Raw genomic sequence first — 71,705 nt, forward strand, 5'->3', positions numbered from 1 at the left:
ATAGTTTTGGTTGTTGGTTGGTCATTCCAGGACTCCATCCTTTCAACTTTGATCAGTTCCACAGTGAGCGATTTTCATCAGTTAAGTCTGGACAAAGGAGAGATGGACGAGCTGTTGGATAGGACAGCTGGACTCAAGCCAGACTGAGCTACCATGGGCCAGTCCCTGAGATCTCTGTGCTCTCTTGCATCCACCTGTTGCTGCTGCTTAGCAGGAGGTGTGGCTGAGAAGGAAAGCAGAAGGGAGGAGCTTAGGTCTGTTGAAAGGTGAACAGCCTCTTATAAGCCCCAAGCATTGCTGCCCACTCTTGACAATTGATCTGTGGCCCTACTGGGGAGACAGCCTAGTTCAACTCCCTAACTCCCTCTTCGTTCCTCTCCAGCCTTCTGTCTCTTCTCTGCTCCCACGACACTCAGCAGAGCCTCGCATTGTGCGGTAATTGTCTATTTACGCGGCGGCCTTCCCAGCCAGATTTAGAGCAAGGACCACGGTTATTCTTTCCCTGTGTCCCCATTGCCCAGGCCAGTGCCACACAAATAATAAACACTTGATATTGAATGGCACTCAGAGCTGCACACCCCCAGCTCTCATCCCCCATCTCCCTTCCCAGGGCTCACTTGCATTCTTCCTTCTCCTCTTACTCTGTCTTCCTCTCTTCTCCCTCTTGTCCCATCACTGTCCCTGCGGCCCCACTAATTCAACCTTTCTTGGCAGTAAGAAGGTCAGTGATACCCCACAAAGTCAATACACCCCCTGTAAGTAATCCACAGTCACCACCATTGTTTTAGGCATTTACCTCCCCTTCTTGAAGCATGTTGAGCCCTGGGGAGGGTCGTGGAGGGGACAAAGCAAGCTCCTCTAATTAGGGGGCATCCGGTCCCGAGCCGAGCGGCCAACCTCCCTTCTCCCCCACCTCCTCCCACCTCTACAGGCAGCTCTGGGCAAACAAGTCGGTCCTCATTAAAACAAGGCGCACCTGTTACCTGGGTGAACTCTGCCCTTCTCCCTGGTGGCAATTAGCATGGCTTTGGCTGATAGAAAGGCATTTGCTTCCTGGCTCTCTCCATGAGACTTTCTTAGTGGACGGGGCTATGAGAACCGCCCGCCCAGGGGTCCTGCTGTCTGGTTGGTGCTAGATCGCTGCCCCTGCCATGCCTGCCTCTAAAGCACCCCTTGGAGATGCATTTTAATATGCGCTGAAGGCAGCATCCAGAGTGGGAGGGGGCCCAGGGAGGCGATGACCTGGGTTTCTGGCCAGGGGAGACGGATCTGCATTGTGCTGTTTTAAACTTCAGAGAGACAGTTGCGAGAGCCCGGCCTTGATTTATTTCCTACCACCAGCAAATGAGAGGATGGAGGGATGCACCCAATTTGAAAGAGCCAGTCTGTGGCAGAATAGAGCTACCTATGTGGTGGGGGTGGGGCAGGCAAGGGAGAGGGGAGGTGATGTGTTTTGTGAAGTCTTTGGATCCATCCCCCTGCCTCCATTGTCTTCTGATCCCTGTAGGCCTTCCCTTTCTCTCCAGTAGGGATGGAGGCATGGCAGGACCTAACTCAGCCACTCACATGTGCCAATAGCTATGCTCAGGATCAGGAAGGTAAATTTTTTCCTCCCCTTTCCAAGCCCATGCCGGCCAGTGACTCTCGGCTTGCAGTGTTTCCCAGAAGTGGAGAAAGAAGAGCTAGAGCACGGAAATGGTCTGTCTAGGGGCACTCATGTATATTTGCACACCCACTAGGGACAACAACCCTGTGAAACTGCTGGTATTTTTCTCTAGGTCTTTCTTTTTGAAAAAAATACTATATTGACATTGTTTATTAAAAAAAAAACTCTCCTTTTTATAAGTTTATTTTATTGCAGACTTATCTGTTGCTACAGAAAACATGGAAAACTTACAAACTCATATTCCGATACACACCAACAAGCACGGTTACCAGTTTGGAGGGAAGACGTTCAGCTACGCTTGTGTGTGTATATAAACACTCATAGCCACGTGTCTAAATCCCATTTTAAAAGTAGGATGATACACTTATCTTTTAAATATTTGTGATAAATGCACATACCGTAAAATTTACCACCTTGACCGTTTCAAGTGTACAGTTAAGTATATTCCCACTGTTTTGCATACAGACCTCCAGAACATTTCATCTTGCAAATGATGAACTCTGAACCCATAAACAACCCCTATCTCCCCTTCTCCCAGCTGCCCTGATAAACTTCATTCTACTTTCTGTCTCTTTGAATTTACCTGTTCTAGGTACCTCCTACAAGCAGCATTGTACAGTATTTGTCTTTTTGTGTCTGGCTTATTTCACGTGGCATAGTGTTTTCAAGGGTCATTTAAGTAACAGCGTGTGTCCAAATTTCTTTCCTTTTTTAGGCCAAACAATATTCCACTGTATGCAACTGGGCAGAGTTTTTCAACTTCTCACCTCAGCTTGTCCATCTGCGAAATGGAGCAAATAATAGCAGCAACCTCACAGGGCTGTTGTTAGAATTCCCTTAGTTGATACATGTAAAATCATTGTATTGCTGCTGCTAAGTTGCTTCAGTCGTGTCCAACTCTGTGCGACCCCATAGAAGGCAGCCCACCAGGCTCCCCCATCCCTGGGATTCTCCAGGCAAGAACACTGGCGTGGGTTGCCATTTCCTTCTCCAAAATCACTGTAAGCCCTTCACAATTGTTACTGTTTGTCGTTACAATTCGACTTTCATCCTCTCGCTCCCAAATGACAGTATTCTGGGCTTCATAACAATGATTATTTATTGAGCACCTTGTATGTGCTGTTAGAATTGTGGGATTGTGTGTGCGCTCAGTCGTGTCCGACACTTTGTGACCCCATAGACTGTAGTCCGCCAGGCTCCTCTATCCATGGAATTTTCCAGGCAAGAATACTGGAGTGGGTTGCCATTTCCTACTCCGCAGGATCTTGCCAACACAGGGACTGAACTTGCGTCTCTCGTGTCTCCTGCATTAGCAGGCAGATTCTTGACCACTGCACCACTTGGGGAGCCTTTATGTGCTAAGCATGTGCCAAATATTTTACATCATCTTATTTAATCCTGAACAACCTTATGAGGCTGGGGGTGGTGGTGGTGTTATCTCCAGGTTTCAGAGGACTTAACTGAGGCTCAGAGAATTTAATTAGCCTCAGGTTATAGAGCTCTGTGAAAGGTAAGTCTGGCATTCAAAGCCAGGGTGCTCTGACTCCCAAACCCATTCATCACTGCCCTATACCTCCTCCCAGAGGAACTTGGTGGGCGGGATGTGTCTGCTTTCAGGCAACCCATCTTTGCTTCCTACCATGTGAAGAAGCAGCTTCTTCTTCCAGGGCAACACACTCCCCCAAGTTCCAGGCTTGAAAGACAGAGAGTGAGCAGAAAGGAACTCCTCCCTCTCCTTCATCCCCACCTCCTTTCCCCTCTCCTCTTTCTTCACCTCCAGTTCCTCCGAAGGGGCCACAAAGAGGCGATGACTGCTGCTGCTGCTAAGTCGCTTCAGTCGTGTCCGACTCTGTGCGACCCCATAGACGGCAGCCCACCAGGCTCCCCCGTCCCTGGGATTCTCCAGGCAAGAACACTGGAGTGGGTTGCCATTTCCTTCTCCAATGCATGAAAGTGAAAAGTGAAAGTGAAGTCACTCAGTCGTGTCCAACTCTTAGCCACCCATGGACTGCAGCCTACCAGGCTCCTCCATCCATGGGGTTTTCCAGGCAAGAGTACTGGAGTGGGGTTGCATTGCCTTCTCCGAGGCGATGACTAAGATGCACTAAAGGAGAGCTGGCCCTGTGGGATTTCTAGTAATCAAACTGGCTGGGAGACACCGGGGGCTGGAAGGCCTCTGGGCTCCCCTCGTACCACAGAAGGCCGAGTTGACAGTTGTCTGTCCCAAATGCCTACCCGTTGGTCAGCAGCGTTGGAGAAAATTGAAGCAAAGAGAGCCCCACTCCTGAGGGGCTTAAACAGGGGCTGGATGACCTTCATCAGGGGCCTTGTAAGAGGAGTCCCTTCTGGGTCTGTCATGGTCTATGCTGAGACTGAAAGAGTGCTGTGGTTTAAGCAGATGGGAAGGAGCCAAGGGGACATAGAGCCCCATGGATGCCTGGAAGGACTCCCGCCGGGGACACAGGGATTTGCAGCCAATCACACACCACTGACATCCAATCTCAAAGCCCATGCCTGTTTTTCCTAGGAGATCAGGCTGAATGGATTATCCTTTTCCTGGAGTTTGGAACTCTTATCCCCCCTTCTCCGGTCTTTCTCACACACACATTTTATTGACCCAAATCACCGAGAACAGAAAGAAACAGAAGAGAATCATGAGTTTTCCCACCTAACCATGGGATGTGTGTGTGTGTGTGTGTGTGTGTACAAGCCTGTGCTGGAGGGAAAGGATGACTCTTGGCTGCCTCCCCTGGTTCTTCAAGCCCCTTGCTCTGAAAGACCTGGCTTCAAGGCGGCTGGCCTTGTCCCAACTTTGGACAAAATCTAGCTTCTACAATTTTGAAAATCCAAAGAGAGGTTCACTGGCTTGTGAACCAAAGAGTGACCAGGGCAGATTGGTGGTATCCCTGACTTTGGGCTTCCTTCTCAGGCAATGCCCAGCTCAGCCACTCTCTAGTCTTAGGTGAGCAGGCCCCTTCAACTCTGTGCCCCTGCTTTTCCTGAGGCCTGGAGTAATAACAGTATAAAACAATAGTATAAAACAAAAACTATAAATAAACCACAACAATAAAGCCACAATAGGACCAATTCTGCAAAGACATGGCAGGGCAGCTGAAGGGGGGATGTGAAGCCCTTGTAGACTACATGCCTTGCTTGGGGGAGGCTTACTTTCAATAATCAGGAGCCCTCAGCCAGGAGCCCTGGAGACCAACATGGAGGAGTGGGCTCAGGAAGACCCCTGTGGGACGTCCTGCCTGGCCCCTGCAAACTATGGGCCTGACCAGTGGACTCCTCAGGGATAAGGAGAAGAGATTGGGATAGCTGTGAGAAGTTAATCCAGCGTATTCGGTGATCGGTAACCGGCCATTCTCTGCCTGTCTCACATCGGTGGGACTCACAGTGAACCACCAGTAATAACCCCACAGCGTCTCAATTTCCTTCATTGAGAAATGGGGTGGCAGTAATGCCCCATTGAGCTCAGAGGGTCAAAGTGACTTGAAGAGCCTGAAATGTTACCTGGAGATGCACTTTTAGGCTCATCCAGGTGAGATTATGCATGTTGACCACATGAGCTTCCCACCTGCCAATACCGGAGACGTAAGAGAGGTGAGTTCGATCCCTGGGTTGGGAAGATCCCCTAGAGCAGAGCATGGCAACCCACTCTAGTATTCTTGCCTGGAGAATCCCATGGAGAGAGGAGCCTGGCGGGCTACAGTCCATAGGGTTGTGAAGAGTCAGACACGGCTGAGTGACTAAGCATGCACGCACACTCATGTGCCTCGCACACTCACGTGCCTCAGTGGTCTGGCCGGCCTCAGTTCCTCTGTTCAGCCCTGCGCCCTGCACTCCCAGCCTGGGGGTCCTAAAGGAAGTGGTGTCTCACTGAGGGAGGAACGAATCCTCTCCCAGGGGAGAACCAGCGTCAGGATGCTCGGGGGCCCAACCCCTCCTGCATTCCTCCCTTCAGATGGATGGGGAGTGGGACCCACCACCTCACTCATGGGCCTATTTTTTAAACAGCTCTGCTTTGGGTTTATGGAGTTTGCTGTTTATCTTCTCAGGATTTGGGAATGGAAAGCAGGGTGCTTCTTCAGCTTGGGGGTTTGCTCATACGCTGGACCCCAGAGACCCACCTTACCTCCTTTCCTTCCTTGGCAACAGAGTCAGGGCACGGGCCTTGGGAAGGGGTCACATGCCCTTCTGGAGGCTTCCACTCCAGAATGAAAAAGAGGGGCTGAAGAAGCAGAGAAAGGAAGATGAAAGCCCAGAGATGACGAGAGATCAAGAGGGGGCCATTTAAGCATGAGGCAACTTACACAGAAGCTGGGCTTTAGCACCCATGTGGGGCTGGAGGCTTCCTGGCAGTGGATGCTGAAAAGAAGCTGCATATTCTAGAAGCCAAAGGAAGGTGTCCTTCCAGCAGGGCCCCCCAGGACCCCAGGCAATCCTCAGCTTCCAGAGGGCATGTCTGGGCCTGGTGGCAACAGATGTTTATCTGAAGCACTTCTGTTGGAGCAGGTGTCTGAGAAGCGTACTGTGTGCACGTGTGTGCACGTGTGTGCATGTGTGTGAGCACACTCATCAGTGCACAGACTGCATGTGTTCATATCTGTGTGTGTCTGAGTGTCTGTGAGTGTATTCACCTGCCCAAAAGGCATACAGGCAAGTTGAAGCCCCCACCAGCTGCCCTCCCCAGGGCACATCATCCAAAGCAATGGCCTTCCATCTCCACGTCAGGGCTGACCTGTCCACACCCCAGCTTATACAGGCTCTGAAGTGGGGCTGTACTTCAAGGCAGACCCCTCATCCTCTGCTGGGCTGAATTCATAACCGATGCGTGGCCAGGACTTGGGTGTTCACCAGGAGCTTTATCACCCTCAGGTTCTCACAATGAACGAATGGTGGACAGAGCAGTAGCCTTTAAAGAGCTGGAAACCAAGACTCAAGAGTCTCAGAAACGCCTGCCTTTTGTAATCAGATCCTGTGTTGTTTCCCCAGTCCTTGAACACCACGAGGTACTCTTTCTGCTATTTGTGGACTCTCTCCCCATATCTCTACCCTCTCAACCTGTAAGGGTCAGATGACTGCTGCTGCTGCTGCTGCTGCTAAGTCGCATCAGTCGTGTCCGACTCAGTGCAACCCCATAGACGGCAGCCCACCAGGCTCCCCCGTCCCTGGGATTCTCCAGGCACGAACACTGGAGTGGGTTGCCATTTCCTTCTCCAATGCATGAAAGTGAAAAGTGAAAGTGAAGTCGCTCAGTAGTGTCTGACTCCTAGCGACCCCATGGACTGCAGCCCACCAGGCCCCTCCGTCCATGGGATTTTCTAGGCAAGAGTACTGGAGTGGGGTGCCATTGCCTTCTCTGCAGATGTGTGCAGGGCAGGCCAAATTGGGGGCCTGGTTCCCCTCATCCATGGCCGTGCAGCTTGACTAATATGGTCAGAGTCAAGGTGGGTCACAAGTCCAGAGTAGGTCCTTCTGCAAAGGTCTGGGGGCCCAAATTCCAAATCTCCATACATAAAGGAATTTTAATGTTGGGAAAGATTCTCATGTGGTAGAAGGAAAAGGTGCTGCTATCAGGGACTCAGGGAGACTTTTTGGCTTTGGAATCTATTGGGATTGGGTTCAAATACTAGTTACATGACAGAGGCTGATAATTACCCTCTCTGCACCTCAATTTTCTCATCTATAAAATGGGAATAATAACAATAGCTGCTAATACTTGTAGAATGCCAACAATATGACAGGTTCTGTTTTAAGTTCTTGCATACGTTCTAAGTCGCTCAGTAATGTCTGACTCTTTGTGACCCTGTGGACTGTAGCCCACCAGTCTCCTCTGTCCATTGGATTCTCCAGGCAACAATGCTGGAGTGGGTTGCTATGTCCTCCTCCAGGGGATCGTCTTGACCCAGGGATCAAAACTGCATCTCTTAGATCTCACGTTGGCAGCAGGGTTTACCCCTAGCGCCACCTGGGAAGCCCTAAATTCTTAGTATATGTTAAGTTAATCCTTACAACAATCTTGTGAGTGAAGAATTATTTAACCTCATTTAACAGATGAGGAAACCGAGACTCAGAATAGTAAGTAACTTGCCCAACCTCACATGGCTAATTCACAAAGCGCATGTGACTTGAGCCCAGGCAGTTCAGTTGCAGGACCTGCACTGAAATACTGCAGTACTTCTGGACAGGGCTGGATAACCCTCTGAACCTAAGAAACTGTTTAACAATAGCCGACAGTCTCAAAGCATGGCCGCCAACTCCTTGACGCTCTTCCATCAAAACGTAGAGTCTGGGTCTCCTCCCCTTGAAAGTCCTGAGAGGACTCTGTACCTGCCTTAGAGAGTCAGGGTGCAGCTAGAATGCTATTATGTGATGTGCAAGGCTGTATTGGAAAGCCTTTCAGATTCTGCTGGTCTCTCTGGAGATACTCACTCTGGGAGTCTTCAGCAGCCCTATAAGAACCCTGGCCTCCTGGAAGCTGTGTGTGGAGGACCACAGAGGAGGGACAAGATCCCTGAGAGCTCCAGTGGTTTGTGTCTCTCCCAGCCCAGGCTCCACACACATGGAATGAAGAGCCTGCAGGACGCCCCCAGTCCTAGCTACCTCCTGATTGTAACGGTGAGAGCTCCCCTCACCCAGGATGAATAGGGGTACATAAACTTTGAAATCAGGCTGCCCTGGGTCTAAATCCTGGAGTTCCCACTTTCTTGCTCTGTGATCCAGGGCAGATTTCCTAACCTCTCTGAGCTTCAGGTTCCCTGTCTATGATGTGGGTACAGTAACCTCCACCTCCCTGCGTGATTAGGAGAATTAAGGGAAGATTAGAACAAGCGGCAGTCGGCTCATGTCGACTCCATGGACATGAGTTTGAGCCAACTCCAGGATATAGAGGAGGACAGGGAAGCCTCAAAGCACGGGGTACAGTGGGCTACAGTCCATGAGATTGCAAAGAGTCAGACACGACTGAGCGACTGAACAACAGCCGAGGACAAGCAGCAGTAAGAACTGTTTCCCTGAGCCCAGGCAACTCCCAGATCTGTGAACAAAAGGAATAATCATTGTTCTCTTAAGCTCCTGCTTGGGGTGGCCAACACATAACACTTGATTCAAGGAGTTAACGTGGAGAACAATTGACAATGTATCGTCAGGTCCCTGGCAGCTAAGGCCACCTCCTTTAGCCTCATCCATCAACCCTCCTTGGGTCCCCTCTTCACTTGTCTTTAAAACAAAAGCCATTTCTATACAAGCTGAGTAGACACCTCATTAAAACTATGCAAACTAGAGCAGGGGAGTCTCAGCTTTCTCATACATAACTGTGATCTTCAGGGCCCCTTCAAAACCAGAAATGCTGCCCTTGATGCTAGGATCTGGAGGACCCTGGCCGGTATGTCATTCAAGAAATCCCTGTGGAACTTAGGCTGGGCATGCTGTGCTCCATTCCTTTCCTGGCAAATACCCATGAGGATCACACTATTAGGAGTTCTCCCTAGTCTGGAAGTTTTGTGAAGGTAGAGGCTTAGCTTTATTTCATTCTTCCATAAATTTGTGAATAAATTTGTGAATTTCCTCACTGTCTCCACAAGACAGAACAAGGCATATTAAAGTATGATGAGGATTCCAAAGACCTGTCCAGGAGAAGAGAAGCAGGAAATGATAGCAGGAAGGGGAAGGAAGAGAGGAAGGAAGGGAGCGAGAAAATAAGGAAAAAGAAAGGGAGAGAAGGGAGAAGGAAAGAGAATCAGAAACAAGGAAAAGGACAGAGAAATGGAAGAAAGGAGAGGAAGGGGCTTACGATGAAACACGACACATAACCCCAGTCTTGTTACATTCCCTCTGCTCTGACTCATGGAACGGGGAGGCTCCAGTCTCAGATTGTGCCTGCCTCGCTCTGTGCCAGCCACTGGCCTCACACACACAGCTCTTGCCTGCAGCTCAACACCCTGAGCTCCTTAAATAGCTCTGAACCTCACTGAGTGGTGGATAAACATTTGTTTCACAGCTCACAAAGCAGAGCTGCTGGCGACCGGCAGGTTTGATGTAATGAGTTCCATTCTGGACCCCAGGGAGCATTTAGAATGGGCTCTTCTTTGCCCAGGCTGCCAGTCAAGCTGGTACCAGGGAGAAGGGGAAAAAAAAAATACAAAACAGCACTGATCTCTTCCCTACTATCCCGTCCTGATCTAGAAACTATTCCTGATCTAGAAACAGAATCACACTATTCCATTTTCCTGGGATGGGATTAGGGCGAGAATGCCCAGGGCACCTTGGGTGGGGGTACCTGAAAGAGGGCTGGGTCACCTCCTTCCTCTGCCTCCTCAGGAAGTGGCCTGGGCTCATGAGCTGTCCAAAAGACAGCCCTTCTCAGAAGCAGAAAATTGCCGGTAACCTATGGTCCTTTCTCCCCTCCGATTGCCCCATAGAATCTTGTGCAGCCGAGGAGCTTCTGAATCAGCAGCCAACCTCCTTGACCACTGCTCTCCACCATCTAGAACTTGCCCAGGGCACCCTGCTTGCCTTGGTACTCTAGCCACAGGGCCTTCCCGGGACTCGCGGTGCCTACGGGCTGCCCAACATCCCCATCACAGGATGGTAGGGCAGTGGGTGGGGAAAAGCTGGCTGATTCTCTTTATTCCCCCTTTCCTCCCAGACTCCCCACTTCAGGATAGCATGACATGCTGCTAGAAGGAGCTGAGGACCAGTTGATATGCTGAATAAGTGGTAATTAGGTTGTTGGCCTTTCAGCATTTCCTCTGTGGATATTAATGGCCATCAGTGTCCCGCTGTTTTGCACTCACTGGAACCTGCCGGCCAGAGCACCTGGGTGGGTCCCTGCCCAGGCCCCCTCACTCATTGGCCCCCTCCTCTCTGCCGTTGCCTCATTTGCTTCAGAATTTCAGGAAGGAAATGAACTAGCACAGACGGTAGGTGGGAAAATTAGAAACGGAGAAAACAAATCCAAGGGGAAGTGATTTAGTCTTCCGGCCAAATGGGTTGTTGAATTGGCTTCGTGGACTCTTCTGATTGGGATCTCCTAAGGGTCATCTTGTTCCTTCTCCAGATTCCAGGCAAGAGTCCCCATGGAAGTTTACATCCTTTTCCTGAAAGTTACTGGGGCTGGAGATTGACAAATAAGTTCAGAGGCAGACCTGAATTTCCCCACTAGTGTAAGTGAGGTGGCAACAATGGGAAGAATCGGGCTGAAACGATGAAAATTTAGATGTAAGGTGCATTTCCTTGGATTCTACCCTTTCTTGTAGCAGCAGCCTGCTGCCCTGAAAGACCCTGGAGCCAGAGACTAGCCTAAACAAGCTGGCTCCATGCCCTGGACTACAGATGATGAAAAGAGTGCAACCCTTGAGTAAGAAGATTCTACTTCTTTATAGGTCTGTGACCTTGGATAGGCTACATACCTTCTCTGAGCCCCAATATCCTTATTAGAAAAAAATGTTGCTGGAACAAGATGGTAAGTGTAAATAACCCACACTAGTCACTATCTTGTGTTGAAGCCAGTTTGTACCAGCTTATGAGCCATCCGTGTACATCTCTTCCCAAACCTGTGTTCAGGAACATCGCATTGCTGGCTTGAAAGCAGGGATACTGGGAGTATTTACACTATAGAAATTGGCAAGTGCTATCAAATAGGCCTTGCATTTTTTCCTTAAGAGAGCTGACTGTCACAATTCACCAGCACATCATTGTTCCTGCCCCATTTCAGCTGTCTGGACTCATGGGGTCTTAGGGCAGATCCTCAGGCTCCTGGAAGCTGCAAGCCAGCCCTTCGGATGATCTATCTGCCTCCCATTCACCACAACAAACCGCTCACTTCTAGCAGGGATTGTCAAAATCTCCTTGAGGCCCTATTAGAAAGCTGTGGCTCCTTGATCTATTCAGTACCAAGAGGCAATTGTCGAGGAAGTTGATTGTAGTCCAAATCCAGGTATCAATTCAAAATGTTTTTGCCTCAGACAACTGCGTACGATCAATCAGTAATGTAATCCTCTGCTGGTAGAACACAAAAACAAAGCCCCACCTTGCCTCTTAAATACAGCATCATTAGTCTTAGGATAAACTATAAATTGATGCATAGAGCAAACAGCCAGAGCTGCGTCCCGGGGAATGGGAGCAGATGAAATAGCAGTACTTTATGGTGAATGACAAATCACAGCTCGTTCTGTTCCCTATCAAGTGGAACATCATCCATCACGTGGTGGACTCGTTGGGTTCCAAGACAGATAGGACACCATGAACAGATGCTATGGCTGGGACGGCTGGCCTGGGCAGAGCTGTGCTTTTTGCTTTTCCTGGGAGGGAGAGATGAGACCAATCTACTTACTGTATGGTCCTGTCCTTCATTCTGGTTTATAAGGGTGAGTGAGGCAAGGAATCCCATCAGTTATAATGTCCTTGAGGATGGGGAACTTTATCTTTTTCATGTTTCACACAGAGTCCTGTCTGAATGGTAAGAGAAGGGCCCTGCCTCTGAGCAAGAGAGAAAGAGGAGAGGACTGATCTGCTCCTGTTTTGATTTTTGATCGCTGAGTCCTATATGCCCCACACAATCACCCCTCCTCCTTGGCCCTGCCAGGGTACCCATAATCCCAACCCTCTGGCTCGTGCCTTTATTATTTTAAAAAATTATTTATTTATTGGATGTGCTGGGTATCCATTGCTGTGTGTGGGCTTTCTCTAATTGCAGTGAGTGGGGAATACTGTTTGTTGTGGTGTGTGGGCTTCTCATTGCAGCGGTTTCTCCTCTTATTGCAAAAACACAACATGGGCTTTAAGGCATGTGGGATTTAGTGGTTGTGGTGCTTGGGCTCAACAGTTGTGGTCCTGCCTTAACTGCCCTGGGGCATATGGAATCTTCCTGGACCAAGGATCGAACCCTTGTCTCCTGAATTGTTAGGCTGGTTATTAACCACTGGAAGACCCAAGGAAGTTCCTAGCTCACTCCCTTAAATGAAGATACTATGTACAAAACTCTCCTGTGATCGCAACTGTCCTAACAGGATGGGGAACCGTCTGAGCCCATTAGAGGTGCCCCACATCTATTTGTTGAATGGATAAATGCGTTGGCAGGTGCACAATAACACAGGGTAGGTAAATAAACATTATGGAAGGTGACCCTGCTTTGCGGGGAGAGGGGACTGACACAAATGATCCCAAATGAAGGACAACCTCATTGGAGGGAAAGGTAGGAGGTCCCGAAGTTAATCTCCACATCCTTTCTAGTTTATCCCTGGCCCTCACTAGTTTTTAATCAAAGTATGTGGAGAGCAATATGCATCATGATCTCTCTCTGGGCTAATGGGAACATGAGGCAAGGAGGAAAATTTAGTTGGTTGCGATTCACCGCAGCTCATGAATAATCCCATGGGCCCTATTCCTGGCCCTCTGCCATTCATGCGGCAGGAACTGAGGAGCAATGGCATCTTCCTGACTGCTGATTTAATTAAGTGTGGCTAGCCTGTGACGGAGGCTGGCTCGGCACACAGCCAAACTCACAGGTGAATTGGCCATGTCATTGATGAGCAAGTCAAGCCTCTTTTTTGACCAGAAAACCACCAATCATTTGGCATATCGGAAGACTTCTGGAGAGCAACTGACTACCATGGTGCAGAAAGACGCTGGTTATTTGGTTAAATCCCATCAGTAGGGTGACAAATACTCTGGTGCACTCAGTCCATCTGACAGCCTCGTGCAGGCACAGCATTTGTGATATCAAGTATTCCACATAATGTAGTCAAAGCAATGTCTGATGGACAGATTTTTTTTTTTTAATTTCCCCCCGTTGCTGTGGACATAATGCTGACACAGCTTAGGGGTGGTGTGGAAACAGTTGGCATGCTTCCTTTACATATTTTTCACCTTTGCCATCTGGAATTAGCAAAAGATCTTCCTTCTGCCAGCTCTCCCCTTGCCCCACATCCCGAGGTGAAATCTACACAACCTTTACCCAAACATCAGGAACAGCTGTCTCCGGCAGAAGGAGGTTGACTCCAGGTGGGCACTCAGCGGCAAGGGCAGGTGAGATAACGAGCAACAATAAAATTCTTTTCAAGGAGGTGGGAGTCTGTTGGAGAGGTGGGGGGGTTGGCATATGCCAGACCCTACTTGGCTTGTAACGTTTGCTCTTCTGTGCAGCCTGTTTCTCAGTGGGGGATCGGATTTACTTCCCTCTCTTCCCTTCTCCTGATTTCATTTGTCCCTTCATCGACTGTGCATCACACCATGCTTCATCACACCATGCTTCATGCTGTAGAAGAATCAGAGATGATGTAGTTATACCGCCCCCCGCCCCGCCACCCTGCCACCCAGGACCTGGTCACACTCACCTTGAGGAGCAAGGCATGCTCAAAATCACTGTACTGTGAAAAGATAAAAGGGAAATCAGATGTAAACTAGAAGAGACTAAGTGTTTGAGGGTGCAGGGAGAGGGGAAGTTGACTTCCCTTGTCTTCAAGGAGGATTAAGGAGCATTTGTGGGCCAGGAAGGACAGATGAGACTGGAACTGTTACAGTGTATGGGGCTGTGGGGGAATCTAGCAAATTATGGGCAGAGAGAAAGAAGAGAAGAAAGACATAGATGAAGAAACTAGGGCAGTGGGATTAAAGAAGTCAAAGAACCTCCTGGACAGAAGATACAGGAAGAAGAGTAATAAGAATGCCATTTTTGCCCTGTTGATGTAGAGTCAGAGCAAAAATGGCATTGAACTCCGAGTTTACGAGGTTGAACATATTTTGGCCATTCACTGAGGTTCAGTTCAGTCGCTCAGTCATGTCTGACTCTTTGCGACCCTATGAACCACAGCATGTCAGGCCTCCCTGTCCATCACCAACTCCCAGAGTCCACCCAAACCCATGTCCATCGAGTCAGTGATGCCATCCAACCATCTCATCCTCTGTCGTCCCCTTCTCCTCCTGCCCTCAATCCCTCCCAGCATCAGGGTCTTTTCAAATGAGTCAACTCTTCGCATCAGGTGGCCAAAGTACTGGAGTTTCAGCTTCAACATCAGTCCTTCCAGTGAACACCCAGGACGGATCTCCTTTAGGATGGACTGGTTAGATCTCCTTGCAGTCATTGAAGACTTATTAGCAGGTTACTGATGTCAAAACTAATCTTTAGGAAGAATAATCTGGCAAGAGTTGTAAGGAAGTTTGGAAAAGTGGAAGATAGGCAATGTAGATGAATGTTGATATGAGACAGTGTGAAGGATGGGACTCCTGGTGAGAAAGCAATGAGGGAACACTGTTGAGAAGCAGGTCTGATTAGAATCAAGAGGATGAGGTTCTGATGACTGCTAAGTAAAAGGGAGAGGAAGAATTGAAAGCTTCTCCACAGTTTTGTACTTGATGCTTGGCTGAGCTTACTTGGGAGAGGTCTGCCTCTGATCACAGTACATTTGGGATATGTACTATAATGGAGAGATCCACATGGCCTCAATCACCTTGCACATTGCCTGCATCTCCCCTCAAGGGCCCCCTGGTCTTCTCTCTACTTTGTGCCACACAGCCATCTCCAAACCCTAGGAGTCTCCTTGGCTTGCTCATAGGAGTAACCTGAGAATGAGGTGAAAAGGATCCCCTGGACAATTGCCAACCAGTGGGGAAGGGAATCAATGCTCCACCTTCGGTCCTTTGGGAGCACAGTGTGGAGAGCACTCTGACCACTTCTCAGGGGGTCCCAAAGGGATGGAGGCTGCATTGCTCAGAGCACTGATCCTGAGCATACTCCCTTCTCTGGATGCTCCTCCATCCCTGCCTCCCCTGACCTTGCTACCTTGCTCCAGCCTCCTGGACCACCTCCCACATAAACTCCCTGCTACCATTCCTTGTCACAAGCTTTGCTTTTGGGATGATCCAAAACAGGCATATCATGGGTAAAGTGAGTGTTGGACATTCAGGTGGACCCTTCCTAAGAAAAGTGTAAATGTGAACCAAGAACTCTAATGAGGCTGAGGTTTGAGATCTAGACTCAGGAATCATCTGCAGGGCCAAAGTGCTTGAAATTAGAAAAGTGAATGGAATCATTCAAGAAGAAAATGTGGAGGGGAAAAGAAAAAGGGAAGATACCAGTCCTTGGGGAATTCTCCATCTGGCACATGGGAGGAGGACAAGCAGCAGCCCTTGTGGATGGGGAATAGTAAGGAGAGGTCCAGGAGGTGTTTGTAGCAAGACTGAAGGGGTCACGTGTTCACCAGAGGTCTGAGTTCACACAGAGGCCCCAGGAAAAGATGGAATTTCTGAAATTCCTGAAGACCCCCAGAGAGTGGTTTTGGTGATGACGGTGAAAGTTGTTTTTGTAAGGGATAAGTATGTAAGAAAGTGGAAGCCCGGAGCTTAGATTCCAAGCTCTTACACCTGGTACCCAGAAAGACTTTAAAATACACCAGCATCTCAAAATAGACCTACTGAATTATAATCTGCATGGATGCGGGTCTTCTCTCTCAGTTAGATTGTAGGGAAAATGAGGAACTGTGATCGTTTGAAACCCCGGTGCAGCGAGGCAGGGAGAAAAAAATGTCCTTTCAAGCAGAAGAGATGTATACCAAGTAGAGGGAATTAAGCCAGTGGAAAGGAAGATATTAAAGATGCAAAAGAAAAGGAATAATATATGGAGAAGGGCTCAGAGAAGGAGAAGGGATCAAGAACTCAAGTGGGGTCAAGAGAGTTTAGTTTTTACAAAGAGGATTCATTCATTCGATCATTCAACAGGCCTGGATTAGGTTCCTTCTGTGTGCCAGGTTTTACTCCAGGGCACTAGGCATAAAGGGAAGGGCCAGGCATAGCTACTCCCTCTAGAATAGAAGAAGATGGAAAGAAATAATCCCTAGAGACTTGTTAGGTTCTGGAATAGAAACATTTACAGTGAAAAGGAAAGAAATGCTCCTTTAAGGGAAAGAAAGAATATGGTGGTTGAGTGGCTGGCATAGCAATGGGCATGTGGTAGGCCTTCTAGAAAGCTCAGTTTCCTTTCTTCTGAGACAAATGGCATTGTAGATGAAGAAAGGTTTTACCCTGCCGAGAGAACCCAGTAAAGCTTCCTAGAGAAATTATTATTCAAATGAACTTAGGGACTTGCCTGGTGGTCCAATGGTTAAGAGTTCACCATGCAATGCAGAGAATGCAGGTTTAATCCCTGGTGGGGGAATTAAGATCCCACATGCCACAGGGCAACTAGGCTCTCATGCCACAAGGAAGAAGTGAAAGCCGCTCAGTCGTGTCCTACTGTTTGCGACCCCATGGACTATACAGTCCATGGAATTCTCCAGGCCAGAATACTAGAATACTGGAGTGGGTAGTCATTCCCTTCTCCAGGGGATCTTCCCAACCCAGGGATGGAACCCAGGTCTTCTGCATTGCAGGCAAATTCTTTACCAGCTGAGCCACCAGAGAAGACCTCAGGCCACAGTGAAGAAGTTCAGCTGGAAAAAAGTATAAACAAACAAAAAACCCCTCAGATCTGAGAGAAAGAAATGGGAAGTGTGTGAAGACAGAGGAATAATCAGAGTCAAAAGCAGGGCAGTTGAGGGAAAAGTCAGAGGGTTCTGATGTTCCAATAAACAGAAAGCAAATTTGTCTCTTGAGGGTAGGTGTTGTGGGTTGAATTGCGTCTCCCCAAAATCCACAGTAGAAGTCTTAAACCCAGTATTTGTGAATGTGACTATTTGACAGCAGGCCTTTAAAGAGGTAATTAAGATAAAATGAGGGCAGGTGGGTGGGCCCTAATCTGGTGTCCTTATAAGAGGTGGAGATTAAATCACAGACTCACACTGGAAGAAGACGGCCATGTGCAAGCCAAGGAGACGCCTCTGAAGAAACACCCTGCAAACACCTTGATCTTGGACCTTTTGTGTCCATAACTGTGAAGAAATAAATTTCTGTCGTTTAAAACTCTGTTGTTGTTGTTTAGTTGCTGAGTGGTGTCCGAGTCTATGTGACCCCAGGGACTGTAGCCTGCCAGACTCCTCTGTCCATGAAATTCTCCAGGTAAGAATACTGGAGCGGCCAGGTTCGATGCATGAGACAGGGTGCTCGGGCCTGGTGCACTGGGATGACCCTGAGGGATGGGACGGGAAGGGAGGTGGGAGGGGGGTGCAGGATGGGGGACACATGTAGACCCGTGGCTGATTCATGTCAATGTATGGCAAAAACCACTACAATATTGTAATTAGAATAAAAAAAAATACTCCAATTAAAATAAAAAAAAAATACTGGACTGGGCTGCCATTTCCCTCCTGACCCAGGGATCCAACCCACGTCTCCTGCTCTGGCAGGTGGGTTCTTTACCACTGAACTACCAGAGAAGCTTAAGCCTCCTACTCAGTGAAAATGGTTACCGCAGCCCTTACACATTAAGGGTGAGGGGATAGTACAGGTTTGGGAGGATGCAAATGTTTCGGAAGAGTCACAGTGGGGAAGTCAATAAAAGCTGGATGAATGGGTTCCTGAAGAGAAGACGGTCCAGCTAACTAACGATGAATGCATGGCTGTCTTCCATGCATTTGGTAGGACAGCCTGTAACACTTGGCTGTGTTTGGGTTCTGGCACCAGGGGGCTGATGGGTTAGGAGTGTGGAGACTTCTAAAGTGGCTGTGAGCTCATAAAGTGGCTGGCCTGGGGCACAGGGTCAAGGGAAGCAAATGTGGCTAGAGTGGACAAATGGATGGAAGGCTAGGGAAGATTCTGGAATGGGAGAAAAATTGGTCAATTAAAGGGGAGAGAGTGGGAGGTAGGAAGGATAGAGCTTTCTGTTCACAGAGGGCAGTGGGCTTGGAGGTGTGCTCAGGGTTTAAAAACAGCGGACAGACTTGTTGCATCATATGAGGACTGAGTAGGCCTGAACAGTGGCCAAGCATTATATAGATGTTAGGGAAAGATGTTTTCTAATTCCCAGGGGTCCATGTTTTAACAGCAATGTTTTTCTAAAAAAATGCCAAGTCCTGGCTTGCAGATCCTCCTTGTCGACCCTAGGAACATAGCTCCTTTATAACAATGGACACGTGACACCTTGGACCCTTAATGTCTTCCTTAAATTATTATGCTCTGATGGCGCTAAAACCTATGTCTTTTAATTCCTCATTTGGGACCTTCTATAACCTGCTCACATTAGCAGGGGCATGATGGTAAGGGTACAGGCGGGACACTGTTTAAAAGTCAGTGTCCCAACATCTCTCCAGAATGAAACCTGTGGGTTAGCAAGACACCATGACCAGCTGAAAGCAGGTGAGTGCATGAACCAATGGTAGGTTTCCCTCTTAGACTCTCACATTCTCCAATCCTGGGACTAAGGTCACAAAATCATCTGCAAGTGCTTGGAATGGAATGGAAGGAAACAGGAATGAAATATCTTGGAATGTCTTTATCCCTGCCTGCTTTCTGCCCATCTCTGCTTAGATTACTTTTTAAACTATTCTTAAATCCAGACTTTCAGTTGAGGCAGGTGAAAAATTTGGGAGATGGATCATGGTGAGAGTTGCACAACAATGTGAATGTACTTAGTGCCTCTGAACTGTACTCTTAGATATGGTTAAAAATGTTTATATTATGTGACTTATACCACAGTTAAAAAAAAGATACTGGAAAACTTCATTACCCTTGCAAAATAAGCCAATCATGCTCTCCACCTAGGAGAGGGCCTACACCAAGTAGGTGCTCATTAAATGTTTGCTGCGTTATTGAATGCTCAACAAGTCTTCCTTCCGAGACAGTCTTTCATCCTTCTCTCCTGCTACTCCTGTATTCCTTATCGTGTGGTTAGCCGTGGGTTTCTGTGTTCCCCAGCCGCACTTCTCAGCCTAGGTGTCAAAACACACTGGCTTGTTTTATCTGCCAGGAGGTGCACTGCAAGTAATTTGTTAGCGATAATAAAGCATCAAGTCAGGGAAGGTTTTATTTGTGAAATAGAGAAGATTTAAAAGAGCGCTTATCATAATGTCCTTTTACTGGCCTTTCAGTTTGCTTCCTTAGTGGGAAAGCAAGGAGTCAGAGGTGGATTACAGAGAACTCTGTGCAACCCCAGGGACTGTAGCCCACCAGGCTCCTCTGCCCACGGGAATTTTTCTGGCAAGAATACTGGCGTGGGTTGCCATTTCCTCCTCGAAGGGATCTTCCCAACCCAGGGACCGAGGGCACCGTATATAACCCCTGTGAAGGCAGTGGGTATGTTTTGAATAGGTAACTTTCATCCAAGCACCCTAATTTGTGGGGGAAACAAGTATGAGATTCACAGTTAGAACATTCATTCACTGTGGAATAGTTGGCCAGATCTTCAGCTTTCTCCTCCCCAGACTTCATATTCACAGATTTGTCTAGTGACTGGACACTCAGACACTCCTGAAGAGCATTTTAATTGGCTGCGTGGGCCTCCGAGGACCTGCCCCCATTAACATGAGAGTGATTCCGGAAAGTTGCCCAAACATTGCAAATGCAGCCGTGTCCTAACAACACAGTGCTGGGACCTCTGAACCGTGTCTCTCTCCATAGCCTCGGCTATTTCAAAGAGATCATTAACAAGGTGGAATTGGGTGCCCCCAGGGTCACCGCACAATATACATTGTTACTGTCTTTTAATGGACTTTTCCCAGACACGGTGATTCTTAAACTGCAGTGTCGGCAGCTGCTAAAACCAGGCTGAGCCCTGCCGTCTGCAAGGAGAGCCGGCCTGCCAGTCCTGCCAGAGACGATCTGAGCTTGGGCAGATGGATCGGGCTGGGAGAGGGGAAGGAGGGGAAGTGGGCTTCAGGGGAGGGGGGCGGGGCACGAGTCAAGAAGCGAGGCAGCCCTTGGAGGTCCTTGTTATTGATTTAGCGTGAGGACTTAAAGTGGCAGGTAAGCAGGTGGCTGGGGGCTGGCGGGCGGGGAAGACAGGTGTAGGCAATCGTGGGCAGTGATTAGCCGGGGTGCTGCAGATGTGGCCGGGGGTGTCAGCTGGTGGTGATTAGCGTGGGCGCTTCTGAGGGGCGTGGCATCAGATGGTGGTTTCGGAGTCCAGATGTGAGAGGCCGATGGGCCCCCTTCCCCGCTTCCAACCCCTTGCTGGTCTTTCCCCTCTCCTGAGCAGGCGCATTCACCTCCACCCTCTCCTACCGTCCCCTCCACGTGCCTCCTTCCGCACATTCCTCTCCCAGTGAAGGGCATGGATTCGCAGATTGCGCTCCCCCCATTCTTCAGTCTCTTAGCCAATTTCTGAGATGATCACACAGACCGAGCACCTTCAGACACCAGGCAAGACAAAACCTGCAGGATCCGTAAGTGTGATCCTGCTCATTCATGTGAGAAAGGTACCTGGTTCCAGAGGGTGTTTATAGCATTCTGTCAACTTTTCTTGCCCTCCCTTTTAAAACCTGCCTAAAATTTTTATAAATAAAGATTTGTATTGGAGTCAAATACACACAGAGAGTAGACATACTAGTGTTAACTCTCCCACCCAGATGAAGTATTAGAAAATTCACAGCACTCCAGAAGCTTTCCTTAGTCCCCATTCTAGTCATTAATACCCTGCTTCCTCTCCAAAAGGGACCTCCTGACTGTAATCACTATAGATTCATTGCGATTGTTTTGGAATTTTGTGTAACTAGGCTCACACACAAGGCTTTATGTTTTATTTGTTCAATAACATGTTAGTACGCAGTTTGTTATTTTTCATTGTCGTATACTATTCCACTGCATGAGTAATTCACAATAATCGGTTTCACTGATAATAGACATTTGGGTTAGTTCCATATTTTGATTACTGTGGAGAATGCTATTCTAATTATTTTAGCAGGGATTGTGCTGTATAATGTGTGCATTTCTATATATTTGGGAATGGAATTATTAGAATTACAGGGTGGCTATGTTCAGTTAGAGTCAAAACAGTTTAGTAGAAATGGTTTTGTAAAACAACTATGTCATGCCACAGCTCTGAGGTCACGAGACTAGCCTGCCCACACCACAGAGGCTGGGAGCTCTTGGTAAATTAGCCACAGTCACGGCTGCCTGTCCTGCACGTTCTGTTGGACTACTTTCCTGGTCACTCATGTCAGCTTTTGGTGCCCTACATCCAGCCTCTCTATGTCTTGGTTCTTATGAGCTCTGTTTCCCGGTAACCGTTTCAGATCTTCCTTGCTTTAGTGATCCCTTTGGATATGCTTCTGTAACTTACTGACCAGTTCTTCTTCCCAGTTAAACTCTTGACTGCATTTCCACCCCCATCCCCTGGAGCTCTGCCTTGGGCTTCCCAGAACTCATCCAGGCCAGCCCCAGCTTCTGGCCTGTGTATTAGAGAAGGTAAGGTGATCAGAGGTAGAGTTTGTCATCCTGAGAAGAGAAGCAAGTGGACTGTAAGACAGGTAAATCAATGAGATTGGCATTTTCCATTATTAATGGGCCTGATTTGTCTTGGGTTAGTGGCTATTTACAAAACTTCAGGAGGCCCAGTCCTTTGAGCTTCACCGAATCCTAACTACACTTGCCTGATATGGTATGTGTGTCTGTGTGTCTCTCTGTGTGTCTGTCTCCCAGAATCTGTTATTTCCATGTCTGCAGCGGAGTGTTCTGCACCCAGAGGTGGATGCGATGAAGCCCTGTCACATGGCTGGTGGTGTGTGGTGAGTCAGCTGGGCTCCTCGCTAGATTGCAGGGAACAGGAACCACGGTACTTGGCAACTTGGGCTGTGTCCACATGATTGGAAACAATCTGTAAAGTGAGTCAGATCCGTTGAGAAAACAATTAAGTCAGTGGGAAAAGAAAATCAGTGAAACTGGTGATTTGGCAAGGTGGAAAAGAAAGCAGCCCGTTATTTGGCTACATGTTTCGCTCTCCAGCTGGTCATTGTGGCACTGAAGCTGGGCTTGCCCACACGGAGGCTTTCAGCAATTCCATCCACGCACTGTCTACACAGCTTTAAGACTCTGCAGCAAGACACTCAATAGAATCAAATCATCAACTCTCCCCCTCACTAGTCAGTGTGTGCTCTGTGTGAGCCCCATAGGAAATGATGGTAGACAGGAGAGACAGGACTTTGGGGGGACCAGACCACTTCTGTTAATTTCCAAGTCTGGGGAGCATCTTGGATACTATCTGCTGTCCAGAGGTGGGAGGCAGAGACAGCTGTCAGAAAGAGTTCAAAGCTGTGAAATCCAGAGGTAATCCTCCAAAATCATGTTGACCCTAAGTTTTGTTTTCATCTGAGACTGTTGAGTGACCCCAAATAAACAAACTGATTCTAGCCTTTTGGAGATCATGAACCCAACTCCCAGATTTTAAAGATGAGACAAGGGAGGCCAGGAAGGTAGGAGGACACGCCCAGAATTATATGGGTAGAAAGCGTGTTTTTATTTGCCTAAATTCTACTGTGCTCTGCTGTCTCCAGTGGGTGCTGGTGAACTGGGACAGCTGGATACAATGGAGGAATTTGTGATGGGGATATTCAGAAGGAACGGGCTGTGAAGGAGAATTCTCTACTGAGAACTGGGGAGCTCTCCTCTCCATTTCTGGGCACCTTCCCTGTGTCCCAGGCGCTCATGACCTGCCACAGTTCTCATCAATCTCCAAAGAACAGCAGTGTCCCCAAGCAGGGGGACGTGGGCGATGTGGCTTTGGCTGGAGCATATTTATGATCTGAAGTGTGCTCTAATTGTGCAGACATTCCCATAAATGTTATTTTCTTAAGTTGAGCTACAGTAAATCTGTCATCTCCATAAGTAACGCCACAGTGAACCTGTAGGTAAGCTCAGAACACTGCCGTGAGCCATGCTGGGCTATTAGCTTCCTTGCTCGACGTTGTTATCTGTACAGTCACAGCCTCTCAGGGGCACCACTCAGGCGCCAGGTTTATGGAATTTGGTTCCCCACAGGTGTGCTTAGCTCCCAAACACAACAGGAATTGTTACAAAAGATGGAGGCAGGAAGACTAGAGGACCCTAGAAGTGGACTCCTTCTAACCTCTTTAGAAACAGCTTGGGGCCAGTATGTTGAGAGCTGGAACGGGGAATGAAGAGTCTTGGCTTCTGTTCTGACTCTTACAAACTGTTCGGCCTAAGGAAAATCACTTAGTGTGTTTGGCCTCACTCTTGCCGTCTTTAAAATGGTGGCATGCATGCATGGCCACCTGCGTGCCCCTCCAGGTAAACATGGCAGTCTGCAGGTTGGGATGTTGAGCCCTTAGGATGAAAGCCATGACTATTAAGTATATTCTACCAATTGGTCTGATATCTTATGGCCATTTTGCAAGGTGCAGCACCACCTGCTGAGGGGCCATAATCTACCATCTCCTTTTTCTGGGAAAAGTGAGAAAAGAAGGTTTAATGATAGCTCTCACTCAAGAGAAACGGCAAACAAATTGATATCTACATGCATTGTTGATGAACCTGGACAACTCACTATCTATTTGTGATGTAGAAGCCAGACTATTGTAAACACAGCACTTCTTAATATATTAGGAAGTTTCCAGCACTGACAATATTTAGTAACAGTAAGATTCATCCCTAGTCATTGCACCCCAAAACTGATCATGGACTACCATGTTGGGGGCAGAACTGAGTGTTCAAAGGAAGCTGTCCCTGAAGAGACAAAATTGGGAGTATTTGCTTCAGTATATAGGGTTGAACTCGCTGTTATGCGCTATAGAAAACATTTCATAGTTCCTAGGAAACAAGGCAAACTTTTTTAAGATTTGATTCCATATTCAGCACAGTCTCTCTCCACAGCTTTTGCAGAGCGTCACTGTAAAGTTTTCTCCCATTTTTAAAAATTAACTTGAGAAGAAAATGAACTGAGTTTGGAAAAGGCTGTCAGGGGGTTGTAAGTGAGGGTTTACAGACCCAGGAAAAACGTGCTTGAAGAAAAAGCCCCTCAAACTGGGGTCAGCAGACATTAAATTACAGACATGTCCATGGTTTGTCCAGATTGGTTAGAGCATGTTTCTCTGCAGCAATAAAAAACTAGAGACATTAACAAGCAATGATGTTAGATGGAATTAAGTAGCATTCAAATGATGAGGGAAAATTAAGGAGCTAACCTTCCACCACCAGGGCAGTTCACCCAGTCAGTAAAAATAACAATCCTGTCTTTCCTGCCATCCCTGCCATCAATGGGAGGAAGTAATTCAGATGGTCCAGTGTCCAATGGCGCCATATGCCCTTGTGCAGCTGTCCTTTCAGGACCCTCCTGTTGGTTTTGGGTGACTAACTGGCCAGCTCGGTGCAATATATCTTGAGCCTGCCTCTTGCCTCTCTTGGTGGTTCCTGACGTGCCCTGAGGCAGGCACTGCCATATATCATCGCCTTTCTGCAAGCGTGCCACCCAGACACCGCCCATAGGATTGTAAACAGAAGGATTCACAAACTGGTGGCAGACGCTGAAAGCAGTGCAGTTCGCGACCCTAAGCACGACGCCAGGATTCTAAATGGGCTGTTGCAACAACAAAGCTGCCTGAAGATTCTAAAATACAGTTGTGTCAACTGGGCATTTGTAAGGTGGCATAACCTGTAACCGACAAGCACACCTGTGGCGATTTTTTGCTGGGCACAGCATCCTTACGCTCTACTGGGCCTCCTGTCATGTGGCCATCATTTATTTGCATCCACAGGCATGGGGCAGGGATTCTGCAGAAGGAACTCCAGAGTGGTGTCTGATTCCCATGAGGCTTTGCAGCCAGCTTTAATGAAGTGATTTCCAATATTCAGTTTCTGAGAATTCTGACCATGGTATGTAGACCATGGCACACCTTAACAACAATAATATCATCTCACAGTTTCATCAGCATTCAACAGTTTAGAAATTTAATCCCTGTGAGATGGGTGGTCTCTTCTCCATTCTATTGACAGCTCAGTGTAGTGGAAAGAGCTCTGAAGCCAGACAGACTTAAGTTCAAATCCTGGCCATGACCCCCTTACCTCCACTAGCTCTCCAACTGCAATTTACTTCATTTCTCCCGGTTTCTTTTTTCTTGCCTATAAGATGAAGAATCATCTCTCTGACTTATAAGATGAGGTGTGTGGTAAGAATTAAATAACATATTTAAAGACGCATAGAAGCACTGGATAATCATTAGTTTCTATCCACTTACAGATGAAGAAAATGAGGCTTGAGAGGTTCAGGGAATTGCTCAAAGTAACAGCCAGTAAATGGCAGAACTGAGACTTCATTTATTTTACAAACATTATTGAACACCTACTATATGCCAGTGCCCCAGGCAGAGGAAAGTGGATAAGACATAATTCTGGCTCTTGAACTGTTCACGGTAGAGTGCCAGAGTCTGAAATGCAAATAATCAATTACAATTTAGTGTGATCTGAGAGGCAATGTGTATTGAGGGAATGTCCTGAAGTTATGGGTGCACCCAGGTATCTACACAGGAAATGATTCTGAAGAAGAGCACTCTACAGGGGAAGTGGCTATGGGGTTCAACCTGAAATAGGACTTCAGGAGGTGGATCTGAAGCATGGTGGGGGCAGGCTGGACATGCAAGAACAGGCAAGAGGGGAGAGGGAGGTTCTCGGGAGGTAAAAGAACTGGAGGGGCTCACAAGGAATGCTGAAAAGCATGGATCTTTGTCTAGTCAACACTCCAGTGAAGCCACAGGCTGATTTTACATAAAGAACTGGTGTGGTCAGATTTGCATTTTTGAAACCAGGGCAGCAGTGTGGAAGATTGACTGGAGGAGAGAGAATGGAGCAGTAGTTCAATGAGAGATAATGAGGCTGTGAACTAAGAAAGTGGCAGAGCAGACAATTTGGAGAGATGTAGAGGAGGGGCAATTGATTAGATGTCGAGGCGGGAGAGGAAGAGAGGAGTCAAGAAGGGCTCCCAGGTCATTATCCTGGATGACTGGGTGAATGGGAGTGTCCCTACTGACACAGGGGGAGGAGAGTGAATTTGAAGGGACAATAGTGGGTTCATTTGGATACGTTGGTTCTGAGAGACATGTGGACAGTGTCTAGGAGGAGATGTACAGTGGAGAGTTCAAAACATGAGTCGGGAACCTGGGAGGTGACTGAGGGTGCGATGCATGAATCAGCGGTTACATCGGCTTTTATTTGATGGTCAAATCTGAACTTACACTAAGATGACAGAACAGGAAGAAAAAAAAGGGTCATGAAGAACTCTAGAAAATACCAAAATGTAAGTGCTAGAGTGAGGACTGTCAGAAAGACGGAGGTACCAGGAGAACGCGAGATTTAAAGGGCCAAGGGAGACAAGTGCTTTGTGATGCTAAAAATAGGGGAAGGAACCATATTCTACCAAGAGTCAGAGAAGAGAGAGACAAAAACTCATATCGTATTTGGCAATAGAGGGTCATTGTGGCAATTTAGTTTTAGGTAAGGTTGTTAAAAAAGAAATATTCAACTTTTTTCTTTTTTTTAAAAAAACTGTAACTCAGAGTAAGAAGAATATCTTATACTGTAACCTGGGACAAAAGTTTCATGAACAATACTCACTTTCTGATTTTTCATTCTTTTATCGATCTTATCCATCCCATCCCATTCCATTCTGAATGCTGCTTTATTGTTGTTAGGTCACTAAGTTGTGTCTGATTCTTTACAACCCCATGGACTGCAGCATACCAGGCTCCCCTGTCCTTCACCATCTCCCAGAGTTTGCTCAGATTCATGTCCATTTAGTCAGTGATGCTATCTAACCAAGTTGTCCTCTGCCACCCCCTTTCCCTGCCCTTAGTCTTCCTCAGAATCAGGGTCTTTTCCAAGGAGTCAGCTCTTAGTATCAGGTGCCCAAAGTATTGGGGCTTTAGCTTCAGCATCAGTTCTTCCAGTGAATATTAGGGTTGATTTCCTTTAGGATTGACTGGTTTGGTCTCCTTGCAGTTCAATGGGCTGTTTGGTTCACACTAAATTTATTTGCTGACTAAGTAATGGTTTGCAAGCTGTGGTTTGAAAAAGTGTTGGTTTGGAATTCCCTGGCAGTCCAGTGGTAGGACTCCATGCTTTCACTACCAGAACCACAATGGATCCCTGGTTGGGGAACTAAGATCTTGAAAAAGCACTGGTTTATGTAAATACAATTTTCCCACAGGAAAATCATGTGAAATGTGAGATAGAGGAAGGAACACTGGATTTTGAGTGAAGACACCTAATTCATGGCATGACTCAGTGACTTACTGGCTGTAGGACCTTCAGTTCAGTTCAGTTCAGTCGCTCAGTCGTGTCCGACCCTTTGCGACCCCATGAATCGCAGCACGCCAGGCTTCCCTGTCTATCACCAACTCCTGGAGTTCACTCAGACTCACGTCCATCGAGTCAGTGATGCCATCCAGCCATCTCATCCTCTGTCGTCCCCTTCTCCTCCTGCCCCCAGTCCCTCCCAGCATCAGAGTCTTTTCTGATGAGTCAACTCTTCGCATGAGGTGGCCAAAGTACTAGAGTTTCAGCTTTAGCATCATTCCTTCCAAAGAAATCCCAGGGCTGATCTCCTTCAGAATGGACTGGTTGGATCTCCTTGCAGTCCAAGGGACTCGCATGCCCATTAACCTCTTCCCATCTCTTTTTATTATCTGTAAAATTCAAACAATACATCGGCAGCAAAGGGATCTTCTGGGGATCAAACCAGATAAAATGTGTGAATGCAAAAACAGTATGTCTAGAATAGTCCTGGTCAATCTAGGACTTATTTTGGTCCCAAGCAAAGAAAGAGCAGAATGGCGCCTTCTGTGTCCCACTTGGTTTGGGCTCTCTTATCTGAATCCTGGAGCCAGAACATACCAAGAACCAAAATGGAACAAAAATCTGATCACATAGAATTGATGTTGTCACCACAACACTTATAAAACACTCTTGTTCCAATACTATTATAGCCATCTTGGTTTTCTGATTCATACCCAGAGTCCTCTCTTATAAGGACTTTCAATAAAGTCTGTTGGGAAAAGAGCCAAACCAGGCAGGTTTTCTCACCATAGTGTGAAATGACAGCAGACAGGCTGCAGGAAAACATAGAAAATGGGATCCTTCAATACAGGCAGTAATCCACATGAACTTCAGTAGGGCTGGTAGTATCACTGTATTAAGGCATAATATAATCATTGCTTTTTATGATTCATTTGACCAACTGCTACACTTGATTACCTAATATATGTACCAACTTAGGTACAAGGAAGACAAAGATGACCAAAGTATGGTTCCTGACCTCAAAAAGTGTACAAACAAATGGATTAGCAGACATACAAATAGATAATTTTCAATTAAGTGGTACATCTAACAGAGATTTGGATCTGGGCATGACAAGATATGAACAAACTAGGTGAGAAAAGAAAAGCAGCCAGCCTGATATGGAGTCCTTAACGGTCATCTATGGACGGAGGTTTGGAACATTGTACAGGAGGCAGTGATCAAAACCATCCCCAAGAAAAATAAATGCAAAAAGGCAAAATAGTTGTCTGAGGAGGCCTTACAAATAGCTGCCATTTCCTTCTCTAATGCATGAAAGCGAAAAGTGAAAGTGAAGTCACTTAGTCGTGTCCGACTCTTAGCAACCCCATGGACTGCAGCCTAACAGGCTCCTCCGTCCATGGGATTTTCCAAGCAAGAGTACTGGAGTGGGGTGCCATTGCCTTCTCCAGAAAAGAAGAGAAGCGAAAGGCAAAGGAGAAAAGGAAAGATATACCCATTTGAATGCAGAGTTCCAAAGAATAGCAAGGAGAGATAAGAAAGCCTTCCTCAGTGATCAATGCTAAGAAATGGAGGGAAAAAAATAGAATGGGAAAGACTAGAGATCTCTTCAAGAAAATTAGAGATACCAAGGGAACATTTGATGCAAAGATGGGCACAATAAAGGACAGAAATGGTATGGACCTAACAGAAGCAGAAGATATTAAGAAGAGGTGGCAAGGATACACAGAAGAACTATACAAAAAAGATCTTAATGACCCAGATAACCATGATGGTGTGATCACTCACTTAGAGCCAGACATCCTGGAATATGAAGTCAAGTGGGCCTTAGGGAGCATCACTACAAACAAAGCTAGTGGAGGTGATGAGATTCCAGTTGAGCTAGTTCATCCTAAAAGATGATGCTATGAAAGTGCTGCACTCAATATGCCAGCCAATTTGGAAAACTCAGCAGTGGCCACAGGACTGAAAAGTGTCAGTTTTCATTCCAATCCCAAAGAAAGGCAATGCCAAAGAATGCTCAAACTACCGCACAGTTGCACTGATCACACGCTAGTAAAGTAATGCTCAAAATTCTCCAAGCTAGGCTTCAGCAATACGTGAACCATGAACTTTCATATGTTCAGGCTGGATTTAGAAAAGGCAGAGGAACCAGAGATCAAATTGCCAACATCCGCTGGATCATCGAAAAAGCAAGAGAGTTCCAGAAAAACATCTACTTCTGTTTTGTTGACTACGCCAAAGTCTTTGACCATGTGGATCACCACAAACTGTGGAAAATTCTGAAAGACATGGGAATACCAGACCACCTGACCTGCCTCTTGAGAAATCTGTATGCAGGTCAAGAAGAAACCTGGACATGGAACAGCAGGCTGGCTCCAAATCTGGAAAGGAGTACATCAAGGCTGTATATTGTCACCCTGCTTATTTAACTTATATGCAGAGTACATCATGAGAAATGCTGGACTGGATGAAGCACAAGTTGGAATCAAGATTCCCGGGAGAAATGTCAATAACCTCAGATATGCAGATGACACCACCCTTATGGCAGAAAGTGAAGAAGAACTAAAGAGCCTCTTGATGGAAGTGAAAGAGGAGAGTGAAAAAGTTGGCTTAAAACTCAACATTCAGAAAACTAAGATCATGATATCTGGTCCCATCACTTCATGCAAAATAGATGGGGAAACAATGGAAACAGTGACAGACTTTATTTCTTTGGGCTCAAAAATCACTGCAGATGGTGACTGCAGCCATGAAATTAAAAGATGCTTGCTCCTTGGAAGAAAAGTTATGACCAACCTAGACAGCATATTAAAAAGCAGAGACATTACTTTGCCAAAAAAGGTCCGTCTATTCAAAGTTATGGTTTTTCCAGTAGTCGTGTATGGATGTGAGAGTTGGACTATAAAGAAAGCTGAGCACTGGAGAATTGATGCTTTTGAACTGTGGTGTTGGAGAAGATGCTTGAGAATCCCTTGGACTGCAAGGAGATCCAACCAGGCCATCCAAAAGGAAATCAGTCCTGACTATTCATTGGAAGGACTGATGCTGAAGCTGAAACTCCAATACTTTTGGCCACCTGATGTGAAGAACTGACTCATCTGAAAAGACCCTGATGCTGGGAAAGATTGAAGGCAGGAGGAGAAGCAGACAACAGAGGATGAGATGGTTGGATGGCATCACCAACTCATGAGTTTGAGTAAGCCTCAGGAGTTGGTGATGGACAGTTAAGCCTGGCATGCTTCAGTCCATGGGGCTGCAATGAGTTGGACATGACTGAGCGACTGAACTGACATGAAAGGTCATCTTGACCAAGATGAGTCTTGAAGTAAGAGACTTCATTTCCCTTTTGGGAAATGAAGAACGAAATGGAAAATGAGAATGAACTTTTCTGAAAGGCAGAAGTCTGAGAAAGGCATGAAAGTGTGAAAACTTTTATGTGTGCACAATATTTCTAGAGCATAAAAAAGGGCAAGTACAACCCAGACAATAGAGGCAAGTATGGTCCACATCCTTGTGCTAACCTTATAGAGGTTAGGGTGCTTAGAGTACATTGCATTTGGTCTGGAAGCCTCTGATGAGGACTGATTGTTCTGACAGCTATATGGAGGGGATGATAAGAGTAGGACACTCAGGGATAATTGCAATAATACAGGACAGACATGTAAAAGCACCTGAACAAGAGAAGCAGTGTTAGAAATGGAAAAGGAGAGTTTAATTTGAGAAATATTTTGGATACTGTATTTATATGTGGGGGTTGAGCTTAAGTAATAAATGTTCTACTTCAGAAACAAAAAAGTGAATAAAACTGCTCTATCCTGCCCAATAATATTGTCATCCTCGGGTTCAGTGTCTAGTATGGAAAAATTAAGATATATCTACAGACACTGTAATGTGAAGTAGGAGATGCTAAGTGTTGAAAGAGAGGCACAGATACCTAGCTACAGGAATCAGAGGGAAGAGACAAAAGTTCCACCTGGGTGATGCAAGGAAGACTTCATGGAAGAAGTGGCATTCAAGATAGGCTTTGAAAATGGATAAGATTTTGCCACAAATTGGTAAGAGGAAAGGGCATTTCTAGTTGAAAGAGCATCCTGAGCAGTGACTTAGGTGGGAGAGGGTCTAGGCTAAAAACACAGGCTCTGGAGTCACACAGGCTTGGGCTCAAACCTCAGTTCTGTCACATTTTAATCAAATAATTAAGGGCAATCTATTTTGTTTCTTTGAGCCTCTGCTCCTTGTTTGTAAAATAGTTTATTTCTTTACCTTCCAGAGTTGTGAGATTTAATGAGATAACATATTTAGTTGGACTCAATACAAGTGATCAATACAGTTAGCTGTTATCCTATTAGTAAGACAAAGTAACAGGGAGTGAGACTTGAGGCAGGATTTGCCATGTAAAGGAAATGCATATGGTGCAGAACAAAATGGAGAGAATGAAGGTAGGGCAGAGTCTGGGTGGAATTGTGGACGGTCTTGAGTGATAGATTTAGGGCATTTGAACTTTTCTGAGATGGCAATGTTTTTCTTGTTGCTCAGTCTCTAAGTTGTGTCTGACTCTTTTCAACCCCATGGATTGCAGCACAACAGACTTTCCTGTCCTTCACGATCTCCCAGAGTTTTCTCAGATTCACGTCCACTGAGCGGGTGATGCTGTCTAACCATCTTATCCTCTGCTGCCCCTTCTCCTTGTGCCTTCAATCTTTCCCAGAATTAGAGTCTTTTCAAATGTGTTGGCTCTTCACATCATGTGGCCAGAGTATTGGAGTATCAGCATCAGTCCTTCCAATGAATATTGAGGGTTGATTTTCTTTAGGATTGACTGGTTTGATCTCCTTGCAGTCCAAGGGACTCTCAAGAGTCTTCTCCAGCACCACAGTTCTGGGTTTAGGCAATAGGGAGCCACAGAAAATGTATGAATAGGGTGAGGAGTTGAGCTGTGTTAATTGAGATTAACAGTACTCTTGCCTGGAAAATCCCATGGACGGAGGAGCCTGGTAGGCTGCAGTCCATGAGGTCGCTAGGAGTCGGACACGATTGAGCAACTTCACTTTCACTTTTCACTTTCAAGCATTGGAGAAGGAAATGGCAACCCACTCCAGTGTTCTTGTCTGGAGAATCCCGGGGACGGGTGAGCCTGGTGGGCTGCCATCTGGGGTCGCACAGTCGGACACGACTGAAGTGACTTAGCAGCATACTGAAGATGGTTTGGAGAAATGAGAAACTGATAGCATGAAGATTGTTTATGAAATTATTACAAGAGTTCAAAAGAGAGGTAATGAAAGCCTGAATCTGTATAGCATTAGTAAGCATGAATAAATGATCTTGAACATGAGAGAAGTTGCTAAGGGGAAATCAGGAGAACTCTCAAAGCTACCCAAGTTTCCAACTGTGGTACCTGAAATGAGCACCCATAAGTATTAATATAATAACAAATACTAAGAAGATGCTGATGCTGAAGCTCCAATACTTTGGCCACCTGGTGCAAAGAGCCAACTCATTGAAAGAGACCCTGATCCTGGGAAAGACTGAAGGCAAAAGGAGAAGGGGTGGCAGAGGATGAGATGGTTAGATAGCATCACCAACGCAATGGATTTTTTGAGGAAACTCCAGGAGATAGTGAAGGACCGCAGCCTGGTGTGCTGCAGTGCACGGGGTCACAAAGAGTCAGACACAACTTAACAACAACAAATTAAGACAATAAGAGGAGAAGTATCCCAGGAGTTATAGGAGTCAGAAAATAAAGCAAAATGGTGGCTTCAGTTCCGGAGATTGTATATGACCCCAATATCTACTCTATTCTCTGTTGTGCAGTTAGAGACTTCATTTCCCATCCAACCTTGCAACTGGGTATTGCCATGTGATTAAGTTTTGACTGATGAGTTCTGAACAGAGTGATGTGTATCTCTTCCAGATCATTCCCTCTTAAAAATACGCTTGCCTTCCATTCTTTAGTCCTGTTCCTGAAGGTCTGTATAGAAACACAGTCACGAGGAGCCAGCTTCCGCTATGCAGGCGAGGGCACCACCAAAACATTACGTCAAAACAACACGAGGCCCCACCAGAACTGCTTCTCTCCTCCCAGACCCCTACCAGCTCAGACTTGCACATAAGTGAGAAATAAACCTTCCACATTGTTTAGACTACTGTTACAGTTCCGGTTAAAACCACTGAGACCGTCTCCTAACTGTAGAGAGATCATGAGCTAGAGGAGAAGGGGGGTGGAGATGGTCAGAAGAGAGTTGAGACTGAGGCATGGTAGCCATAGAGATAGGGCTAGGGGTGAATACTGATGTAGGAGTCCTGTGAATAATGTTCATAACTGAAGCCATCTAGGGAACACTGGAGAGAAAGAGAGGTGAGGACCACAGAAGGCCCGAAGAATACAACGACTTGGGTGGGGGAAGGGAGAAAAGGGAACAGAGACTGGGACTGAAATTGAGACAGATTTGGAATGGTGATGAGTTCAGAAGGAAGAAGAGAAAGCAAAAGAGAATAATGGCAAGGCAATTGGGAGAAATTTTCTTTTTTTTTTTTCCGTAGTAAAAGGGCTAAGCATGTCAAATTCTGCAGAGAGGTCAAGGAGGGTAAGAACTGAACATATTTGGAGAGGGAGGGATTAGAGTGTACTTAGAATAGGAAATGACCAAGAAAAAGTCAAATCATGTTCAAAATAATGTGTTTAAGAAGGCAGGGAACTTTATAATAAAATTTAAAGAGTTCAATGTAAAATTAATTTTTGATAAGTGCAAGGCAAATAATATATGTAGGAACTTCCCCCTCTGGGAAGTAGAACTTAATCCTCCCCACCCCTCAGTCTAGGCTAGATTTAGTGTCTGGTTTCCAAAGAATAGAATGCAGAAAGGGGGAAAAAAATAGTAACTTTAGAATGGAGAAACTTGACAAATACCATCCACCTTACTCAAGCGATCAAGGTCAGTGATGCTAGCAATAAGTCACATGGATATAATGTACCCCCTGTATGATGTGATGAGAAGGGCAATTCCACTCTGTGGTGGTCTTTCCCAAAACCCAGACCCCAAACAAAATGTGAGGAAAACATCAGAGCAACTCAAATTGAGAGACATTCTACAAAATACCTGACCAGTACCCTTCAAAACTGTCAAGGTCATGAAGTACCATCACAGAACAGCAACGCAGGAGATGTGAGACTCAGTGCGATGTGGGATCCAGCGTAGAATCTTGAAACAGAAAAAAAGGACATTAATGGAAAAACTGGTGAAATCCTAATAAAGCCTGGAGTTTAATTAACAGTACTATACCGTGTTAATTTCTTTGTTTTGACAAATAGGCCACAGTTACATAAGATGGTAAAATACAGGGGAACTGAATGATATATAATACTCTCTTTACATTGTAAATTCCTGTAAATCTAAAATTATTCCAATATAAAAAGCCTATTTTTTTTTTTAATTGGAAGGCAAGAGCAGAAATTGGGGATGGTTCTTACAAGGACTAGGCAAGTTTGAAATATAGAGCATCTGGTCCCCCACCGCCTTACCCTTACCCCTCCCTCCCCCCACTAAATTTTTTTTTCCATTAGTCCATTATTAGAGTACAATGGAGTGTTCAATTTCACACTGTGTGTGGCATTCCATGCCAACTAGAATAGTTAATGCAACTTTACATTTATGACTCTGCTTGGGTGTGAATTATTGTGTTTATGAAAATCTCCATATTAATGTCTGATTGTAAATCATTCTGCCGACTCCCTTTATTAATAGCTCAATTCCCACGACTCGCTGCTGCAAGCCATTCAGATTACTGCAACCGCACAGGAAAGGGGCTGCTTCCCATTTGGTTGCCATTAAATTCCAACCACCTTGGGCTTTGCTCTAAAGCCCCTGTTCTCTAAATTGCCCAAGCCAGGTACTTTGACTGTTTCTTTGTTGGTGAGGAGCTTCTCTGAGGAGTAGCATTTATGACTCTCTGTCCACACATTGCCTGCTTTGTAGAAATACCTGCTGGAAAGTGATTCTGGCATGGATTCTGGAGTTGGCTCAAGCCCTGACTCTGTCCTGTATTGGCCACATGATCTTGGTAAGTTATTTAGTCTCTCTCTGGGCTTCTGTTTCTTCATCTAAAGTGGGAATCATAACACGTATTTTCTCAAGATGGTATGACAGTTAAACAAGACAGTGTTCCTAGAGGTGGTATGGCTCCTGGCACATAGGAAGCCCTCAGTGGTCTTTTTGTGATGGTAGTTTACTAACAATAATGATAACATTAATAGTGGATATAGATGAAAGAATTTTAGGCTGAGGTACAGTTTCAGTTTCTCTATAAATGAGAGTGCTGATCTTGGAAAAGTCACTTCATATCTCTGGCTCTCAGATTTCCCATATGTAAAATGAAGACTCTGTACTTCTTAAGAATCTCTCCCAGGGCTAGTTTTATATACCCTATGCAGAGAACAAGTAGTCACCCCTAAAATGTGTATCTATTTTTATTCCTTTTTCCATCCTCTCCAGCCCAGCCCCTTCTCCTTGGGTCAGAAAGTGCCTCAACTGGAGCTTACAGAATATTCAGAAAGGGGCCAGCCTTGGCTTGGCTTTTTTACGCTTCTGCACATGACAGCTCGCAATAGACCCCCTACCCCAGCCCCCTTACTGGCAGGAGGGGAAATATGAAATCTCAGCAGGCGAGGAGGTTTTCTATGCTTCTGTAAATCATTAAAGTGGCCAATATTTTCCTTTGCTGCACCTCTCTCACCTCACAATATTTTTTTTTCCTGCAGTGAAATCCATTCCCCCAGCCTGGAAATGTGGGCACTTTATAGAAAATCTTTAGCTTGTACCAGCACAAATGGATGGGTCTTATTTCCTGTCTGCAGTTCATGGTGTTGCAAAGGCATTGCCAAAAACTATTGACTGAGACATAAAAGCAAAAAATGGATGGACATGAACGTGGCCTCGTTCACATGTACATTTACAAACACACAGACACGAACATGATCGTGTCTACACTTACAGGAAGAGACTCCGCAAAGGGACCTCCTAATTCATAGCCTTACTTCCTGCCCCTGCCCGTGCCTAGTACCTGCCTTAGATCTGGAGGAGAGGTAGAGAGGAGGTTAGACCAGGGGATAGGATCTGAGGGACTGGGAAAGATCCCCAGTAGGTCTCCCTGATCTCTGTGTCATGATGCTGGAAACAGCATTCTTAAAGATTCCATCCATGATGTCCTTTGAAAAATAGAAGACTTCCCTGGTGGTCTGGTGGTTAAGAATCTGCCTGCCAATGCACGGGACACAGGTTCAATTTCTGGTCCAGAAAGATCACAGGGCAACTAAGCCCATGCACACAATGATTCAACCCACACTCCCTAGAGCCCATGTTCTGCAACAAGAGAAGCTACCGCAATGAGAAGCCCAGGCACTACAACTAGAGAGCAGCCCGCACGCGCCACAACGAGAGGAAGCCTGCACACAGCAACGAAGACCCAGCATGGCCAAAAGTAAATACATAAATAAAATTTAAAAAAAATAGAAATTTACATTCTGAATCTTTCCGGAATTCCATTTTTCTAATATGATACTTCCGAAAAGCTATTGTACTTTTCCTCATTTTACAGATGATGAAACTGAGCTCCAGGGGGATGAGGTGATTCATTCAGTATCACCCAGTCAGGAAGTGGGGCAGCTGAGACTCGAGCACAAGTGCTTGAATTCAGTTCCAACGTGTCTTCTGTTCTAGCACATTCTATTCTAGCTCAGGATTCTGAAATAGAGGGGTAATCAACCTTTCTATTTCAGGATCTTATCTTCTTTCTGATCAGAAGGTGCCTAATATGTGGGAGAAAAGGCAGTGGGGCCTGAGAAGCAGAGAGGAGGAGTCATAGATATATTGGTGGAACACACATTCTATCTGCAGAGCCCAGTGGAGTCCTCAGGCTTGTCTGCCCAGCACTGTGCAGTCTGCCTGAACACCTACTGACTCCCTGTGTGAACGACGGGTGCCCCATTTTCTTAGTTTTGCAAGGGGGGTGAAAATCCTGGTTTCACTAAGGTACCTGAGGATTTCTGAGGCATGTCCACATTTGAGTAAAATACACAGATATTTTTTAGCAATTAGAATGCAGCATAGGGCAAAAGTTTCAAACACACCTGAAGTCTTTTTTACTCATTATATTTTCTTATTAAAGAATCATTGAGGTACATGATTTCTATACATACTGACTGCTCTACACTTAAAAAGCCAACCAGCCTATTCAGGTACCTGGCTACCTTGTGCTCATGTGATGCAGTTGGGAACAGGAGGTAAATAAAAGATCTTACTGAAAACCAGGGGGGGAAAAGAGAGAAGCATTTAATTACTACATCCTTCCTTCCTTCCTTCTTCCTCCTTCCCTCCTTTCTCCCATTTTTTCTTCCCCCCTTCAAACACCCCTTCCTTGCCTCTCTTTGCACTATTTGGTAGCTTCAACCCCAAGTAACCTGAATTAATTCATTTGAGGAGCCTGAATTGTCCAATTGTCCCTTGACCCTCACCCACCTCCCCTTCCTCCAGAGCAAGTACCATGGGTGATGTCTTCCGTGGGGCCGAAGGCATCTGCTTGCTGTGCTTAGCCTGCTGTCAGGGAGGCCTTCTGCCCCAGTTCAGCAGGACCAACAATGGCTCCCTGGCTTGCTCGCACCAGAACTGTGACCTGTCCAGAAAAGGAGCTGTGAGCAGGGTGAGGAAGGCCCCTGGAGAGAGAGGCAGGGCTCAGAGTCAGCACTTCGAGGAGGTGACAAGATTTGCTTTGTGGAGAGGAAGGGGCAGCTCAGCCCCCAGCATTCTGACACCCCCTTATCCGGCCTGGATGCCACCTCAGCCCCCTGCCCTGCAGGGCATCCCTGGTTTAAATGACGTTGATGCTCTCCTGAGACCACCCCCACCCCAAGTCCCATCCTGCTTTCAGAACTTCTCCTGCCCATCGCCTCCCCTTCCTAGGCTACATGGACTCTCAGGAGGTTAGGGGAGAGAGGCTGTTTTCTTTTTGTTCCTTCTTAGATGTTCTGTTTGTTGAGCGAATTGTTTTCTTCCGGGCTCCGAGCTGGCGGCTGACACGGGCTCACCCGCGCTAATTAGCTAAGCCAGCTGGTGCGTTGGGAAGGTTTTTTTCTGGGCTCCTCTGTGTGTGTTGCTTTTTTTAAACATGATCAATACCCTCTCCGGCTGGGCTCCCTCACACACTCCCTATTGTTCTCCTGTTTGCATTGTGCCGGAGTCCTGGTCAAGGACTCAGGGAGCCTCAGAAGACACACTTTTCCCGAGGCTGGCATGCAGCCTGGAGCTGGGGAGATTGCTGGGCAGATGCGGCTCGACCTTCCCTGGCGCCTGCGTTCGCGGCTTGGAGCCAGGGTCAGTAGCAGGAGACAGAGCCCCGGGGGGCCCGAGGGGACCCAGACAGTGGGGTAAAGACGAGAGACTGCTGTGTGTCTCCAAGGCAGATGCCTTTCCCTTGCTGGGCCTCTGCTTCTTTGTTTGTAAAAGGAGGGGTCAGTTTCTAGTTCTGGTGCGAGTATCCTAGCCCTCTGATCTGGTCTCAAAGGAGCATCCTAAGAGACAAACTTTGTTAGCAGGAGGGGTACAGGAAAATGCATTCATAAATAGGACCTCACCTGCTCTTGCTTTATTACTGAAGATGAACAATGCACACCTTTCCCGAGTGGCACCCGCAGAGGCCACACCCAGACAGGGCAGGTGTCCTGCCTGACACCTGACCACCTATAGGTGGTCCTGCCCTCCTCTCAGCCCACTGAGATCCATCTGCTTATTTCACACAAGAAAAAAAAAAGAAGTTTCTCTGATGCCCTCTCTTCTCTCATTGGTACCCAGCTGTAGTCACTGGGGATGCCCCCAGGTGCAGACTGAGAAAACATCTTCAATGTATTTTTGTGTTTTATATATATATATATATATATGTATATATATTCAACATTCAGAAAATGAAGATCATGGCATCCGGTCCCATCACTTCATGGGAAATAGATGGGGAAACAGTGGAAACAGTGTCAGACTTTATTTTTCTGGGCTCCAAAATCACTGCAGATAGTGACTGCAGCCATGAAATTAAAAGACGCTTACTCCTTGGAAGGAAAGTTATGACCAACCTAGATAGCATATTCAAAAGCAGAGACATTACTTTGCCAACAAAGGTTCGTCTAGTCAAGGCTATGGTTTTTCCTGTGGTCATGTATGGATGTGAGAGTTGGACTGTGAAGAAGGCTGAGCGCCAAAGAATTGATGCTTTTGAACTGTGGTGTTGGAGAAGACTCTTGAGAGTCCCTTGGACCGCAAGGAGATCCAACCAGTCCATTCTAAAGGAGATCAACCCTGGGTGTGCTTTGGAAGGAATGATGCTAAAGCTGAAACTCCAGTACTTTGGCCACCTCATGTGAAGAGTTGACTCATTGGAAAAGACTCTGATGCTGGGAAGGATTGGGGGCAAGAGGAGAAGGGGACGACAGAGGATGAGATGGCTGGATGGCATCACTGACTCGATGGACGTGAGTCTGAGTGAACTCCGGGAGTTGGTGATGGACAGGGAGGCCTGGCGTGCTGCGATTCATGGGGTCGCAAAGAGTCGGACACGACTGAGTGACTGATCTGATATATATATATATATATACACACACACACACACACACACACATGTGAGCTCAGTCACTTTAGTTGTATCCAACTCTTTGCAACCCTATGGACTGTAGCCCACCAGGCTCCTCTGTCCATGGGATTCTCCAGGCAAGAATACTGGAGTGAGTAGCCATTCCCTCCTCCAGGGGCTCTTCCAAACCCAGGGATTGAACCCAGGTCTCCCATACTGCAGGCAGATTCTTTACTGCTAAGCCACCAGGGAAGCCCTTATAAACAGATGCTAGTTCAAATTCGGTTCCATTGACAGCTCATTCTAGGGTCTAGATTTTTATTGCTGCCTCCTTCAGATTAACAGCACCTTCTGAAAATCTCTGATGGACATGATGCTATAGAGATTTTCTCTTTCCTGTCCAAGCAAATGGAAACTATTTTCCTCTCAAAATGAAACTACTTTCTCAATAAAAATGAGATATTTAGTGATAGGAATAATATCTCATTTTTATTGAGAAAGTAGTGTGTGTCAGATACTCTGCTAAGCACATAATGTAAGCTATTTTGTTCATTCATATGGTGTACTTAGGTCATCCTCATTTTACAAAAGCTCAGAGAGGTTAAGGAACTTGTCCCAGGTCACAACAGGTAGTCCGTGGGGGAATCCAGAAACGGGCTGACTCTGAGCCTATTGACCTTTCTGACCTTGGAGCCCCTCCTCTCCTGGATCTGCTCCTGGACCCTCAGTTTCAGCATCAAGAGCCTTGACTGCTAAGATAGCCATCACATCTGATGACAGCATGAAAGGGTGGAGAGGACACTGACCTCGATGCCAAGTCCAGGTTCCCAGCCCTGACTCTATAGTCCAGTAGCAAAAAAACCCAATAAAATCCAACCACAATTAACTCTCCAAGCCTTTATATCCCTACTTCACAAAATTAGCATAAAGATTAAATAAGATGATGTTTGTGGAAATGCTTTGGAAACTGTAAAGCACTCTAGGAATATTGAGCATGGTCTTTTGTTCTGACGCTGTCTAAGACCAAGAACTGTGTTAACTCTGCGAATGGAAAAAGTCCCCCCCACCCCCACACCCCGTCCTTAGTAATGCCTGCATTTCCCCACCCTCAGGCCGGCTGCTATGGAGGTGTGAGCGTTAAGTCCTCCCTGGCACTGGTCTCTGCAGTAATCTCCATTCCTTTACTCCTGAGGCTCCCTCTGGACCAGAGGAGGCTGGAATGGCTGAGTCAGCTGCATTCCCCCCTGCTTCCGTCTCAGGCTCTCTTAAACCTGTTACTGAAATTGGCTCCGTGGTACGGTACGTTTGCTTGCCATCCAGCAAGTCCCCTGGGGTGGCCCCATTAATCACATTTGCTCTCTCTCCTCAGTCTGGCTGGCTCGGAGGACAGCAGGTAGGTGCGTGGAGCCTCTGTGTGTCGGTGAGTGTGTGAGAGTGTGTCTGTCCCCTGGGAGCAGCTGGGGACGAAGTTCTCCTGCAATAAAAGTGAGTTAGTTGCTGCCTTTCCATAACCGTAATCCATCCCACTTCTTCCAAGGAGGTGACAGGCCCCGGGGTGATGCGTCTCCATGACGGGGAGAAATTGGCTATTTTTGTCCTCCTCTAACAGGAGCAAGCTCTTTGAGCTGTCCTGCAGCAGTCTGCCAGGCCCCTCTGCTGTCGAGAACACTCTCTTCTAGTTTGTTCTGTGGTTCCGGGGCTCCCACAGTCATCCGGGTGGGCTTCGGAGCCCAAGGGACACCCTGTTCTGCTCTGTGGGGAAGGCTGCCCTCTCTCAGAGGTGAGATACACCGATCCTTTCAGATGCTCCCACCCACCCAAGTTCCTCCTGGCAGAGGAGTTGAGAGCACCCCCACCCCCCCAGGGGTTCTGGGGGCGGAGCCCGAAGCAGCCCGCTACCAGAGTGACGTTTCTTTGAAGTCTTAAGCTTTATCTCAGGAATTCATGTGAATTTTGCATTCCATGCCACAGTATATATCTGTTTGTTCTATTATAAAAATGTTTAACCCCATATCTTCAAGCAAAACTGATGCCCTGGGAAGATACATTTGTTTATTCTGTGCCTTTATATCGCCTCGTTTGCCACCACATACCCCCAGGGGTACAAGCGCTCTAGTTAGAGCAGCATCTGCAGTAGTAACAACAACAAAAAGCATGTGTGTTCACAGCTTCCCCTCCTCTGTCTTCTTTTAAAAGATGCTGTCTGTCTGCTAAGCTCTCTCATCTGAGGCGCTGGACACCAGGATGCCAGGGAGAGGCAAAGAACTTGGGAAGCAGCAAAGGCTAAACTGATCCACAATGTCTGGCTGATCTCAGTTGTTTTGTTGAATGAATATTCTCCCTTCCTGCCTTAGCTCAAGCTCACCATGGATGTGGACCATTTTTTAAAATTTTTCACTGAATTTATTACAATACTGCTTCTGTTTTATGTTTTGGCTTTTTTGGCCACGAGGCACAAGGGATCTTAGATCCCTGAGCAGGAATCAAACCATACCCCCTACGTTGGAAGGCGAGGTCTTAACCACTAGACCACTGGGGAAGTCCCAACATTACCACGGAGAATCCAATCCTCATCAGGCAGAGATAGTCTTTTTCCCAGCACCCCTTCCCCGACTTGAGTAGGTTAGGAAGATACCAGTACAGGCATCTTTGTTATTTACCTGCTTATTATTTGCACCTGTCTCAAAGAGTGACAAGTAGCTTTTTTGTAAGTTATGAAGTTCTTAGAGGATAGGACCCTGAGAAGTACTGGAGGTGGAGGGGCGGGGAGTGTGAGGAGAAAGGGGCAACAGTTCTTTTTCCAGTTTGAACTGTCTCCAGGGGAAGACCAGTTAAGAAGAAAAACTAACATTAGAGTTGAGTAGATGAAAGAAGGGGCTTCCCAGGTGGGGCTAGTGGTAAAGAACCCACCCGCCAGTACAAGAGACATAAGAGACTTGGGTTCGGTTCCTGGGTCAGGAGGGTCCCCTTCATGGCAACCCACTCTAGTAATTTTGCCTGGAGAATCCCATGAACAGAGGAGCCTGGTGGGCTACAGTCTGTAGGGTCGCAGAGAGTCAGACACAACTGAAGCGACTTAACACGCAGATGAAAGAAGAGAAGACTTGGAACGTTAGAAAACAGAAACGCGGCTGCTTGATTTGGCCAAGAGGAAGACTTGTGGATGATCAAGGGGATTCCACTCGGATTGGGCAAATAGGAGCTGTCAGTCCCTGGAGGAAGTCCCCAGAGACCAGGCTACTCTACTTAGAACAAGGTAGAGGCAGGGCCTTGCTCAGAGGCAGGGGGCTGGACCAGGCGATGTGCTCCAGCCTCTCTGTAGCTCCTCTCTCCTTCTCCACCATCTTCTATGGTTCCCAGAAGGTACAGCTATAAGTGAGATGAATTATGGCACCCAAAGGTGCCACCTAATACAATATACGCAGTATTTCTTAGACAAGGAGAACATTCAGCTCTGTGATTTCACTTGATACAACAAAGCCAAACCTTTATCACACTAGCGGACACAGAAGCCAAGAGGGAGAGAGCTGTAAACATCTCAGTGCCGCTCTGCAGACAGCCCCGTATGGAGACACATTTCAGGGCAGGGGTGGGGAGGAAAGATGAAGCTTGCCAAGTCGCAGCGCTCTGATTTGCAGGGAGCGTGGCGTGGATATTTCAAATCATTTCCTTTTCGTTAGTACCTAATCTCCCAGCTGTTCGCCGAGCATTGGCTCAAACGCTGGGAAGCAGTCGGCCTCAAATGTACAAGCCACAGGGCTCCTTTAAATTATGTTGTCTTGCTGCATTGGTGTGTCATGTCAACCCAAACTCCTGTACAGCTTCTGGGAGGAGGGAGTGTTGTCTGATGATGAATTTAAAGGAAAATGAGCCTTTTTTTTTTTTTATCAAGGCCACTCCGCATTAAATATAGCTTTGGCTCTGGTCTTATTTGAGGATGCTGAAGTACTTGAGGGGAGCTATTTTGGAGCCACCGTCTCTAATTCCTCCTGCATTTCCAGGCTGTGGGGTCTCAAGTGATGCATATGAACAACAGGGAAATTGAACCAGTATCTGACATCAGAGGCCCAGATGGAACTTTGTTTTATTCGTATTAATTGAATGCTGTGCTATAAACGGGTCAATGCCTATTCATACAGATTAACTCATTCATCTCTGTGGAGCACAGGGATGCTCCATGGGCCCCAATTTTGTCAAATGGGGAAATTGAGGCTCAGACCTCCATTGGAAGCAACTCACTCAATGAACTCAGATTAAAAAGTCATATAACCAGGGTTTGAAAAGAAATGCCTAATGTCAGAACTTGGGCTCTTTCTACTCCACCACTCTGAAAGGAAGTCTCATTCCACATTCATGTTATTCCCTTGACTGACTGACAAGTGCTCAGTCGTGTCTGACTCTACATCTCCATGGACTGTAGCCTGCCAGGCTCCTCTGTCCATAGGATTTTTTCCAAGAAAGGATATTGGAGTGGGTTGCCATTTCCTTCTCCAGGGGATCTTCCTGACCCAGGGATCGAATCCGGATCTCTTGCATCTGCTGCATTCCAGGTGGATTCTTTACCACTAGCGCCTTATACACTCAACAAATATGCATTGGGCATCTACCATGTGCTAGGCGTTAGGGACACAGAGATGACGTTTGGACAAACCCCCTGTATTGAAAGCTTATAGCATGTAAAGGAACTCACTGTCTAGTCCTGAAATATTTATCCAACAAATATTTAATGTTTAGTCAAACAAACAGCTGGCCTGATTGCACACACTCCAGGCAGTTGTTTCCAGGTCCTGCAGGTGTTACGGCTCTTGTTTTAGGAGCGGGTGACATCCTCTGGTACCCACACTCTAGACGTAAGACTAACTCCTGGTCCAGACCTTGGGAGGCTTCATCTTGGATTTACTAGGGCTGGAGCGAGGCCCAGACATTGTGGTTTTTTTTTTAGAAGTTCTGCAGGTGAAGCATCTGATTGCCATCCTGAGGATGACTGGAGCCCAAAGATGGGAGGAAATACATTCCTTTGACGATCTAAATGTGATTTTGCTTTTCTGATTTTTATTCTTTCATGTGGGGCCCTCCTTAGTTTGGGGGAAGTTAATGAAGACGAGTTTTTGCTTTTAGTTCTTGCATTATTATAGTAAACAGACCCTCAGTCTTGGGCCAGACCTTAGCTGGTTAACTTTGAAAGTTGGCCAGTGGCCGAGTTACTTGTTCGAAACCAGTGCCCTTGAACTGGCTTGATTTTCAGCTGAGCTCTTCCCCTGTGCATACCTTTCTGAAGATACTGTCTGGAAGACCTCAGCGTTTGCCTCCCATTGCTTTTGAAACTCTCACTGGTGCTGACCCGTCCCCCACCTCCTCCGGCTGCCTGGTCCACTTAGTGGTGCAGAACCTGTGCTTCGGCTCTGACGCCTGCTCTTCATCCACTGCCTCTTTCATTCTCATGCTTCACAGGCCTGCTCTCACCTGGTGAACACACTCCAGTGCCAGGGACCTGTGGAAATTTGGGGCCATGTGAGGCCTTTTTCACTTGGTCCTGCTTCTTTGAACACCAGGCACAGCTTTGCTCATGGGAGGTCAGAAAACTTTCTAAGACTAGAGTAATGATAACAAGGAAAGAAAAGAAAAAGAAAGGAAAGGAAAGGAAAAGAGAGGAGGATAGTGGTTAAAAAAATCTCTTTTCTCACCCTGTACACACGTGTTTTGGTGATTAAAACTAATAATTCACCACAGCCTTTAGCATCCTTCTTCTCGTCCCTCCTCCTCCCCTTCTTCCTCTTCTCCCAATCCTCCTCCTTTTCTTCTTTCTCATCCTCTTGCCTTTTTAGATCTAATTTAATCCAAGACAGACAACTATCTGGAAAAAAAAAAATAGAATCAATTCATCTGAGTCTAATTACGCTGTCCAATCCTTTTATTTTGTGTACAACAAAAATGAAGCCCAGAAGAGGGGCGTCCCTTGCGCATAGGCACACAGCCTCCCAGTGTCATTAGTATCTGAGCATCTGAGACATCTTTCTAAGGTGTAAAGGAGAAGGCTGTGTATTCTTGTTAAGCCCCATCCTTCCTGAAAACACAGCTCCAGATGGCCAGAGATGCCAACTCCCTTCTAAAATGTCCCTCATTCCAGGACAACTTCTCTGGCAGAACCAGGAAGACCACACGTTTCACAGTGGGTCAGGCCTGCAGCACAGCCAGGCAACCAGCAGGGTGTCAGTCAGCCTGAGAAGGGGTCATTGACATTCAGGAAATATGACAAGCCTCTGCTCCCTGTCCTCTGCCATGCATCATGCAATGCATTACGTGACAGAAGTGCCACTGACTGGAGACGGGAATCAAAGGCAGGGCCATCGCCACGGCTGCAGGTTAATAGTGGACGAATTACACACTTGGAAAACAGTCTTCCCCTTGATGCATTATCTGGACCGTTTCAAAGCCCTTTGTCTGGGATAAGCTGGCTGCGGGTGATGTTTGCAGGCTAGGGACTTGCAGAAAAGATGTATTTTCTGACAGGGAGAAGGTCACCCAGGCAAAGGCCGTTACAACGTGCTGCGGTCAGGTCGGAATTTCCTGGATCCCGATCGATGTGGTCTCAGGGCATTACTCAAGCATTGGGATTAGAGCACTGGCCAAGAAAATGCTCTTCAAATTGGTCGACAAGTCACATGCCATGGAAAGTCACTCTCTCGCTTACCCTCAATCCCTCTGTGCTAAAGCTGGGGCCCTGGGGGTCAGCAAGACTTTAGGAGGTCAGATTAAGGTGCTCAGCAGATGTGGGGCCATGGAGTAGTTGGCCCCAGGAAGCTGAGCCCAGGCGGGTGGTGGGAGATGGGGTCTCAGCCCCAGTTTTGCCCTGAACTCACTGAAAAACCCTGAGTAGGTCACTTGGTGCTCTGATGTTCAGTTGCTGAGTCATGTCCAACTCTTTGTGACCTCATGAAATGCAGCACACCAGGCTTCCCTGTCCTTCACTATCTCCCAGAGTTTGCTCAGATACATGTCCATGGAGTCGGTGATGCTATCTTACATTACGCCATCTCAGTCTCAGTCGACTCATCTATAAAGTGGGACAAACAAAACTGACTCTGATACAACTTTAGTATTTAACTTATTAGACACAATAGACACAGAAACCCTGAAAACTTAAGTGTTATTACCTTTCAGACATAATTTCAGAAACAAAATTCCTTCTTCAGCAAGTCCCTTAGATGCGCGTAGCTGGGAACAGATGGGTTGTAATCGGCCCTCGCAGCAACCTCACCAAATTTAATGCTAGTAAAGCCAATTCAGACCCGGCACAGTACTCTGAGCCTTGCTTCCAGGCAGTCGTTCCCAGGACATCAGCCCAGTCTTGGGAAATGGCCCATGTTGCCCATCCCATCTGCTTTGAGCTGAGTGTTCCAAACGCAAACCGACCCTAAAAGCCGGCCCTGATTTTAGGCAGTAGCAAAGTTGGGCTACTGTAAGGTTTCTTGGTTCCAAAATGCTGCCAACTTGTGCTTTTGTGGTTCACATTTAGACTCTTGATCATATGGAGGCAATGAACTGCTTCTGCTCCAAAAGATTTGGAACCGACTGGCTCATTTAACATTTTAAGAAACACACTTAGGCCTCAGAGAATCCTTTGTGCATCCTGGGATTTTATCCACAGGGATGTGGGGATGGTGGGGCACAAATCAGGTTCCCATATCCCTACGTTGAACACATTGTACTCCTGCCCATAAAGGTGAGGCAGAGGGACTTCCCTGGTGGTCCTGTGGTTAAGATTTCACCTGCCAGTGCAGGGAATGGGGGTTCGATCCCTGGTCAAGGAGCTTAAGATCCCACATGCCTCGTGGCCAAAACACCAAAACATAAAACGGAAGCAATATTGTAACAAATTCAATAAAGACTTTAAAAATGGTCCCCATCAAAAAAGTTCTTAAAAAAAAAGGCAAGGCAGATGTCATGATATTCACAACATGGCCCTATGCCCTGCCTGCTCTGTCTTGGGCAGCCACCGCTTTGATTCAGATTCCAGTTCCCATCCAGTTTCTGTGATTCCGATCATTCATTGGCTGATGTGTCCTTTGTCTTTGAAGGTCAGGTCTGGCCTCTCCAGCCTCAGGCTTTCTGCTCTCTTTCACCATCTCTATCTCTGATTCATCCTACCAGCTCTGTCCTCCCAGTACAGATCCGCTTGAGTAATGAGAAAGGTACAGACTCTCCTTGCCCAGTAGAGAGCTGTTTACCCAGCATAAGGCATTTCTGCTGTGTAGTCTTCTGTGACGCGAAACCCCTCAGACAGCAAGTGAGCTCCTTGGGTTCTAAAAGTCATGGCGCCATCACATTACAGAATGTTCTAGCAGGAAAAGCCTTTAGGTACCACCCCATTAGCACTAGAACTCTTCCTTCTAATGAATTACCCTGCAGAACCATGATACAGAAACTAGATTTTTTTTTTTTTTTAAAGAGGTTGAGAGTTTTCTGGTAGAAACAGACTCCTGAGATCCACCCATTTTCCAGAAACCCCTGGGAGTCCTTAGAGTCCTAGTGACTCCTTTGAGCCCAGTGTGAAAGCCATTCATCTAGTCCCACCTCTTTACTTCACAGGGAAGGAAGTAGAAGCACAGAGAGGTGAAGGAACTCTTGGGTGAGTCATACAGCTGTAAGCAAGAGGACTGAGTTGAGTCCCAGAGCACTCACCTTCTAAGTCAACACTCTGCCCCTATCCTTCACGTTTACCTTCATCTTCATTATTTTTATCCATCACAACGTCCCCCAGCCTTTAATAAACATCGTCTGCAAGCCAGCTTCCTTTTGTGGCAGTGGGTAACTTTGCACATTATCTGTTGACCCCACCGTGATGTCTCTTCCCATGATAGACAATATAGTAGCCCAGGTTCAAAAACAGAAAGGGATAGGGTTAGAAAGAGACCTGAATTGAGAAGCAGGAATCTTAACTTGCTGCCTGGTTTTGCTACTCAATAACTCCATTCTCTCTTTGGGTCTCCCTTTCCTCATCTGTGAAGTGGGAGCGGCTACGTCTACTTCAAAGATTTTTTAGGCTTTTTATTTTATATTGGCGGATAGCAGATTAACAGAGTTGTGACTGTTTCGGGTGCATAGCAGAGTGACTCGTGCGTGCGAAGTCACTTCAGTTATGTCCGCTGCTTTGTGACCCTATGGGCGCCTCTGTCCATGGCATTCTCCAGGCAAGAACACTAGAGGAGGGTTGCCTTATCTTCCTATAGGGAATCTTCCTGACCCAGGGATTGAACCAGTGTCTCTTATGTCTCCTGCATTGGCAGGTGAGTTCTTTACCACTAGCGCCACCTGGAAGCCTGAGTGACTCAGCCATACATGCACGTGTATCCATTCTCTCTCCAACTCCCCTCCCATCCAGGTTGCCACATAACGTTGAGCAGAGTTCCCTGTGCTATACAGTAGATCCTTGGTTATCTTTTATTTTATTTTTATTTTTGGCTGCACAGGCTCTTCATTGCCGTGTGCAGGCTTTCACTAGTTGCAGTGAGCAGGGGCTACTTTTTAGTTGCGATGCAAGGGCGTCTCATTGTGGTGGCTTCTCGTTGCAGAGCATGGGCTCCAGCGTGTGAGGCCATCAGCAGTTGCAGCTTGTGGGCTCTAGAATGTGTGCTCAGTGGTTGTGGCACATGGGCTCAGCTGCCCCACAGCACGTGGAATCTTCCTGGATCAGGGATTGAACCCATGTGCCCTTCATTAACAGGTGGATTCCTAACCACAGAACTACCAGGGAAGTCCTGGTTATCCATTTTAAGTATAGCAGTATGTTCATATTGATCTCAAACTCCCTAACTATCCTTTCACCCTATCCTTCCCCTCTAGTAACCATAACTCTGTTCTCTGTATACACTGGAATATTACTTAGCCACTAAAAAGAATGAAATAATGCCATTTGCAGCAACATGGATGGACCTAGAGATTGTCATACCAAGTGAAATTAGTCAGACAGAAAAAGAAAAAATTGTCTAATACTCCTTATGTGAGCAATCTAAAAAGAAACAATACCAATGAACTTATTTGCAAAACAGAAACAGTAGATCCTTGTTGGTTATCACAGCCTCAGAGATTAAAGATTTGTTTTGAGAATCTAGTGAGGAGGCATTCCTTAAAGTGATGGGCGCTGTATCTCCACAGGTAGTGGGTGTTCCAATAAATGCCTTCAATTCCGATCAGAGGCCTGCAAGGAAGCAGTTGGAGAAGATTCTGCTTTGCCTGAGTGGAGCGGGCATTTCCATCGAAATAAATTGGCTTCTTTCCTTTGCATTCATGTTGCCTTCTTTGGCTGTTTCTGTGGCCTTAACTGAGAAAAAAATAAATAAACACGAGATGGGGTGAGAGGTTGGGGAAAGGATGTGGCAAAAGACAAAGAAAGGAAGAGAGAGGGAGATTGATTTCTGGGCAGAATTTATACCTTTTTGGCTTTTTCAAAGGTAAATGAATAGATTGTTGTTGTTTTTCTGCCTGCTGCTGAGAGTGTATGTGCCTCTCTGTTATGTATAGACCCTTTTAAAGGCTTCTGGAAGCAATCCCTAACATTTTCTATAGGTGCAGACAGATAATTGAATGCTTTCAAAGACCACGGTGAGGCAGGGAAAGTTCAATTTTGCTGTGTGCTGGTGCCTGCATTGACTGAGCGTGCCGCGTCTGTGTTTTTCTGGGGAAGTTGGATTTCCTTTTTGCTTTTCTTCCCACTGCTGCCCCTTCACCCCTGTCCCCCACGCCCCTCTCTCTGATGAAGCACTTAGACAGAGGACAAGAAACAATATATAATCACCCCAAAGTCACAGCGAATAAACACAGCCAAAGCTCCCAGCCACTTCTCTGGCTGCCAATGAAAAGCGCTGCCTCCTCGCTCCGGGGCCTGAAGGACGGGGGAGCCTCTCTGCTCAGCTATTATTAGAGCTGCCGTGGCAGAAACCCAGGCAGCTCTGGGCGATGGGGGGTTCTTGTTTTAATTTGTTGCCTGTGCAGGCAAAACAAAGTGACATGGGGAGAAAGGATGTGGGGATTTCCTCCTGCTGCTATTTCTCTCCATGACAGCCATTGGTGGACATGCGTGCTCACGTGTGTGTGTGGGGTCGGGGGGAGGAGTGTGCATGTGCGTGTGTGTGTGCGCGATATGCCGGGGCTGAGGCCTGAGTGTGCCTGCTGAGCAGAACAAGAATATGCTGCATCCATCGGGGCAGGAAAAGGTCCCCGTTAGGGTATAAAGGGGAGATGCATAGGGGTTTGGGGCTTTCCAGGTGGCCCTGGTGGTAAAGAGCCCTCCTGTCATGCAAGAGACATAAGAGATGCAGTTTCACTCCCTAGGTCTGGAAGATCCCCTGGAGGAGGGCATGGTGACCCACTCTGGTATTCTTGCCTGGAGAATCTCATGGACGGAGGAGTCTGGTAGGCTGCAGTTCATGGGGTCACAAAGAGTCAGACACGACTGAGCGACTAAGCACGCATTCACGCATAGGGGTTTGAGGTTAGGCAGTAAAGAAAGCCCACCCCCCAGATTCATGGCAAACTCTATAAACACTGGCCATCAGTCTTTACAGAGGATGCCTAGTTTAGTTCTCAAAACTACCCTTTCAACTATACCCTTTCTCTCTTTCCAGATAAACAGAAGCAACAACAAAACAACAAACTGAGGTTCAGAGCTGTTGAGTAAATTACCAAAAGTCTAGTTCAACTGACTCTCAGTTCAGCACATTTTCTACTGTATTGGTCCAGTCCCAAGTGGGGGCAGAGAAGAAAGAGACTTGTTAAGGTTTCAGATCCAGGGACTGAGGAAGATTCAGCAAGGTCATTCCTCCTGGAAGAAGAGGGCAGGGTGGCAGACCCATTGCCCTTCCTGGAAGTTTCAGAAAAGAATGTTCCAAACATTCCCACGGCATCCTTGTATGCCTCCAGTACTAATCACCCCTTAGGGACTGTGTGCCAGGCACTGGCCCAAGAGCTCTGTATATTTTTTTCCTGTTCTCATCCTGTAAGTCAGAGAATGTAACTCCACCTGCTCAAGGTCACCAACCAGTGAGGGACGAGGCCAGGATTCTAACCCAGGTCCCTCCCTCCCTTAAGCTCAGTGGTTCTGTCCTCTCCAGGGGTTTGGGCAGGGAAGCACCCATCCTGAGTTCCAGGCACACACACATGGTGTCTTCAGATCAGATCAGTCGCTCAGTCGTGTCCGACCCTTTGCGACCCCATGAATCGCAGCACGCCAGGCCTCCCTGTCCATCACCAACTCCCGGAGTTCACTCAGACTCACGTCCATTGAGTCAGTGATGCCATCCAGCCATCTCATCCTCTGTCGTCCCCTTCTCCTCCTGCCTCCAATCCCTCCCAGCATCAGAGTCTTTTCCAATGAGTCAACTCTTTGCATGAGGTAGCCAGAGTACTGGAGTTTCAGCTTTAGCATCATTCCTTCCAAAGAAATCCCAGGGCTGATCTCCTTCAGTTCCTGCCTAATCCCACGGGTACCCCTCCCAAATGGGACAAGGATGATACTCATTCCAAACTGCATTTACATCCTAAAGAGCCCATTAGAACGCTCTGTTAAAGCTCTTTCACTGGCTTTGCTGTGGTCTGTCTTCCCCCTTGGAAAGCAAACTCCCCCCAAACAAAACCCCAGGGACAAGACGTTTTAATTTGCATTTAACTCATGACCCAATCTAAGAGCTTCAGCAACCACATAGAGTGAACTCATCATGCCCTATACACTGCAAGGACTCCATGTTGTTACAATCCTCATGGTAGACCCAGGAGCAAGGGATTACTGCTCCCACCATTTTGCAGATCGAGCACTTGAGCTCAGCAATGTTACGTAACTTACCTGAGGTCAAACCCACAGTAACTATTTGAGCGCAATTTGAACTCAAAGCCCCATGCGCCACTTCCTGTTTTCTGCTTTGTGGTGTGTGTGATTTAAGTGCCTTTCCTTTTTCCTTTCACCCTGCCTCCCACTGCTCCCCACCTCAACTCTGGGAGGCACTTGGTGCTACACTGTCCTCCCACGGAGCCCTGGCCCTCACTGGCAGGATTTGTCCAATCTGCAAGGAGCCTCATCTATGTAAACTGTCTGGAGAGCTCTGAAGAGAACATCCCTTTGTCTGCTCCTTGTCAAAGGTGGTGGGAGCTTAGAGCTTGGGCTCTGGCACCAGAAGATCTGTGTTGGAATCCCAGATCTACCACTTATGAGGGTATGACCTTGGGCAAGGTCATTAACTCTTCAAGACTTGATTTCCTTATCTGTAGAATGGGACTAGTAATAATATGTGCCTCATATGGTTATTCAGATTAGCTATATATGTTGAATACTTAGAACAGTGCCTGAAACCTAGCAAACATAATAGCTAATATGTCTTTTAATGTTGCTGTTTTCTATAGAATCATAGATTTTAGCTCTAGAAGGAAACTTACAAGTCCCTTGTTAAGTTTTGTTACTTTCAATAAAAGTAGATCTGAGCTTTCTATAAACTAAGTCAAAATATCCTCAGGGGTCTTCTTAAGGTTCTAGCATAAGATCTTGGTGGTGAGGAGTGAACAAATGGAAATCTGAAATTCACCCGTATGAACTGCCTCTCATTTCTGGACTCTGCTTTGACACTTCACCTTGCCTCCCTTCTCACCTCCCACGCCCCTGCCACACACACACATACACACACACACACACAGACACACACACATGACTCCTCTCTTCTCTCAAACTGACTCCTATGGTTTGGGTGGTCAGCCTCCATGGATACCCGGTCACATTTGCATTCACAGGACACACACAGCTCAATCTTCAGAGAACTGAGCTGAGATAAAGTAAGAGTTGCTCTAGCCCTTTGCTCTTCTTGGAAAGTCTTGCATATAGACCTCTCAATAATTTTGAGATTCTTGGACACAAGCCCCCTTTGCTTCTGCTCTATGATGGTCTCCAGCCCCCACCTTTATGAGTTAGCAATCATCCTCTTTACCTACCATCTCACTCTAATGAGACATAGTCTTGGGAAGTAATGAATATCTTTTATGCTAAGAGGCAAATACATTTTAGTGCAGTAATTTTCACTCAGGGTCTTAGGGAAGGGAGAGGATATGTTTAATGCTTCTGGTGGATGCCAACTATTATGTATAGGATGCATGAACAGCAAGGTCCTGTATAGCACAGGAAACTACATTCAGTATCCTGTAATAAAGCATAATGGAAAGAATATGAAAAAGAATATATGTATATGTGTAACTGAATCACTTTGCTGCACAGCAGAAATTAACATAACATTATAATGTTATGTTATGTGTGAGAGTATTAGTCGCTCAGTCATGTCTGACTCTTTGTGACCACATGGGCTTTAGCTCACCAGGCTCCTCATAGAATTCTCTAGGCAAGAGTACTGGGGCGGGTAGCCATTTCTTTCTCCAGGGAATCTTCCCGACCCAGGGATTGAACCCGTGTCTCCTGCATTACAGCCAGGTTCTTTACCGTCTGAGCCACCACAGAAGCCTCTATAAATAACTATTCTTCGGTAATAAATTTAAAAAATAAGAAAATAAAAATTTCTGATGGGCATGTTTTTGCATAGTTAGAAAATGTATATGCAATACATCAATTGTCTTCATAATATAAAACATGGAAAAAGCTTAGTGTGATAGTTTTACATGGTTTTGGACATGCAGAAGATAGAATGTACATACAATAAGGCACAGACTTTGATGCAAAAAGATTGGGTATCCTGCCACATTTTCTTCTTATTCTTTGAATAAGATTTAGCTTACAAGATTACACATAATAAGGGTACATCCGTAGTGAATGTTTACCTGTGTCTACACCTATGTAACCAACCACTGGCAAGATCAAGAAAATTTCCAATACCCTAGAAGACTTCCTTGTATCTCCTCCCAGTCAATAGCCATCATGACCTCCCACCTCTCAAAGATAACCATTATTCTGACCTGTATTCTAATCAATGTATGCTGTTTTGTGTCTGTCTTCTTTTGTGTGAGATTCACCCATATTGTTGTGTGACTAGGACCTCATTCTTTTTCATTGCTACATAGCACGGGGGTCATGGGATACTTGTGTAAATACACAACAATTTATTTGCCCATTTCACTGTGAATGGACATATGGGTTGCCTTTAGTTTGGTTCTATTTGGAATAAGCTTCCATGAACAGTCCTGTGCATGTCTTTGGGCAGACAGATGCACACTCATTCCTGTGGGATACATGTCCAGTTGAGCCACAGAGCATGTGTATGTTTGGCTTTAGTTGTTGTTTAGTTGCTAAATCATGTCTGACTCTTTGGCAACCCCACCAGGCTCCTCTGCCCATGGAATTCTCCAGGCAAGAATACTTGAGTGGGTTGACATTCCCTCCTCCAGAGGATCTTCTTGACCCAGGGATCAAACCTGTGTCTCTTGTGTCTCCTGCAATGGCAGGTGGATTCTTTACCACTGAGCCACCAGGGAAGTGCTTGGCTTCAGTAAACACTGCCAAATAGTTTTCCAAAGAGAATGTAACCACTGCCCAATTTAGAATTTGAGTTCATCAAACAGTCTCTGAGCACCTATTATGGGCCAGCAGCCCCACTAGGCACTGGGAACACAGAGAGAGTGAGCACCATCCACGGCCAGAAGAGCTAACAGCCCAGGCACCACACCAACAGCTGACTTTCCTGTTATATAGTCAGTGCTGGGTCAGAGGTGTGCCTTGGGGCTCCAGGGTTGGCGACCTCGACGTCAGATGACCTAACAGAGGCTTAGGCGGGTAAGAAAAGGACAGAGGAGGCTCAGTCCCTGCCAGGGTAGACCCTGCGGGCCCCTCCAGCTGGGAGTCCCACAGATGGAGCAGCCAGGCTCAGGCCAGGCTGTCAGGAGCGAACAAGCGGCTGCCAGCATGAGTAATGATTTAAAGGAGAAGGCTGAGACATAGCTGAGATGAATACCACTGACTCTGCTGCCATCCTGGAAGCGATCCATCAGGGTGGCTTGACAAAGAGAGGCATAAATCCCGAGCCAGCGAGGCCAAGTAGGGCTCTGGGAGGAGGAGTGGGATGTGATGGCAGCTTCCAGGGTTGCCTCCAGCTGGGCAGGAGCCAGCAACGTGGAAGGTGTGGGGTTGGCGGAATCCCCAGAGGAGAGTTTTGTAGGGATGGTCCCTGCTCTCCTGAGATGTGCTTCCTCAAGGAGGATGCCTTCTGGTCACGGGCGATGCTTCTTGCCCCATCCTATGTCCCTGCAGAGGGCTTTTCTCAAACGAGGATCTGCTTTCCCTCCCTCTTTCCAGGCTGAATTTTACCACATCTGGGGTTTGGCTCAAACGATATATTTTTCAAATGAAAAGGGGTAAGATTTAGAAGTGAGTATGAAATACACACGTACCCCTGTCCTCTGAATCTCCCTACCAGCAGCCAGGGGCCCAGAGGGATGGAGACCTGGGACGTGAACAGGAACAGAATGCGGAGTGGGAATGGCAAAGCGAGCGAGTGAATGGAAGACTTTTATGAGTGAAATTTGCTCCCGAGCTCCTTTAATAATGTTATTCATCTTTCTGTCAAAGTCGTCACATTAATGTAGCGGGGAGAGATTTAGAGGAGATGAATTAAGACTTAAATACACAAAATGACTTGGGGAATATTTAAATACAATACATTTTATTTTGGTGCTGCATCCTTCGTTGCGGGTGTCGCTCATGACTGTTGCCAGCGCACACAGCCTGGGAATCAACAAGTCCCCCCCTTCCCCCGCCCCACATTCCCTCCCTCCCTCCCAAATCTTCAGTCACCCACTGTTTGCTGGGCACGCAGCACTGTGAATTAATACAGTCTAAATGGAGCACATGAAAAATTGTCTGGGGGTCGGGAGACCAGGGTGCCTGTTCTAGCTTAGACAAGCCACTTTCCTTTGGGGACCTGTTTCTTCACTGGGAAAATGAAAAGAGTGTCCCATGGAATTTCAAAATATGCAGAGAATCCCTAGGAACTGGTTCAGAGCATGGAGGAGCCCAGGATGCAGAGGTTTGGACCCTCTCCTCTGCATCCATAACAGTTCATGGCGTTGCTCTTACATATTGGCAGCTGCACACTATTTCATATAGAACAAAGGTACTTCAGCTTAAAAAAAAAAAAGATGAGTATATTCAATCATGCATCCATTTGTTTATTCATTTATTCAATGACCACTAATTGAGCCCCTTCTCTGGGCTGGGCACTGTGTTAATTAAGCATTCAGCATGTATCAGTGAACAAGGCTGACATAGCTGCTGTCCTCCTGGTGCTCCCAGTTGGCCAGAGCAACTCTCACATTCCCTGGATAACTCAAAATAAAGAGTTTGTCCAGCTGGGATTAAGCAGAGAAGGCTTCCTGAAGAAGGCAGGCTTCAAAAGCCATCTTCCTCTCTGTTTACCATGGCTGCTGAGTTTCTGGGCACACAAAGCTAGATTTTCCCCCATGGATCAGGGAGGCTCAGCTCTGGCTGCAAAGAGGGTGAAGGGAGGACATCAGACATGAAGCCAAAATTAGAGCAAGGAGGACGGCCCAGACACTGGGCATCCACTTCATCCATCTCCCCACTGTCTGGCTGGGTCTGAGCCAGGAGCTGGGGAGACTGGGATCCTAGGAGCGGAAGACTATTCCTTTATCCCATCCCCCATTCCCACCCTATCCTCACCACCATCACCACCATCCTTATCTCACTGTCTCAACTCTCCCCTTCCTCTGCTCAGAGTGTTTGGACAACAGGAAAGGGACCCCTTCTTAGGTCAGAGCTTTTCCCATCTCAACAGCCTTGCTTGTCCCTCTCTGAGTCCCTTCTCTCAAATCTTCACCCAGAACCCTCCAACCCCCTAGGGTGCATCACTCCCAGAGGCAGGGCCAGAGATACATCTCGGCCTGACCCGGGTGAGCAAATTGATGGGGGTCCGAGGAACCTCTGGTCAATTGTTTTGTTCTGCCTTTTAAATTCAGGCCTCTCAAGTATGTGTTCTGTACAACTTGTATTCTTTTAGGTTCTATAAAAAGAAATAGAATCGGGTTACTGAGATTGTTGCAAGAACACAGGAAAGCAGTATTATGAAAAGACAAGCCTGGGGGCCCTTGAGGTGCCAACCTAGCCTTTGTGCCTGGGTCACTGGTCACGCCTGCAGGAGCAGGCATTCCACCCACCCAGCACCCCCTCTGCCCCCCCGGAGAGTGAGCTACTGCTGGTGCTTGTGTCTTTGGATCCTACCACCCCCACTTTGATCACCAGCCCATTCTCTGTACCTCTAACATTCAACTTCTGAAGCAGAATCTGCCAGATTCAGCTAGTCATCTGGAACTGGCCAGTTCTAAAGGTTTAAAAGCATACCCGCTACCCAGGCTGATGGCAGGCTACAGTTGCCTGCCCTTGGGTCCAAGACCCACTCTTGTCTCTTAGCTGTGGTGAGAAGCATGGAGACTGTGTATAAGATGCCCTCCTAAGAGGGCTAGGACTGTGGGAGGGCAAAGTTGAGACCACTGCCCTCCCCAGAAGGGGGCAGTCAACCAGGCAGCCACTGCCTTAATCCCCAGGACAGGAGTAGACAAGAAGGCGGGCTAGGGGAGGGATCAGAATATAAGGCCTGGGGCCTTTGGAATCTGAAGCGCTCAGAAACCAGATCTTGTATGATTCCTCACTTGACCTCAAAGCAGCTTTCACAGAGAGGGAATCAGAATGTCTCAAAGAGTGCCTCTTTTCCTCCAATATGGCAGTCTGGTCCAGGATGCAGATGGCCAGATATAGATGTCAGTAAGATGAGGTTAGGAGGTAAGTACAGTCAGAACCTCGCCTTTCCCCAGGTGTAGAAAGGTGCAGAAAAGTCGAGGATAGGGCTTGTAGCTTTGTACACAGCCAACAGAACTGTGATTTTTCCAGCCCCACAGCATCACTCTAGGGAAGCACCCCAGATGCATAAAACTCTCTGGAAGAGCAAAATGGCCCACAGTGCCCCTCAAGTAGTTCTGGTCATTTCCAAGTTCATTCCCAAACCTTTGGGACCAAGGGACCTGGGGCCAGACTCAAGGAGAACTTGCACTCCTTGCAGGGAGATGTCCCTTCCATCTCATGGCTGTGTCTTGGCTCTTTAGTGGTAGACATGGATTTATGCTGAGCCATCCACATTCTCTTGCTGGTACTTCTTTGCTCCTAAGGAAATATATCTATGATTCAGATGCTGGGGAGAAAGTAGTGGATCCCACAAAAGCTGTTTCCTAGAGTGGAAATTGTGAGTGTGTGTGTGTGTGTGTTAGTCTCTCAGTTGTGTCTGGCTCTCTGTGATCCCATGGACTGTAGCCCACCAGTCTCCTTTGTCCATGGGAATTCTTCAGGCAAGAACACTGGAGCGGTTAGCCACTCCCTTCTCTAGGGGATCTTCCTGACCCAGGGATCAAACCTGGGTCTCCCACATTGAAGGCAGATTCTTTACCATCCAAGCCATCAGGGAAGTGTTGTATGAAAGCCAAATAAAGGCAAACTGGAAACTCCTATCTTTTTTCCGCATCTCTCCATAAGAAGCCAAGGTCACTCAGCAAGTCTATAGTCCAGTCAGTTAAATGTACAAGGATAGGAAGGGGTCTCTTTCAATGGCTGCCAGGTTTCCCAGGCCATCAAGTGTCTGTTCTTTCTGGAGGCAGAAAGGCAGGAGGTGACTGATGGAGCCCAGCCAGGCCTGGACACATGCACTATTGAGCCCCAGACAGATGGTAGCCAGCAGTGAAGACAGGGTCAATCCAAGTGGCTCTTGGAGGCCTTCTCAGACAGCAGATAGATACTTTATATGAAAGCATTGTGCAAAATACTTATTGACACTGAAGCTATTATTTAATTATTAAGATTATTATTGTTGTTTTGTTCACAATATGAGTCTTGCTACTTTCATAATTAACAGTAGGAATGTTCTTTAAAGACTGCAGCCCCCTTGGAAACCAACTTTCTTGCAGAGGTATCTATTTTTAATTCCACTAATGCATCCCTTCTAAGAGGACACAGAAGTACCACCCCCAAAAGTTTGGAGACTCCTAGTTAGTTGAACTTTTCATTTTAGGAATATAATATGAATTAATTCATGTCTGGGAATAAAATAAATTGAAATAAAAATGTATTAAGTGTAAGAAGTCTTAGCTTCTGGCCCATCTCCTTACTACTAGCCCATGAACCTGTGTCTCTGAGCTCCTGGCATATTATATCCTAGATGGTAACCTCATGCATTGGAGAAGGAAATGGCAACCCACTCCAGTATTCTTGCCTGGAGAATCCCAGGGACAGAGGAACCTAGTGGGCCGCCGTCTATGGGGTTGCACAGAGTCGGACACGACTGAAGCGACTTAGCAGCAGCAGCAACCTCATATAGAACACACACAATCCATGGATCTTGGGATAGTGAAGAGAGACCCCTGGGTCAAGAAGGAAGAAACCTAAGTTAAAATTATGATTTGATTCTTACCAGTTTTGTGCCCCTGGAAAACCCTTTGGACTTTGATTTTCTCAAAAAGTACATGACTATTATCTTAGTCAATTCTGACTACTCTAACAGAATATCATAGGCCAAGTGGTTTATAAGCCACAGAAATTCATTTCTTAAAGTTTTGGAGGCTGAGAATTCCAAGGTCAAGCTGGACACTTGATTTGGTGTTTGGTAAGAGCCCACTTTCTGGTTCATAGAACCAGAAGCCCTCTTCTCACTGTGTCCTCACATGAAGGAAGGGATGAGGGAGCTCTCTTGAAGTCTCTTTCATAAGGGCACTAATTCTGTTCATGAGGGCTCCACCCTATAACCTAAGTACCTCCCAAATGCCCCACCCTCTAAGACCATCACAGTGGGGGTTAGGTTTCAATATATGAATGTAGCAGGGCACATTCAGTCTATAGCAGCAATATTACCTATTGTTAAAGAATTGTTGGGAAGACCAAATGAAGTAATGAAAGTACACTCCCAAGGCCTTAGGCATAGTAAGGGCTCTCTGCCGCTGCTGCTGCTGTCACTTCAGTCGTGTCCAACTCTGTGCGACCCCATAGACGGTAGCCCACTAGGCTCCCCTGTCCCTGGGGTTCTCCAGGCAAGAACTCTGGAGTGGGTTGCCATTTCCTTCTCCAAGGCATGAAAGTGAAAAGTGAAAGTGAAGTTGCTCTGTCATGTCCAACTCCTAGCGACCCCATGGACTGCAGCCCACCAGGCTCCTCCGTCCATGGGATTTTCCAGGCAAGAGTACTGGAGTGGGCTGCCATTGCCTTCTCCATAGTAAGGGCTTAGACAATACTTATTAAGTCACAGTTGAAGGATGGCTGTCCACATAAAGTTGGTAGGATTCTGGAGAGGATTGGTGAATATGCTCTCAGCAGTTAAGGGCAGAGAATGGACAACCACACACTCTGTTTAGACCTACTCAACCATGAATGAAGGGAAATTCAGTTAGAAGTCCAGCCATAGGACTTGTCAAATTATACTATGTGGATTCTGTAAATATCAACATTTTTCTATGGATTCATTAAAACAAACAACCCTTCTTATTTATCAATGCTATTCACCCCAAGTGAAGATGACAACAATCAATTAAATAAACAAATCAAGTTTAAAAAAGCTTAACTCAAGGCAGACATGATTAATTTCCTCATCATTGATTGACATCAACTATATTAGCCAGCTTTGCTATGGTAACAAACGCCCCCTAAAATCTCAGTGGCTCAGAATCACAAGTATTTCTTTCTTGTTCACAGAGCATGTTGGCAGTTGCAGATATTCTCCATGTGTCTTCTCATTCCTGGACTTAAGCTGAACCTAATTTGGGACCTGCTGTTCTGACAGTATAAGGAATGAAGCAAGAGAACGCAAGAGAACCAGTGAAAGCACCATACTTCTTAGAGCAACACTGTCCAACGTTCCATTGGCCCAAGTAAGTCACATGATCAAGCCTGACAATGCAGGGTTGGGACTAAAATACATTCCCTCTTTTAAGGGCCTCAGTAAGTCACGGGTAAATAGGCAAGGGAGCATAATGGTCTTATGGGAAGTGGATGCGTAACTGAGATTAGACTACAAGCCTCCCTGGTGGACCCTCTCCACCCCCTCACCCACCATATTTCAATTTTGTAGCTATCTCATTTAGAAGATAATCTGTACTCTTTAATTTCATGCAGCTTGTGCATTTAGAGGCTATGATATGGGTATGGGCCCTCTCTCTGGGGGACTTTGGTGCAGTTGACAGTTCTTCCAGTCACGTAGTTTGCACAATCTCTCCTTCCTTCCTTCCTGGCATCTGCCCTACCCCTCAAGACCTCCCTCCCTCTCAGACTGGGGTAACTGACCTATCTGTTCCCATGACTGGGCAGAGGACACAAGCTACTTCAATGACCTTGTGGGATCCAGCACCAAAGCTGACCCTCCTCTGCTCCCAAAGCACCCACGGGCCACTGGGCAGGCCATCCAGCTCTACTCCAGTCATCCCTCCAGACTGGTACCTGAAAAACAGAATTTCTGCTTCAGGTAATACAGCTGCTCCTCTCTGAATAATGCATGCCGTGCACCACACCGGACCAAGGACAAGCACTTGAGAAATTGGGGAGCTTTCATTTGATTTCATTATTTTGCTTTTAGACCCAAGCATTTGCTGCTGTCAGGCATTTCAAAGAGGACAAGACAACAAGGTGTTCTGAGACAAACAGGGAAGGTCAATCATTCCTGGGGCCTTAAAGGACTGCAGTGGAGAAGGCAGGGCAGGGACAGCCCTCCCCTCAGGCACAGGGCCCTACAGGGGCCACCACGAGGGCTCCAAGGGGATCTGGAGAGACTGAGATTCTGAGGAAGCAGACTTTCTAGGAGATGCTTCCATGGAGGTAGGGAACTTCCACACGCCTGAGTTAGTGGCAGAGGAGAGCAGGGCACATGGGGAGCTGTGACATGGTAACTAGGATTCGGACTCGGAGTCCAGAGCAAAAATCAGCAGAGCAAATGGACGTTGATGCCAGAAGTTTGACTCCTCAAACAAGTACTGTTCAAGGCAATGAATTAGTCCATCTAGAGTCAAACAGCAAAGCCAGGCTAACTACCCTCAGGACCCTTCCCAGCCAGCTCCTTCCTGGTATAGGCTTCCCAAAGGGGCTGCCATATAAAACCCTACCCTGTATCATCATTCATCTGCCTAAAGAAGCAGCTTAAACCACCCCATGCTCCCTCGTCCACTTCAAACACATGGTCATCTCTAACCAGATGGGCTCTCCCCGTGCCCTGCCCTGAGAAGCACAGGTGATATCTCATGTCCACCACCCCACTTGGAGTCCCCACCCCACAGCCTCTGTCCCAGCCAGACACCTGCCATCCTTTAAGGATCAGTGCGAGTTCTACTGTTACTTGAACACTTAAGCCCATATTGATCTCTCCCTTCTCTTGATTCCTACAGTCACCTGTACTAATGGCCAGTTTGTATGATCATTAATAAAAATAATAATACAGTTTCAAACCATTATCTCACTGGCCTTCAAGTTACACTTCTCAGAGGTATAGAGTGCTCATGGGTGCCCCAGAAGCCACTCTGGGGGCAAGGAAAGACAGCGTAGGTGGTGAGCTCCATGCCCCTATCCCTCCCAAATCAACAGCTCAGCTTTTATCTGCATTTTCACTAGAGTTTCATATATAATTTTTCTTTTGAAAAAGGATAGCACTATTGACTTGAAAACCACTGCATTTTTAATTTCCTCCTCCTAAGAAGCTACGGGACGTACTGGACTAGTATCAGCAGAGGAAGTTGAAGTCTCAGAGCAGCCAGCTGTCTTGCCAAGGGAACATGGCAGGTCCTACCTTCTGTCTCCTGAGTTCGGAATCCAGGGTATTTACCTCCCACAACTGGGCGTGGCTTACCTCTGACTGCCTTGCTCACTTCTTTCAAAAGCAAAAATGGTATTTTAGCATTTATTTATTCTGTTTCCTTCCTATTCAGAGCATGGCTGTGGGCAGGTAGTAGGCATTTACCACTCACTTAGTCCAGTCTGTGATGCCCTTGGCTTCGCTGAAGATGCAAGGCCTGCCATCCTCTTGGTCCTCTCTCGGGCAGCACGTGCCTATGTGTGTGCTCAGCCCCTAGTCGTGTCTGACTCTTCGTGACCCCATGGACTGTAGCGCGCCAGGCCCCTCTGTCCATGGGATTTCCCAGGCAAGAGTACTGGAATGGGTTGTAATTTCTTTCTCCAGGGAATCCTCCCAACCCAGGGATTGAACCTGTGTCTCTTGCATCTCCTGCACTGGCAGGCGAGTTCTTTACCACTGAGCCACCTGGGAAGGGCGTACATGCCTAAGAGTTGAGTGATTTCTTCAGCTGTACTGGTACCTGGGCGTTTTGTAATCAAAGGGATACTTCTTTGCTCCCCTTTTCTCACTGTTGACATGGTTGTGTGCTAAGTTGTTTCAGTTGTGTCTGACTGTGCGACCCTATGGACTGTAGCCCACCAGGTTCCTCTGTCCGTGGGATTCTCCAGGCAAGAATACTGGAGTGGGTTGCCATGCCCTTCTCCAGGGGATCTTCCCAACTCAGAGATCAAACCTGGGTCTCCTGTGTCTCCTGTGTTGACAGGCAGGTTCTTCACCACTAGCACCACCTGGGAAGCCCTGACGTGGTCACCCAATCTTATTGTTAGCCCAGAGGATGGGGTAATACGGTGCAACATCCATATTGACACTGCTTAAAAAGCAGCAGTCAGCTCCTGGAGAGTCATCTGTACACGGTAGCAATAGCACCACTGCTGATCAGATGCACCCTCTGTTCTCTGCCCCTGTCACCAGCCTTCCTCTGTTATGGGAATGAGGTGTTTTCCACCAGGAGGAAAGATGTGGTGTCCTCCAAAGAGTTAAAATGGTACTGTAGGTCAATTACACCTCAAAAATAAACAAGCAAACTCATAGAAAAGGAGATCAGACTTGTACTTACCAGAGGTGAAGAGGGGTTGGGCGGAACTCAATGAAGGCAATCAAAAATTGCAAACTTCTAGTTATAAGATAGAAAACATCTAAGGGTATAAAGTACAACATGATTAATGTAATTAATACTGCTGTATGTTATATGAGAGATTTTAAGAGAGCAAACCCTCAGAGTTCTCATCACAAGGAAAAAATATTTTTTTTCTTTTTTTTCTTTTGTATTTACATGATGGATGTTCACTAAACTTATTGTAGTAATTATTTCATGATGCATGTGAGTCAAACCATCATTTACAATTAAAGGTATGTAGTACTGTATATTAAATCTCAGTCAAACTGGAAAAAAAAAACCACAACAAAAAGATGGGGTGTCCTCCTTGGTCTCCCACTGGCCACACTCTGGGGATACAGCATTATTCTTGTCCTCATGGCGACCCCAGGAGGGAGCACGGAGAGGACCACCTCCAGGTAGGGGAAGGGACAGAAGCAGTGGGCTGACTCACAGATGAAAAAAGAAAAAAGATAGATCGAGGTAAAATTGTTTCCAAATTGAATGTTTTTCACTATTTTCAGTGTGCTGTCTGCAGTGTTCTGAGATGATTCCCTCTCGGGGGCTTCAGAAAAGCTGTAAATAGAATGAATTGCTTTTAGGGACATACTCTGATAGTTCACTTCTCAAGGAAATATATGCTAATGCATGTAGACTATCATTATTGGGGAGACCTATGTACTGACTCTTTTTATGTCTATGAAGAGCGGGTTTCTGATTGCTAGCATTTTGCCAAAGTCTTTGTCATGCGTGGGCTGAATATCTAGCAGGAAGAGGTGGATTGAGGCACGACTACATGCTGGGTCTCTCCTAGGCCAGGGTTGGAGGGGGGGTCTTGGTTTACCCACGAAAAGTTTCTTATGAAACCGGAAGCAGAGAAAGAACATCTTTGTCTAAGGACCTAAATAAAAAAACAAACCAGTCTGATTTCATCTACAATTCCAGGATTTCAGGGTAGTTTAGAAGCAGAGGACCTCAAGGAGAGGGGAGGGGTACCCACGTGATCCAGCAGGTGTGATGCTACACCCAGCCAGAGGGTGGCAGCACCTTCCACACGCCCTGTGAGCATCTCTTCTGACCACTCCAGGGCGTTTTTATGGGACGGCCTTCCCTTGCTCACCCAGCCTCTTCTTTATTTTCTTCTGCTTTGTGAAAGTGGGTTAAACAGCACTCGGCTTTGTGAGGAACACGGCCAACAAATGAGATATCAAACGCAGCTTCCTGTGTAAGAGATCAGACTCCGCCGGGCACACACGCCGGGCTCTGCTGGAGCTCCTGGGCTCTGCAGCCAGCTTCATTTAGGATTCATAAATACTTTTGCGCGCTCCCGCACATACAGCCGCCAGAGGAATTTCATTCTGTATCATCTGCTTTCAAATGCAACAAGGTGAGAAAATGTGGCCATTTAAAAGAAGAAAAAGAAGAAGGAGGAAGAGGGGCTGAAGAAAGTCTGAGGCTCTGAGTGGCAGGCATGTAATGGTTGATGACTTGATGAAGGATGCTTCCGTCTTTATGTTCCTAGAGAATCTTTCCCCTGGCTCCTGTTCACCTGGAGCCAGGTGGGTGAATACAGCCTGGCTGGTGTAGGGCACTTTGGTCAATGACACTTTAAAAATGCTAAATTGGGTGCCTGTGAAGGTGGGCCTGAACTTTAGATATGAGTTGTCCCTAAGGTCCCTTCTTTGAGGCTTCTGGGGAGCTGGGACATTTTGAACTCCAACTTAGTTTTTAGGTATCAAATTCAAACGTCTTTGGGAACCAGGCTGAGGAATCTAAATGTACCAAACTGGTCAGATGGTAACAGAGACATGGCTGCCCTTTCTGAAGGGGGCAACAGTTTTTTGGTTCCAGTGGATTATGGCCAAATGGAATTGTTACCAACTCTCCTAATCTATATATATAAAAAAAGAAATCTATATTTTTTAAAAATATGAAATCTCCTGAATTTCAATGATATCAGCTAGTTTTAAAAATTAATTACTGTGCTGTCTGAAAAAGAAAATCCAGCAGGGTATACCCTATTTCAATTCTATCCTAAACACCTTAGTCTATCAAATACTTCCCTTCTCTGATTGTTTGAAATCGTATGATCTGTGCCCCATAAATTGCCAGGTTTGATTTTTCTGACTTGTTCTCTAGCTTTGCTCTGTTTGCTCAGCAAGACTCTACACATTTCAAGGGCAAAGGCATGTCTTTTTTTCCCCAATAGTTCCCAGTCGACAGTAGATGCTCAGCAATTTTTTGTGACTTATAACCTATTCCATTCCATGAAGGATTTGAAGAATCCTACGTAAATAGATGCTACAGAAAAAGAAAACAAATAAATGAGAGCATCAGGCTAAATATTTAGACTTGACCTATTGACTGGATGCCTGTAAGGTATGGAGCTGTTAGTTTCCTCTGGATAGCACCCAAATGTCTTCTTTAGATTATATGCAGAGCCCAGAGGGATGAGAGGATGCTTGGCACATACGGAAAGCTCATAGATTCTTGGTGGAGTGAACGAATGACAAAGCAAGTGAAATGGCCCTGGAGAAGGAGACCTATACACTGTGAGGCAGAGAGCAGAATGTATGATCCAAGCTCGGCCTGGAGCTGGGAGCCTGAATAATGAATTGCAATTTCTTTATTGAGCCTCTTTTGGTTGTAAGTGACAGAAATAACAAAAACTGACTTAGGCGAAAAAGAGGAATGTACTGGAAGGATATTGATGGAATATCCTTTCAAGCCATGAAGGAGAGGGGTTTCGTTTGGACCCACAGGAAAATCTGAACGAGATGGATCTCTTTCTGCATTTCATCTCTCCTTTGAGTTCTAGCTCTATTTTCTCCCTCAGCAGTCAGACTTCCTTCACGCATTAGGGAACAAAGCTATGACAATCTCCATGCCTCACATCCAATAGCTTCTACTCCCAGAGGAAACTGCTTCATAATCTTTCTCTTAGCAAGGTTAAAACCCAGGGGGAGGGGCTCTCAGTGCCTCACTGGGGTTTCATGCTCCCCCCTAGGGCCATCCCAGTCAACCATGACAGCCACAGAGAGGGTTGCCATGACTGGCTGGATCTGGGCAGATACTCACATAGAGTAACAACTCGGCAGATTTTTTCTTTTTTTTTTTTTATTTTTAAGCATTTAATTTATTGGAATATAGTTGATTTACAATGTTGTGTTTGTTTCAGGTGTACAGCAAAGTGATTCAGTTTTACATATACATATATTTAATCTTTTTTAGATTATTTTTCTCATATTGGTTATCACAGAATATTGAGTAGAGTTCCTTTTGCTAAACAGTAGGTCCTTGTTGGTTATCTATCTGATATATAGTATTGTGTTTGTTTCAAATCACAAGGCTTGTTTTGGGGAAGGAACATTTCTTAGAGATGGAAGCTCTGTTCTTAGAAGAAGGGAATGGTCCTGGCATATCAAAGATTCCCTGGAGTTCATGCAGCACTTGGCTACAAGTGTCTCTTTTATGTATCATCTCATTCACTTGTCCCTCTACACTCTGTTAGGAATGCAGAGTTTTTATAGTTGTTCTCATTTCACTGTTGGGAAAAAATGAGGTTCAGAAAGATGAAGCAACTTAAGCGAGGTCACACAGCTTCTAAATGACCAGTCCAGGCCTCAGGTATTTTTTTTCACTTTAATACCAGTGCTTATGCCCTTATAAGGGAGGTGAGATGGAAAGACTCTGAGCTTTCTAGAAAAGGAGTTTCTTATTACAAGATCATGATTTTCTGAAATATGTAAATCCTCAGTTTGTAGAACCCTGAATTGGTTGCTGTTCCTCAGCTTCTCCTGGAAGTTCGCTGGGATCCCCTGAGATACATGAATCTGACCTCAATGGCCATTTCCACATGGTTCAGGAATTTTGTTGTCTACCCAGGATGCATATTCAAAGACCTCCAGCCCCTTTAGCCACTCAACTCTTAGTTGTCTAATTTGGGATACTTGAAGGTATTTCTGCTTTGTGGATTGTCTGGAGTCCTCTGGACCAGAAGCACTACTGCCCACAGAAAAAGAGGAACTGGAAAAGGGGAGAAAACCCACCTAGGAGAGGCGGTGCTGACTGAGACAAAGTGGATCGTTTCCATTTCTGAAGTTGGGAGCACCTCCAGCTCACACAGTGAGTACCAAGAACATGGCAGCAGGGGGTTTGGCATCTTCCACCCAAAGATGATGAACAGAAAAGACCTCCTCAGCTTGTATTCACTTACTAGACTCCCAAGTCTCATGCCTTCTTGTGCTTTTAAGGCAAATTGTGAATATACCTCTTTCCTCCTGCATGTCAATGCCCAGAGAAGTACTGGATCGAATTGATTTGAGTTGGATCAGCCAGACCCTGTGTCCAAGCTGCCTTGCCTGAGTGCGGTCAGCGCAGCCTAATAGAAAGAAAGAATTACTCTTGACACCAGGATTATATCGCTGCCAAAGGCATCAATAACCTATTAAAGATGTGAGATAATATAACACTAATTATCAATTGAGGGAAACCATCACGAGGAGAAGGCAAGTAAAGTTTCGATTTTCCTTTCTGCATGAACCCTGCCCCTCCATCCCACAATGATTTGCTGTTCCCTGGGTTTGCCCTCATGCATAATGCAGTGATCCGTGTGGCAGGAAAACATTTCGAAAACTTCTTTCGCCTTCTCCAGGAGGCTGGGGCCAAGGTGACTTACAGCTATTCAGTCATGTAAGCAAAGCTATCTCTGAGGCAGTCCGCTGGCTGGAAGAGATGGGACCATGGACCCTCTCATCCCCCTTTGGTGTCTTGCCTAAGGGTGACATAATGAATTGCTGTGACCTAGTCAGAGAAGAAAAATACAGATATTTTTATAGATACAGAGACAAATTGATGCCTTCTCTGGCTTTCTAGCACTCCTAGTGGTGAGGAACTCTTCCTGCCTTGGAGACTTTGCTTTCTCAGAAGGAAATAGTAGTGTTTTATGTGGCTGCAGTCCATGGGGTTGCTGGGAGTCGGACACGACTGAGTGACTTCACTTTTCACTTTCATGCATTGGAGAAGGAAATGGCAACCCACTCCAGTGTTCTTGCCTGGAGGATCCCAGGAACGGGGGAGCCTGGTGGGCTGCTGTCTATGGGGTCGCACAGAGTCGGGCATGACTGAAGTGACTTAGCAGCAGCATGTTGCTGATGAAGGCAAAGGAATGGAGTTCTCCATGGTGTTATGTGAGTGTGTGCTGAGTTGCTCAGTCATGTCTGACTCTTTGTGACCCCATAAACTGTAGCCTACCAGGCTTCTCTGTCCATGGGATTCTCCAGGCAAGAATACTGGAGTGGGTCGCCACTTCATTCTCCAGGGGATCTTCCCAACCCTGGGATGGAACTCGCACCTCCTATTTCTCCTGCATCAGTAGGTGGATTCTTTGCCACTGAGCCATCTGGGAAGCCCCTAGGGTGTTATAGGGAAAGATAAATGAATTAGATAATCCCCAGTTTTATCCATCCTGAAAATTCTGGGCACTGTGCTTGGTCCTGGGCATACAATGAAAAACACTCTCTAAACGCTCAGGATGAGAGATACTGTTTCTAGAAAGATCTTGGTTTTCTTATTACTAGCTGCAAGTAATAAAACCTTCCTTCACCACCCTCACCCGCCTCCCCCCCCAAAGCACTCAGGATGTATTGTAAGGTATAAACACATATATGCTTTGCCTTTCTAATGCCTGAACTATTGGAACCATTTATTCCTTTTATTCATTCATCAGAGATATTTTGTGAGCACCAACCATGTGTCTGGCCCTTCACTAGATGTTAGGGAGCCAACAGTAAACAAGTCAAAACAAGATTTCTAGTGGGCAAGTTGAGCTACAGACCAGTCCAAACAATACACACACAAGGTAGTTACAGATTGGTATAAGTGCTCTGAAGAAGAAGTTGATAATACAATAGAAGGTGGCTGGGGTGGGGGATAAGATCAGATAAAAAGATCTCTCTGAAGAGGTGATATTTGAGCTGAAATTTATGGATTAGAAGAAGCCAGTTATGCCAAGAGATAAACAGGAAGCGTGTTGGCATCAGTGGTGTGCTGGTAAGTGTTTTACAGCAGGCTCTCTGGGGGAAAAGAAAGCCCTGATTTGTAGTGTTTGCCAGTTTCCATGGTGTAAATACTTCCACACTGCCAATTTCAAGCTGCCAGCATGATATTGCTGAACACAGAACTGGGGCAAGATGTGTAAAATGGATTCCCACTATCCTGCATGAACAGCCTCCAACACACTGCTGGTTCAGGGTTACCCAGCCACACAAGCAGGAAATGGGTCCTGGTCAATGTTAAAGGATCAGATAAGTAGACTGATGGGACTAGAGAGAAAATTTATGGGGCAATAGGTTGAGGA

At 46.5% G+C, this 71,705-nt stretch overlaps 3 long non-coding RNA genes across 3 annotated transcripts in view; 2 read left to right on the forward strand and 1 right to left on the reverse strand.

Moving 5' to 3' along the window:
* Positions 1–937, reverse strand: part of LOC129628028 (uncharacterized) — a 1,344-nt gene extending 407 nt beyond the window's left edge. Inside the window, exons 1-2 of the long non-coding RNA XR_008702696.1 lie at positions 797–937; positions 1–223 (exon numbers count right to left, since the gene is read on the reverse strand). The exon at positions 1–223 is cut by the window's left edge and continues 407 nt beyond it. This is a non-coding gene — a long non-coding RNA (uncharacterized LOC129628028). The remainder of the gene's footprint in view (positions 224–796) is intronic.
* Positions 938–17,492: 16,555 nt separating this feature from the next.
* Positions 17,493–33,905, forward strand: LOC129628031 (uncharacterized). The gene is made up of 3 exons (XR_008702697.1): positions 17,493–17,662; positions 22,178–22,359; positions 33,734–33,905. It is a non-coding gene; the product is annotated as an uncharacterized LOC129628031 (long non-coding RNA).
* Positions 33,906–62,060: 28,155 nt separating this feature from the next.
* The window catches only part of LOC129628563 (uncharacterized), a 13,854-nt gene continuing 4,209 nt past the window's right edge, over positions 62,061–71,705 (forward strand). The window contains exons 1-3 of the long non-coding RNA XR_008702825.1: positions 62,061–62,284; positions 66,504–66,734; positions 69,304–69,472. This is a non-coding gene — a long non-coding RNA (uncharacterized LOC129628563). The remainder of the gene's footprint in view (positions 62,285–66,503; positions 66,735–69,303; positions 69,473–71,705) is intronic.

This window comes from Bubalus kerabau, chromosome 15, assembly GCF_029407905.1.
Source record: "Bubalus kerabau isolate K-KA32 ecotype Philippines breed swamp buffalo chromosome 15, PCC_UOA_SB_1v2, whole genome shotgun sequence".
In the NCBI taxonomy this organism is placed as follows: Eukaryota; Metazoa; Chordata; class Mammalia; order Artiodactyla; family Bovidae; genus Bubalus; species Bubalus kerabau.